The sequence below is a fragment of the Triturus cristatus genome, chromosome 2_1, assembly GCF_964204655.1.
Source record: "Triturus cristatus chromosome 2_1, aTriCri1.1, whole genome shotgun sequence".
Taxonomy (NCBI): Eukaryota; Metazoa; Chordata; class Amphibia; order Caudata; family Salamandridae; genus Triturus; species Triturus cristatus.
This window is the reverse complement of record NC_140581.1, coordinates 1,034,362,923-1,034,435,011: the sequence shown is the minus strand read 5'-3', so window position 1 is coordinate 1,034,435,011 and position 72,089 is coordinate 1,034,362,923. Positions and strand designations below refer to the sequence as shown.

Below are 72,089 nucleotides of genomic sequence, written 5' to 3'. Positions count from 1 at the left end.
CACGCCGATACGGAGAGGGAGGTAGACCCGGGAAGGCATTAGCGCGGGATATCAGACAGCCTCGTTATGCTAACTACATATTAGAGGTGGAGGATGGCGAAGGCACCTGCCAGAGAGATAGCGCTCAGATACTGCAGGCCTTCACTAGCTTCTATGAGGAGCTCTACCGCTCGAAATGGACCAACATGGCGGACTTCCCGCGTTTTTTTGGAGAGATCACACTGGGATATCTGGAGGACACTCAGAGAGAGTTTCTATGTGTCCCCTTTACGAATGAGGAGCTTAGGGAGGCAGTTCTCCAGCTGCGGTCTGGCAAGACGCCCAGACCGGATGGATTACCGAGTGATTTTTACAAACTGTACATAGACCAGCTGTCCCCCATACTCAGGGAAGTATACGCAGAGGCACAAGAGACACAGACGCTCCCCCCTACAATGAGAGTGGCCCTGATCCTGTCCATTCTGAAACCGGGCAAACCGGCTCATAAGTGCGACTCTTATAGGCCACTGTCCCTTATTAACGTGGACAGTAAAATTCTCACTAAAATGATAGCGAACCGACTAAATCTCCTGATGGACAAACTGGTCCTGCCAGATCAGGCGGGGTTTATCCCGGGGCGTTCCACTTCACACAATCTCCGCACTCTCTTCTCGATCATTCAACAAGTTGCCCCGCAATTGCCGTTGGCGGCGGTCTTTTTGGATGCCACCAAGGCCTTCGACTCGGTGGAGTGGGACTACCTGCACGCGGTGCTCCGATGTATGGGGTTCCCGGTTGGATTTTCCGCCTTGATCAAATTGTTGTATACTGACCCTGTGGCCTGGGTTCAGATTAACGATCATACATCTCGGATGATTTCGCTGTCGCGAGGCACACGACAGGGGTGCCCATTATCGCCGCTGCTGTTCGCCCTGGCGATGGAGCCGCTGGCTGCCGGGATTCGACAGCACCATCAGGAGAAGGCCTTGAGATGTCTTTTGCGTCCTATCTTGATTTCTTTGTACGCAGACGATGTTACGCTGTACGTCAAGGACCCGATGAACAACCTTAATCCGCTCCTACGGGAATTTGTACGCTTTGGCGGCCTCTCTGGCATACACATTAACTGGGCGAAGTCTCAGATCCTGCCCCTCACGCCGGCTGCCGTGCCCTTTGCGGCTGACTGTCCACTGGAGTGGTGTGACTCCTCGGTTCGTTATCTGGGGGTGAACGCCACTTTGGACCGGGAAGACCTGATCCGGGATAATTATGGGCGGGCTATTGATTCACTTCATGATTCCATAACCAGGTGGATAGCCATGCCACTGTCCATTGCTGACAGAATCTCCTTGATCAAGATGACTGTATTGCCTAAATTCCTTTACTATTCCCTGAACATCCCCTATCACCCGGGCCGCACCTTTTTCACCACATTGAGAACTGACCTCCTGCGCCTTGTCTGGGGTGGGAAACAGCCTCGGATTAGCTGGGAGACGTTGGCCAGTCCCTGTGCGGCGGGTGGCCTTGAACTCCCTAACTTTGAGCTCTATTACATCTGTGCACAGGCGCATTACGCGCACTACTGGTTTCATGGCCCGAAATATACGGCCCATGTGGCCACGGAGCACTGGTTGGTGGAGCCCGTCCCACTGGAGGGAGCGCTCTTGCTCCCTGCGACGCGGAGTGAACGAGATCCCACAACTGTGGACTGTACGGTACGACCGTGGAATTGGATTGCGCGCAGAGTGCAGGCCCCGATTGTCTATTCCCCCCGCCTGCCGCTAGCGTTTCATCCCCAACTCACCCTCCTGCAGGAAGGTGTTTTTAAACTGTTCCAGCGATTGCGGGGGACACACACGTGGGGAGATATATAGAAGGATGGGAGGTTCGCCACCCTCCAGCAGTTATGTGCTGAGCCCCCCCCCCCGACTGGGATGGAGACATTCATTTATGCCCGCTTGCAAGAGGGGATGCGGGCCTGTACGCCAGACTACCCACATGAGGCGCCGGTGCTCCCTCAGTTACATGCCGTGCTGGGCGCGACAACGGCATCCCACTTGGTGTCCACTCTGTACCGATCTGTGTATGATGAGGTCGGCGCCTCGCACAGCTCTGTTTGAGCTAAGTGGGCTAGCGAACTAGGACATGACATCACGGACCGGGAATGGCACTACTGCTGTACACAAATCGAGAAGGTGTCCTCTAGTGGTAGGTTGCGCATCACACATTTCAAGTTCCTACAGCGATACTATTACACCCCTGCTCCACTGCATAGATTTGGGCTGCGGGAGGACGCTAGTTGCGATAGATGCCGGACAGATTGTGCTGATATGTTGCATTTGGCCTGTAGCTGCCCGGCCCTTCAGTTATATTGGGAACAGGTCTTTGAGGCAGTGGGGAAAATGTTGGGTGCCGAGCTCCCGCCGACTCCACTGCTGGGCATCTTGGGATATACGGAACGCCTCCCCGTGCCGCATCGGAGATTTGCCTCGCTGTGCTTCCTCCTCGCCAAGTGGAGAGTGGCCTGCAGATGGGGAAGGGGGAGGCCGCCGAAATTCAAAGATTGGCTAGAAACTATGATCCTTTGGCAGGATCGGCTTGCTCCGACCTTCTTCCGACTGGTTCCCGACCCCGGGACATCTGGGACCCCTTGAAGACGTACCTATTGGTTTACCCTCTGCTGCCTGATGAGGTGGCCTCCCCTGTCCCTGACTAGACTGTGGACCGGATGGCGTGCGGGGGGGATACAGAAGAGCAATGTAGCTGTCTGGGAATAGCTGCTGGCTGGGGAGTCTGGGGACTTTCTTAGAGACCCTGTACTAGTGTACCTGTCCGCTGCTCCTGAGGCCTCTTGGAGCTGAGTCGCCTATTGTGGCTGGCTGGGCGAGGCGATGGTTGGTGAACTTGTGCGCCCTGCTGTGTATGGTTGGTCTATCAGGAGCACTGCTTAAAGAATTGATAGTAATGTTGTCCAGATGTGCACTGTAAGGATTCCGAATTCAAGCCTGAGATTGATTGACCAGGAGGCCCCCTGGTGCGCTATGAGTTCTTCACTCTCGGACTGTTCTTCTCACCGTGAAGCTAGTTTGGGAAGGGGTATTCAGTTGTTGTTTTTCTATTTTTTGAACAACGGTACCTATGTTCTACTAAAATTCAAAACCCATATATAATGTTGCGCGGCCGGCCCTTTCGGGTTGTTGGCATTTCGCTGTGTACCTCTTTATTACTCTGCTTATCATGATATGCTGCCGGCCCGAAGTGGATGGAGGCAAATGCCATGTGATGACTTTATCTGTTGAATAAAGGTTTTATAAAAAAAAAAAAAAAACAGCCATGGCGGATTTTCATGAAATGTTTCTGCTCTGCCCATGTCCAATACTGAGATTTTAGTTGATCCCTGGAGTATGTGGGCCGGAGACCATCTAGCTCCTTAGGCACACCTATGCCTGCCCGGATGATATCTATGTGTTTAATCCACCCAATTTGATGGTTTCTATCCAGGGCAGAAACTTCAGTAAAAGCAGCGGCATAGGGGGCCAGGTCAGGGGTTGTGACCATTCTATGCCAAAAGAGCAGTGGGCATAGACTCACCTGGTCATTAATAGACTTGACACCCAGGTCAAGTTTAAAGGGGAAAAGGGGAGTGCTTTGGGGGAGTGACACCAAGCTCCTAAGGAGTGTTAACATTTCTGGAACCCCATAGTTCTGCCATGTAAAGCACACTACTCACTACCTTGCAGCTATACAGCTTGAGTGCGGGGGCTACAGGCTTGGTATAAGAAAGGCAATGCTCCAGCCGCAAGGCCCCGGTTAACTGGGAAAATTTCAGGGACCCCTTCTCTAAGTGTTTCTTCCAGGCCATTCCCTAGGACAGCTTGATTACCAGGTAGTCGAAAGAACCAACTCGCTCGAGCAGAACATTATCTAGAACCAAGTTCATTCTGGCAGCAGGGCAGTCCTTCTTCTGAGCCTTCACTAAGTCCAGGAGTGTTCGGGTGAGATGTTCCGAAAGTCCCTTTTCATACCTGATGCCTGCCTTTGTATGGGGGAATTTCCTGACTTATCCCCAAAACTGGTTTCAGCCACCTCTTCCCCTTCTCCTAGTCCTGGCTCCAAACTGTTTAGAGTGAAAAGTCAGGCCAGGCCTGGTGTCCTGTTTCTTTGTATCTGCTATGGACAAAGGGCCTGATGTAGGTAATCCTGAAATACCGAGTGCTTAATAGTGAATTTTACCGATTCGTTATTAGGAACTCGGTATTCCAGATGTACATAATGAAACGGTAAAAATTACCGATTTGGTAAAAATCGTTAATAAATAGCGATTCGGAATGAATCGGTAAAAAATAAATACCGATTCCCCATTGCCGATACGTTATCACCGAATCCTTAATACCGATTCGGTAATTAGCGATTCGGTAATTTAATAAATAGGTCATTGTCGAATCAGCCAATCCTGTGCATCCTCATTACCTCCCAAACAGGAAGTGGCCACACCCATGCATCTGCACTGAACCTGGAGCTGATTGTGAGGCAGGGAACAGAGCAGAGAAGCTTGAGGAACTCAACTGAATTTTGCAAACAAAACTGAGCAAAATGGACAAGCAGGAGAGGAAGAAGGAGGCAGGTAAAAGAAAAGGGAAGCACTAATTCAGTGAGAGGGAGCTGGAGGTCCTTATTGAGGATGTGACCAAGGACCACAAGAAATTATTTGGCAAACAGTCCCTGCACGTGCCTGAGTCACAGAAAAGGCAGATTTGGCTTGCAATTCAAGAAAAAATAAATGCCATCGGAATCACCCAGAGCTCCATTGAGGACCTTAAAAAAAGATGGTTTGATCTGAGGAAGTCTGCTAAGGCGAGGCTGGCAGAGAGGCAGCAGCAGGCCAACCGTACAGGTGGAGGGAGGAACACAGCACCTGCACCAACTGCCCTGGATCTCCTGGTCGAGTCCACCCTTCCAGCCGGAGAGTGTGAGTGGGATTGGGGATGCAGACAGCTCAGCCAGAGCTGCCAACAAACACGGTAAGATGCATTCACAGCATGCTGTGCCCCCCACACCCTACCCCTAATCCCCAAAGAGGCATAGGGACTCCCACTCCAGTACATGGTTTACTTAAAACCTGCAATGCATTATGGGAGATGTAGTCAGAAGTAACACATGTCAGAACAGTCAGTCCACTGAACCCAAAGGCATGTGACACGAATTAGCAATTAGCAAGCAGAGGACAGTCAATGTGATTGGCAGGCATGAAATTTATTGCAATGCAAATGCTGCCAGAGAAGTGAGCAACTGTACATTCTGTCTTCACTGGCGAGCCATCTCGCAGGGCAGCAGAGGGGAGCAAAGGAAAGGCACCCAGGACAGAGAGGAGACAAGAGGAGGAGGTCCAGTCGCCTGCAGGGCACACCACCCCACCATCACCACCGTCACCATCACCACCACCACCATCACCACCACCACCATCACCATCACCACCGCCACCATCAACGTCACCAGCACCGAGAGGCAAGAGGCATTTAGTGGCCACCCTCCAGCAGATGGAGGTGTCCGAGGAGGACAGCACAGGAGGACAACAGTCTACGGTGGCTGAGGATGCCAAGGGGGCAGACTCACAGTCCCCCACAGAGTGCGCCCACACACGTTCCAGACACTGCAGGGCAAGGGCAGCCAGTCCTCCTTCTCAGGGCGAAGATGAGAGTGTGTTCGCTGGCCTTGAAGGGACAATGTTGAAGGTCCAGCGCCTGCAAGGAAAAGCAATTAGGTCAGTGCAGCGGCAGATGGCACAGATGGATGGCCACATGCAGCGTATTGAGAAGGGCATTTGTTCCATGAACACTACTGTGGCTGAGGGCATGAGGGACGTGTCCGAGGCTGTGAGGCTGCTGTGCAGCAAATTAGATGAGGACCGTTTGTCAAGGCTCAGGGAGAGGCAGAAACTTGACAATTACGCCAAGGTGGTGGACCGCCTCTCCACTGCCACCTCTCTGCTGTGCAGGCGCTCGGTGGCCATGCAGGAGGAGATGGCCCACTGCAGCCATGATGTGGCAAGGGGGCTGGTCACAGTGACCAGTGCACTAGAAGTGCTACAAACTGACAAGGTAGCCACTACAGGTGATGGGGGTGAAAGTGAAGAGGCTACTAGCCGCAGTAGCATCACGCCCCCTCCCACAGAGTCCAGGAGGCGCAGCGAATGCCACAGTGCTGCCACAGGACAGACTGGCAGTGAGGACAGTGTGGCCAAGGAACACAGCAGTGCAGCGCGTGGGCGCAGGACGTAGAGGCAGCCTTAACATGGTTTTCCTCAAATGGGTGATGTAACCCATTTTTTGTATGGGCACTGCATTTGATTTAGGCCTAACATGTGATGCACTTCAAGTTGTGGTGGTGTGCTATGATCATTAAACACCATCACTCGCATACAGTAACTGGCTATGGCTCCTTACTTACTCAGAAATAGTTGTGTGTTATCTCAGCCCGTCTGTGTCTCCCATCCGGTGCTGCTGCCACACCTGCTGCGCTGTGCTCTGGCTGTGGACAGTCCTCACCCTCGTCCTCAGAGTCAGTTAGTTCCACTGCTGTTCCTTTCTTTGTGGCAAGGTTATGCAGCATTGCACATGTTGCTATTATTTTGCAGCAGATGATGGGGCAGTACTGACGTGCACCTCCACTTTTGTGGAGGCAACAGAACCTGCTTTTTAGTAGTCCAAAGGTGCGCTCCACAACGTTGCGCGTGCTTTTATGTGCCACATTGTATCTCCTCTCACTTGGGGTGGAAGGGTTGAGGTATGGAGTTAGGATAATTGACCGCACGGCATATGCGCTGTCACCTGAATGGGAAAGGAAGTGCCATTAGTTGGAGTCACCAATACATTCATCCAAGGTATACATCAGGGTGTGTCACATTGATTTACCTAGCAGGTATCCTTCTCCAAATTCACCACCAGCCAGATGTGTGTAGATCCCACTGATCCTGAATATGTAGGAGTCATGGGTACTCCCTGGAAATTTGGCCACGATGTCAGTGATGATGTTGTCTGCATCACATATCACCTGCACGTTGATGGAATGCGTGGAGTTGTAGTCGCGGTATATGTAGTCTGTTGCAGCAGGTGGGCAGATTGGTATGTGTGTCCCATCAATGCACCCTATTAGATGTGAAAACTGTGTCTTTTGCTAGAAATCCAGCTTTGTCATCTGCAGTTCCGCCTGTGTGCTGGGGAAGCATATGTAGTGATGCATTCTCTACATCATGGCATCCAAGAAGGAGTTGAAGAAATGGGAAAGACAACTCTCTGACACACCACCTGCCACAGCCATCACACCCTGGTAACTTCCTGATGCAAGTAGGTGCAGGCTACAGAGCACCTGCACATGTTTTGATATGGCGTGCTCCCCTGGTGTCTGATGCTCCAGGAATGGGTGCAGGTCCCGTATCAGGTCTAGGATGGTTTGTGGGTGTAGCCTGTACCTCTCATGTATTTCTGCCTCAGTCATTTGGAACAGTGTGACACGCAGTCTGTACACACGCTCCTCCTGTCTCCAGACCCTCAGTCCTGCTGCTCGCAAACGTAGCCGCCTTGCTATAACGTAGAGGGCCGCCGTTGTGTGCTGCAGTTTGGGGCTGTTTTTATGCAGTGCACCTGATTACCACCTGCTTGGAGTCAGTGGTAATTACCGATTCTTAAATACCGATTTTTGGCAAATTCGGTATTACCGATTTTTGGTACATCGCATTTGCGATTATTTACCGATTTCTTATTTAACGATTCGGTATTTTAGTGTTTCGGTGTCTGCCAATCGCTAAATAAGGAATCGGTAACTGGTTTCCCTTATTCTTACAGATTCCTTATTAGCGATGGTGTTCGGTAATACCTACATCGCACATGGGTAAATACCGGTCGGTAACGCAGAAATTTAACGAATTTTAGCGTTACCGACCGGTATTTAGCCACCTACATCTGGCCCAAAGTCGTTTAATATATAATCATGGCGGGGTACGGCTCCTCCTCAGCCATCCTGTCTGGAAGACTGTCTCCAAGCTACACCCAGGCCCCATTGTTCAGTCTCTGGACCCAATACACATTCTGGTTGGAGGAACAATTAACAGGCCCAGGCAACTCACAGAAAGGCCTCAGAAACTTTGAGAAGGAAAATGCCAAATTTCTAAAAGTAGCATTTTCAAAATTAGAACCTAAAATTCGATGTTACCATTAAAGAGGATTTTTAAATCACAATTCATTTGAGTGCAAACATAATTTCTATTTGTGCTGCAATTCTGAATTTAGCAGTTATTAATTTAAATAAGGTAACCCAGCTTTAGCCTATGGAAGAGGTAGGCCTTACAGCAGTGTAAAATGACTGTAGGGGTTTTTCTCTGCCAGGACATGTAGATATTGATCATACATGTCCTACTTTTTAACACCATGCTCCCAGCCCTAACGGTGATTAGGACCTACCTTAGAGTGACTGATAAGTATTAAACAAGAGGGTTTAGGCCTGGCAAACGTCTTACTTTGCCCGGTCTGTTTGGGAGTATACAACTGCACTACAGGCTGTATTGGCAGCCTGAGACATGTTTTAATGGCTACTTTAGTGGGTAGCACCATCAGTGCTGCAGCCCACCAGTAGAGTTTAATTTACAGGTCTTTGGTTCAGGTAGTTGCATTTACTAGGGGCAGGCAAGTATGTCAATTGTGCCAATTAGGTGTAGTTCCACTTTGCCATGTTTGAAGGATGGAGAACAAGCACTTTAGAACTGCTTAGTTAAAAGTATTATTGCCAACAAAACAAGTTATCAAAAATCAGAGAGTGAAGGCAAGCTGTTTGAGGAAATACCACACCATCAATGTCAGGTCTAGCACTGAGCTTTTCAATTTGAGGTGAAAGGCATTAATGGACTACACTGTTCACAGTGTCAGTAATAACATTGTTGTCATAAAAAACATCTTATTTACCATTCAGTTATTACTGCTCTTGTGCTTTGATTTATCCAGTACATTAATTGCTGCTTCTATTTCAAATTAGATCATCATGACAATTACCAAAATTAACATATGTATGCATATGTAATACGCTAATACATTCAAAGTGGTATTGGGGTGGGAAATATCCCAGGAATTAATAATTTGTAAGGATGCTTTTAAGCATTTCAATTGAGTTCAAGCATCATTTATATTTTCTAGTGAACACACCGGGGCAAGACATGGACCATAGTCCATCTTCATGAGCGAATTATGTATCTCTAAGGTGCATTTCCTTTTGTGAGTGAATTTCCAGTAGTGGGAATCATAATTTCTGAATGTTTTGGGTTCAATGTCGCAGTTAGTTAACATTTTTGCAATTTTTATCAGTTTGTCCAGTCACTTGTTGTAACATAGAATGTCTTTTATTTAAAATATGCACCATATGCACGCTTTGACAATTTAGAGAGAAGCTGTGGTCAGTTTCTTCAAATGTTTTAGATCCTTATGCTGTCCGAAAAGTCATATATGGAACATAACAACAGTGTTTTAAGGTCTGACTAAAGACAGCTTTACCTGCTTAATATACCTCATGTCTTCAATTCTTCAAAAAAAAGTTCACTGAAAGGAACAGAGAGAGTGAACTTTGAGGGGGGCGTCCTTCAGCCATTACCATTCATCTATTTCCCATCCTTTGAATAGGCTGTCCATCAAGGCCATGCCATTTCATTCATGGTTTCTTGAACTCAATTTTTTGATGATGGTGCGCAAGTGATCTTTTGGCTAGACTGCATATGAAATGTGCCTTTTAGCTTATAACTCATGTGAATTGTGCGTTCTTTGCTGACACAATATGGGTGCCGATTACGATCCGGTAAAAAAATTCCCCGTACGACTCGTATCTGGTCTTTTTACCGTACGAATCGTACAAGTGCCGTACAAACTGCCAATTACGATTCGCATGGGAAAAAGTCCATACGAATCGCATTGAGAATTATTCCCCACACGTCCTCGGGTCGGAAAATGTGTCCGACACGGCCACAGACGATTTACCGTACAAATGTGAAAAGCGAAGTCCGACCGCAGAATTACGATCCATCCCGTGCGTCCGATGTTACAACCGTATGGTAAAAACACCGTCCGCACCGAACTCCCATAGCAACCATGGAGACATGTGCCCGCATACGCGCCGACCCCCCCCCAGCCCCCGTACGTACGTGTCGAACCCCCCCAGCCCCCGTACGTATGTGTCGAACCCCCCCATGTATGTACACCCGTGTACGCGTCGTACCCCCCGTGTATGTACACCCGTGTACGTGTCGTACCCCCCGTGTATGTACACCCGTGTACGTGTCGTACCCCCCGTGTATATACACCCCCGTGTATGTACACCCGTGTACGTGTCGAACCCCCGTGTATGTACACCCATGTACGTGTCGAACCCCCCCCAGCCCCCGTACGTATGTGTCGAACCCCCCCATGTATGTACACCCGTGTACGTGTCGAACCCCCCGTGTATGTACACCCGTGTACGTGTCGTCCCCCCCGTGTATGTACACCCCCGTGCATGTACACCCGTGTACGTGTCGAACCCCCGTGTATGTACACCCGTGTACGTGTCGTACCCCCCGTGTATGTACACCCGTGTACGTTCGAGTCGCACCCCCACCCGTGTATGTACGGTGCGTACCCCCAGCAGGTGTACATACACGGGGGTACGACACATATACGGGTGTACATACACGGGGGGTTCGACACGTACACGGGTGTACATACACCGGGGGGTACGACTCGAACGTACACGGGTGTACATACACGGGAGTTCGACACGTACACGGGTGTACATACATGGGGGTTCGACACGTACACGGGTGTACATACACGGGGGGTACGACACGTACACGGGTGTACATACACGGGGGTTCGACACGTACATACGGGGGCTGGGGGGGGTTCGACACGTACATACGGGGGCTGGGGGGTCGGCGCGTACATACGGGGGCTGGGGGGGGGCGGCGCGTACATACGGGGGCCGGGGGGGGTCGTCGCGTACATACGGGGGCTGGGGGGTGTACGGCGCGTACCGGGCCACCTACTCTGGTCGTTTCGCGCCGTACTTCGCTTTTCCGGCACTTTTTGGGTGCCGTGAAAATATTGCCGTCCGGACTGCTGTCCGTTCGAATCGTACTTCCTGGGTCGTGAAACGCTGCCTGAAAGCATCCCGACGTCACGTCGCAGCATTCCCGGATCACATTCGTATGTATATTTTCGTCGGTCGGTGTTTTTTACGATTCGTACGGAAATGGTGTTTCCGTGCGAATCGTAATTCCATGTTTGTAAGGTTTTACGACCGGGTACGAGTCGGACGGAGAAAACGCTCCGACCGACGGTTCGTACCCGGTTTTTCCAGGATCGTAATCGGCACCGAAATGTTATTGCTGATTCATGGCGTAATTAGTTTAGCGAGTGCTGCTGTTGTTGTGTGCTCTAGCATGCTATAAACGCACACTGCTATTTCCTAGTGACCCTTATGCATTTGTTTGTTTTCCTTAGGAGTCATTAGAATATTTTTTAGATTTACTACTTTTCGTGCTCACAAAGTAAATATGTGTGCTCGCATAGACATTGCTGATGATGCAATTAAAGTCTTGGACCTTTGTCAAACATATCTACTTAGTCAAATAGTTTTTTGTATGCTTTTTAATTTCACCACTTACAACACAAACATCATTTTTATGTCACTCTTTTCTGGAGATACAGTATACGCAGCTGCAGCCTGTGCAGGTAAGAGAGGTGGGGTCGGGTGGGGGGATTTCGACGGACAAAGACATGGGAAAATTAAATAAATAATCAATTTTCCTTCGTCGTTTGTCAAAATTCCACCCCACCACCCAGCCTCACCGCTCTTACCTGCACGGGCTGTGGCTGAGTATACTGCGATCTGTTTAGCAAGGAGGTCCAATCTTATTTTATAGTTTTGTAGCACAAGATTCAAAGACATCTGTGAGCAACACTAAAACACCCAACGCTCTCCTGTTTTTGCCTGGTATTCGTGGTAAACAAATTGTGTGAGTGCCAATTGGTGAACCCCCTGAGTATGGGGCAAAATTGAAAGAATTCTCTCGCAAGAGTAGCGTCCCCAACAGGTACTCCTTGAATAAATTTCAGAAACATTTCAGAAGAATTGTTTTTGTATGTTCTTCATAAAGTTGTAGTTTGTTTTCAATTCAGTTCAGTACTATTTTCTCATAGTATTGTTGACTTGTACAATGGTTCATTCATTTCTAAGTGAAAGGTAAGACATGTGCTTTTACGTTTTGCATGTCCTGCTAGTAAAAAACACCTACATTTGTTTCTCACTACTGTATATCATTGGAATAGTAATGATAACTCCTCTTTACTGGTAAAGTTGAATTTAACCTCACTATTTTAGAAATACCTCTTTTAGAAAGTTGTTATTTCTCTGCTCGTAAAGCTTTGAGTGCTTGCAGCCTGCCTTCAATGCACATCTGGTGTCGGCTACAACTTGACTTTGTGTATCCCCTCTAGACAGACAGACAGACAAAAAGGATGGCTAGGTATATCTGAGTGCCCATCTGCATCCTAATGGCTCATCCTGGGCAGGATGGGGGGAGGAGCTGATACTTACACCTGAATAGGCAGTGTCCTGTCCACATACAAAGAGTCGATTACCCCCCCTGTAGTGAAAGTCAAATATCCTACTTTGAAGTCACCCCCACTTCAAAGGCATAACTGGGTATAAGTACTGGGTCTCTAACCCCAACAAATTTGACACTTCTGGACCTGTAAAGAAACTTTGTCAGGAAGAAGAACAGTTGTGTTGCTACAAGAACTATCACTCTGCTGGACTGCTGCTCTGGAAGAACTGCTTTTCTGCTGTTCTGTTCTGCTGCCCTCTGACCCTGCTGAGGAAGAACTGAACTGTGCTTGAACTTATAGTGGTTTCCAAGGGCTTGTTGTCTTGCCTTCTGTTTTTGAGACTCAGGGATATCAATGTCTCACCATTTGCTCCTGTGCCTGGTCCATTGGAGGTGGACTCAGGTGCTTGCTCCAGTAGAACCAATGCATCTCATGTCTGCAGGAAGCAGAACTGATGTATTGTTGCTGTTGCTGGAGCAGGATCGGCTCATTGCACTTGGAACGATTGCATCACATTAAAGAACCAACGCATCAGAACTGCTGCATCGCCTTCACTGCAGCGTGGGAAGATCAATACATCATGGTCTACAGGGTATGCAGGTCCAAATGAGTGAAGTCTTTCTGCTCAGGTCAGTGAAGTTCCACAGAGTCTACAGGGAGAGTTACTCTGTAGGAACAAATGCCCTTGCACAGATAGATAGGTGTCATGTTTCATGATTAGGCTTTTGCTCCACATCGGGTCTGCGATGCAATGCCTGATGGGCAGCCTCAACGGGGTCTCTTTACCGGAGATCTTTTTATAAGCTATATAGTGAAGTGTGGGTGTGTGGGTATAATTGTAGAATGCTGTCTTAAGTGAATATGTGAAAGTGCGAGGTAAAAACAGGACAGGGAGTACTCTTCAGAATTATTTTAATGATGGAGTTGTTCTGCCTATGTTAAAATCCGTGGTGCTACCTACTAGAAATGGGTATTCAGTCAAAATATCGAGTCGGAAATGTCGACTTCCACAAATATCGAGTTTTAAATGTTGTGACACAGAAATATCGACAGCAAGAATATCATGGTCAAGAATATCGAATTTAAGGGAAGAAAAATCGATTAAAAAAAATAGAAGTCATTATTATCCTTTGCGAAAATACAGTTGTTTAAAATATCAACTTTTTAATTTGTGTTATGTATTGAAGTATATGTTTTAAATGTATGTGAGGTATTTTTTTGTATAAGTATTGTTTGTTTTTTAATATGTGTTACATTTTTTGTAGTTATTATTCTATTTTAATTAACTTTTGCATTTTTTAGTTCCGTAGCGGGTTGTGGGTTTATAGAGGAATATGGGGGCATATGCATCAACCAAACTAATACCGATTCCTTAATAGCGAAAAATAAGGAATCGCCATTAAGGAATCGGTAATTGGCATGCATCAACAGATTCGGTGAAATTTAGCGATTCCTTAAAAATCGCTAAATTTACAGATTCCTTAATAGCGGGGCACGCAAACGGCCCCACTAGCAAATAGCGAGTTCGGTAATACCGATTTGGCTAATAGCGAGTTCGGTAATACCGAATTAGCAATTACCGAATCGGTAATAGCGAAATCGCAAATTGCCGCGTCGCTCCGGGAACAGGCTGATGACATCACCAACCAGGAAATACTGCTGCCCCACCCACATAGCCTCGACAGAGGAGCAGACAGGAGCTGGAAAGAAGGACAGGCTGTGCAGAGTGAGGCCACACAGATTCTGCCATTCACATCACACATCCATCATGTCGCAGGAAGTGCCATCCAGCGCAGAATCTGCACGCAAGCGCAAGAAGAAGTTTTCGGACAGGGAGCTGGAGTACCTCATCGAGGGAGTGTCCAGCAAACACGACCGCCTCTTTGGCAAGCTGTCCCTCAAGGTGCCTGAGACCGAGAAGCGGCGCATCTGGCAGCGCATCCGTGAGAGGGTCAATGCGGTTGGCGTCACTAGCCGCAGCATCGACGACCTTAAAAAACGGTGGTATGATCTGCGGAAGCGCGCAAAAGAGAGGATTGCTGAGAGGCTCCGGGAGGCAAGAAGGACTGGAGGCGGAACAAGCACTGCACCATCCAACACAGCCCTGGAGGACCTTGTGGAAGGGACGATAGAGCGGGAAGCCGTCGTGGGGGTGATCCAGATGGACACGTCCGGCGCAGCCACAAGTGCCCAAGGTAAGATGCATGCCTGTGCCACACCCAGCATAGCGTAAATCCATACCCATGCCCCCAGCCCAATCTCACTGTGTCTGCAGCTCTGGCACAGACAGTTCCACACATGACACTACTGCATCTTGGGAGTTGTAGTCTAGTCAGCCCAGAGTGCAGGTACAGGCGTAAATCCTCTGAGCACACAACACATATTTTGTACATGGCTGTAGACTGTTCATTTGTTGGACCACAGAGGGACATTGATGGGTACAACACTATGTAGGTGTAATCATCCCACTAATCATGCACTGTTTCACACACAGATGCATCACCTGGGGACTCTGACGACAGCGACCAGCTGATCATATCTGAGACACCCGTGGAGTCAGACCAGGAGACTGCGCAGGATGCGCACGCACCGCCAACACCTGCCACCCCACCAGCACCACCTCCACCAGCGCCACAATCAACGGCACCAGCACCAGTGCCACAAGCCAAGGCACCTGCGCCACAAGCCAAGGCACCACCACCTGCGCCACAAGCAACGGCACCAGCAAGCCAGCCTGCAGCTAGTACAGCCACAATACCGCAGAGGCACAGGCACCAAGTTGCGCCCTTGCAGGAGATGGCAACCCCCCCCCCGCAATTGGCACCCACGCAGCGCACATCCACACCACCTGCTGCACCACATGGAGGCTCAAGACACGCACGGCGTCACAGGGCCCGTCGCAGTTCCGTCTCCTCAGCTGACCAGGATGTCCCAACAACCTCTGCAATTGAGGAGAGGATGCTGCGTACACAGAACCTGCAGGGAAGACATGTGGCTAGCATCAGCTGCAACATCGTGCGCCTAGCGAGGGAGATGCGCGCCATGACTGCAGCAGTCACCGACATGGGCTCCGCGGTCAGGGACATGGGCACGGCGGTCAGGGACCAGACCACTGCGGTTGCTGATGGCAATGCTCAGCTCAGGGAGGAGGTACGTGAGCTCACCCGTGCCATCAGGGAGGGCCATGAGTCCCAGAGGAGGAGTAACCGGCAGCTAATGTTGCGTTCTGCCGCCGCTACCAAGGCCATACAACGGCACAGCAACTGCACCGCTGTGTTGGCACGCCGCACAGTCTCCCTGCAGGTGGACCTTGGGCACTTCTGCGGTGATGTGGCCAAGTCACTGGGACACATCACCACTGCTGTGGAACAACTTCAGAGCAGCACATGCAGTGCTGCAGCATTGGGAGGGGATGACACCAGTGAGGCTGCCTCCAGTGTCAGCAGCGTGTCACTGGCAGAGGCCAGCACCAGGCGCCGAAGTTCGCGTGCCTCCACGGGGACAGGCCGTGGTGAGGGTTTGGATGCACCTGAGCGGAGGCTTGGTGTACGTGGCAAGCGCCACTAGAAATTTGGATATGCTGCAGGTCCATGGTGGAGCAACCATGGCCATCCAATTATTGTGTTTGCACAGGCCTGACTTTAAGGAACCTTTTATTTACATTTATGCAATCGGAGCATGATTCACAATGCTAGTTCTGTTGCACAATCCTCAGTGCTACTGTGCATTAAACAGTTGCACCCAACACCAACTTGTAATGTCTCATTTTACCCAGGGTCAAAAATGATTTTGCATTATGTCTGTCCGCCTCCTATGGCCCTCTGCTGTGTTTGGGATGTGTGCCGGTCGTCGTTGGGCGGGTGGTTGGTCAGCCTGGGGGTCGTCATCCCTGTCCACCTCCATGGGTATCCCCCTTCTGGTGGCAATGTTGTGCAGCATTGCACATACAGCAATTATTCGACAGCATGTGTCTGGTTGGTATAGCATGGCGCCGCCAGTCTTGTGGAGGATACGGAAGCGGCTCTTGAGAATCCCAAAAGTCCGCTCTATCACATTCCTCGTGCTGATGTGTGCAGCGTTGTAGCGATGTTCCTGCGGGGTTGCTGGATTTAGGTATGGGGTTAGTATGTATTCCCGCAGGGCGTAAGCACTGTCACCTAGAAGATAGAAGCATAGACTTAGCATTGGTGATGTACATACATGTGTGGTGTTGGTGTGGGGAAGCGTAGTTCTACTTACCTAACAGGAGTCCCTCTCCAAATTCTCCATTGAGTAGTCGCCTGTGCATTCCACTGTTGCGGAAGATGTATGAGTCGTGTGTGCTCCCTGGGAATTGTGCCACTAGGTCCGTTATGATGTTGTTGGCATCGCACACAACCTGCACGTTGATCGAGTGGTATGACTTGCGGTTCCTGAAAAGGTACTCATTTGCTGACGGAGGGCATATGGCGATATGCGTGCAGTCGATGCATCCAATCACATGTGGGAATTGTGCCACCTGGTAGAAAGCCTGTTTGGTGCGGTCCAACTGCTGTGGGGTTGTGGGGAAGCTGATGTGTGTGTGTAGCATTGTCAGCATGGCATCTAGGAATTTTTTGAAGAAGCGTGACAGTGCGCTTTGCGACACACCTCCGGCAACCGCAATTACCCCCTGGAAACTCCCTGAGGCCAGTAGGTGCAGGCTGCATAGGACCTGAACGTGCGCAGGGATTGCATTGGTCCGGTGTGTCTGGTGCTGCAGTAATGGTTCCAGGTCTGCAATCAGGCGCATGATCATAGCGCGATTGAGGCGATATTTCTGGTACACCTCGTCCTCATTCTGGCCGAGCAGGGTTATGCGCAGTCTGAACACTCGCTCCTGGACCCTTCTCCTGCGCTGTCCTGCTGCATTGATCCGCATCCTCCTTGCAAGCACGTAGAGGGCAGCCATTTTGTGGGAGCCAACAGGGTCTCCTGGGCCAAATTTAAGGGTTTAGTGATTGCCTCAATCATTTGCACATGTAGGAATTTTTTTTTATTTTTTTTTATTTATTTTTTTGTGACTTTACCTCCAGGTTTTGATTCCCCTTATTTAGCTCTGGCAAAATAGCGATTTTTGGAATTTTCGTTATTAGCGAGTTTTGTTGCATTGGGGTGCGATTCGTTATTTGCTATTGGCAATTTCCGGGAGCTAATAGTGATTTCGGTAATTGCAAATTCGGTATTTAGCGAATCGGTAAATTAGCATTTTGGGTATTAGCGATTCGGTATGTTCGAGGTTATTTATTTAGCGATTCGTTATTTGCTCGGGTTTTGGGTTGATGCATTGGGATTGGGTATTTTTCACCCAATACCGGGAGCTATTACCGAATCGGTATTTTACCGACTGGATTTTGGCTTGATGCATAAGGGTGATGGTGCGAAGTACTTAAATTATAATAAATGAATGAATATTTTTTATTTATTAATATTTATTTAATTGAGTTTTTTTGGGTACATTTTATGTGTGGGTTGTGGGGTTTATAGGTGTATAAGGTGGGAAGTAATTTATTTTGAATTACTTATTAATTAGTTGTTAATTAGAATTAATTAATTAGGGTAATTGTGTAATTAATTGTAGGTGTGGGTTGTGGGGGTTATAGGGGTAAAGGGTGGGAAGAATTAATTAATAATAAATAACAGATAATTATTTTTAATTGTTAAATGATATTTTGGGGCTGTGGGTTTTGGGTTTATAGGGGTAAAAGGTGGAAACGTATTTATTTTTAATTAATTAATAATTAGTTGTTAATTAATATTAATTAATTAATTGACAATTAAATATGGAACTTGTGCAATTGATCTTAGTTGTGGTTTGTGTGGTTTTTAGGGGTAAAGGGTGGAAGGTAATTTATTTTTAATTAATTAATAATTGGTTGATAATTAATATTATTTCATGAATTGATGAATAATTAGGGTAATTGTTAAATAAAAATTGTGTGTGGGTCGTGGGGATTATATAGGTAAAGGGTGGGAAGTTAATTCACTTTTAAGTACTTTAATTTGTTATATTAATTGTATTTGTTTGCTTGATAATTAATTCTGTTAATTATGCAAATACATTTTCTATTTTAGATTTGGGTTGTGAGTTGTGTGGTGTTATAGAGTAGGAAGAAAATTAACTAAATATTTGTAATAGTTAATATTTTTGGTAATTAATAATTTCTGAATAAAAATATTTGTTTCAAAATTATTTTTTTATTTTAGTTAATCTATTATTTGTAGGTATTGGTGAGATGTATTTAACATTATAATATCTTTTATTTTGTATGTGTAATGTTAAATATATTTTCATTTTTATTTTTAACATATTTATGTATTTTTTTACTTTAAAAAAACACATTTTTATTTTGTTGATATTTTGTTTATTTTTAATTTAACTGACAGGAATGGGAATACTAAATGTTATCCCACCCCAAACCAACACTTTCCCAACTGTTGCACCGACGCAAGTGGAAATAGTCAATTGTATCCCTTCGCTATTCCCTACTGTCGCACTCACTGGAGTGGGAATCGTAATATTTACCTCTCTGCTATCCAACACTTCTCCTACTGTAGCGCTCACTGAAGTAGGAATAGTAAATTTTATATTTTACTCCTCCGCTATCCAACACTTTCCCTACTGTTGCTCTCCCTGGAGTGGGAATAGTAATTTTTACCCCTCCGCTATCCAACACTTTTCTTACTGTTGCACTGACTGAAGTGGAAATTGTAAATTGTATCCCTCCACTATCCAACACTTTCCCTACTGTTGTGCTCTATGGAGTGGGAATAGTACATTTTATATTTCCCCCCTCCGCTATCCAACACTTTCCCTACTGTGGCATTCACTGGAGTGGGAATAGTAATTTTTACCCCTTCGCTATCCAACACTTTCACTACTGTTGTGTTCATTGGAGTGGGAATATACATTTTTACCCCTCCGCTATCGAACACTTTCCCTACTGTTGTGCTCACTGGAGTGGGAATAGTAATTTTTACCTCTCTGCTATCCAACACTTTCCCCACTGTTGCACTCACTGAAGGGGAAATAGTAAATTTGACCCCTCCAATATCCAACACTTTCCCTACTGTTGCGCTCACTGGAGTGGGAATAATAATTTTTACCCCTTCACAATCCAACACTTTCCCTACTGTTGCGCTCATGGTAGTGGGATATTTTTACCCCTCCACAATCTAACACCTTCCCTACTGTTACGCTGACTGGAGTAGGAATATTACATTTTACCCCTCTGCTCTTTAACAGTTTCCTCTGTGTTATATTGGCTGTAATGGGTGCAGTAAATATTTTCTATGTGTAATTTATCTCTTTTACTGCTGTTGCATTTATTGGAGGGAGATTTGTAATTCTTTTTTTTTTATCCAGTAATAATATTTGTGTGCTGTGCTAAATGGCAGTGGTAAATTGATTATGTGTTTATTTTAATAGTTTGCGTAGTTTTGTTTAAATTGTAGTGGGAATAGTATGGTTATTAAATGTTATTTATAATTTATAATATTATGTTTTGTTTATTTTAAATTATAATATTTTTATTCATTAATGATTGTTAATTGGGAAATTATTTTTACTAAGTTTAAATATATGTTTTTTTATAGATTTTATCTTCTTGGTATATTTATATAGGAGCGACCTTGGTGGAGAGAGAAAGTTTATATATATATATGTATATTTATTTGTTATATTTGTATATAATTATAAAACACATTAAAATTATTCGTTTGATAATTGTTTTAAAGTACATATAAATATGTATATTAATTAATATATATGTATTTAACTTTTTAAAATTAAGTGTATTTGTTATATTTGTTAAAATGTATATTAAATCTAATTTATTTTTCAATACATTTTATTATTTAATAGATTTCATATTATTACTTTATTTTTAATATATATATATATAAAATGATATTTTGTACAACTATATTTATGACATCTATTTTTTTTATATTTTTGTACTTACCATTATAAATATAGGATGTCAATATTTTTGACATCGATATTTATGACTCGATATTGTGGTATGGAGATATTCTAGGTGTCTATATTCTGTCAGTGAACCCTAGAAATGATTATCTAAGATAGCTGTAGGTTGACATGTTTCAAACCTAGTTAAGTCATGTGAATGATCTAGCAGCTTTTCTTCAGGGCTAATATAACCTAGTCTACACAGTGACTGTAGTTTCGATATATAAATTATTTTGTGTTACTTCCAATCACCTATACTTCTCTGTGTTTCGGTATAAGAAATACATTCGGTAGAAGAAATACATTTTGGCAATGACCTGTAGTGCAAAAAACTATTTAACATCATCAATTTCATTGTTTATCAAGCTTGAGAAATGGGACACCAATGCACTCTTAATTCGTTCATGCTCAATCTCTAATGTGTCATATATATGAAGAAGTGAACGTTACACACACCACATGGAAAACAAAACATATGGTCCAGGACTTCTCGAGTCGTGAATGGTGACTCGCCAATTAGCGTTCTGGAAAATATCAAAATAACCTGTCAGTGTACCCGTGTTTCTTAGCCTGCTAGCGAGCGGTTAAATTGCACCAACTCCTTTTAATGTGAATGTAAACAGCTATGGCGTACTTACAGCCTCCTGTGGGTCAGTACACTGGAAGATCCACTCACGCCGGCAGACTTGGAAGTGCTGAGCATTTGGCGGATTGGAGGCAGTTGTGCCTCGTTTAGGAGAAGCCCTGTTTTTGCTAGTGGAGTGGTGAAACTAAACACAGGCGTCCATTTTCTTTTGTTAATGGGAGAGGACTCTTTGCTCCAGTGGTTGGAAAAACGTAGTGGCCATCTTGTCACTAGGGCAGGGATGTATATAATCAATGCAGGCCGGAGATGGCGGTCTAGCTAATCATAGTTTAAGCGGTCAAATGGACCTATAAACATTCTGTTCAATAAAATGAAAGAACTCTTTCAGTTGGGCATTCCAGAAAAATGTTCTTTAAAAAACAAAATGTGTTCTTTAAAAATAGGACAATGCTGTTGACTGAAGTATGTGCGCGTTGTGCATTACTTATGATCTAATTCATACCTCATGCCAAGGAATTTCATCATTGAGATCAGTGATGTTAGAGGAAAGGCGAAATATTAATTATTGTTCCCTTCCAAAAGGAGCATTTTGGTTTATGTTTGTATGTGCTTCCAGCACAGTCCAACGTATATCTTCTGCAGTGTGACCCTCAGTGAGGAAATCTGTGCTCATTTTCATGTTGGATTTTTGCATCGTATAGTGCTGTAATGTTCATTTATTCTCAATTTTACAGGGCGCGTAGTCATCCCTATGCATTGTTTACCACAAGAGCAAGTGATTAAGTAGATACAATTCTTTGTATGGTAGTTTTTGTGTGATTTTTGTGTCCACATGCAATTGGTCTTTAAAGGTATCTCTCTGGAGCTTTCTGTGTAAGTACAAGCGACACACGATCCACAGGGGAAGTGTCCTTTTACTGGGGGGAGATCGCATAGTTATTGCTGATCTGTCTCCTTTGAGTCTCGTGGGCGTGTGTGTATTAACATGTCCTTCAAATTGGCAGTCCGCGTAAATGCAAACCTAGTTGGTAAAAAGGATATTTGCCCAGCGTGTAAGATTTACCAGTATTTCTTAATTATTTTGTGTATCTTATTTGAATGGGGTGTAAAAGTAGTCACAAATGTAAAAGTGTCATCTTGTTGTCTAGTGCATGGTTCTAGCAGTGTCTCTCTATTGCCAAACCGCAGAACGATGCATCCTGGACACAGGGCCTCGTATTGCAACCACAACTCACCAATGCATGCCACATCCTGGACACAGGGCCTGGCAACGTTCCGCATCCAGGATTTAAGATACTTTATTCAGCAGGCCTAACATGGTCCCTGTATCCAGCCCGTGCTACATTGCGGTCAGCCTGAACTTGTGACCTTGTCCTGATCCGGTACGACCAGATAACCACAGTGGGAGCTTTGGCTGTTAAGCGTTATGTTTACCTAAATATTTAAAATTTCACATCTCTCTCTGGTTCCACTGATTGGAATTTTGTTGTTTTGGTGTTAAGTAATGTATTAATTTGTACACTCCTATTTTAAATTGGTGTAGGAATTTTCATGTGTTGTGTTTTACTTTAGTACTGTTTGAAGTGCTACTCTAAATCTTGCCTCTAAGTTAAGCCTGGCTGCTTTATGCCACATTACCAGATGGTTAAGCACAGGGGTTTGCTTGTGGTTCACCCTGAAAAGAGTTGTGGTTGCTGTTTAGTAGAATTTCACCTTCCACAACCAGTAACCTAATTTCACACAAAGGGGATGTTACATAGATTGGCCACACCTTTAAGAGGGTGGGCCTACACTTGATAGCCTGTAAATAAAACTAATATCCCTCTGAGAGATAAAACAATTACCTTTTATCAAGGCAATAATGGTAAGGACACACAGGTTCAGGCTGGCTGGTTAGCTTCTCCATAACCAGTTCCTACGATTAAGCTTCTTGCTTGAGAATAGAGTTATTTTTTAAATAGTAAGTTCTATTAAGCTGCTCTTGAATACAAAAAAATAGGCCGTTTTGTGTCCCTCTCTTGAAGGCAAGCTCGGCGGAGTAACAGCTGAGATCAAGACTTACTCTATGATATAGAACTAAGGAATACTCAAAATGTATGGACAAATGAAAAAGTGTATGTAAAATTATACTTTCGCATTCAGAGAGTGCCTACCATCAGCTCAAAGGGTGGCAGTGTGACCCTGTCATCCCTATTAGCAAGAAATGTGGGGATACTGGAGTCTCACTTAAAGAAAGGCCAACTTATTTCTACACTATCAGAGACTGATTTTGGTGGGCATTCTGGTTGATCACCAACCATGCCCCTATCCATGCCTCTTCTCACTTAAGGTGAAGAACAATCATCTCACTGAACCTCCGCTGAAGACTCATCGTCTTTAAAAAAAAACTTCTGGCATGCTGTGTTTGGAATGTACATGGGATATACCTCTCTTTTCTCTTGACTTCTGTGTTCTACATGATACGTGGGAGAACCCCCATAAATACCCTTTAATTATTGTTTCTTCCCACCCACCAACACCTGACCCAGCCAACCTTTTTCACAATGTCCAGTAGTAGAATCACTGTTTTATGATTGTGCTGCTGAACTGTATTATTCATGCCTGTGGGGCCTTCCAATTCCCTTCTTGTGATTGGCTACTCTTGACATGGTTCCATTTACCCACTCCAATTCCCCTAGGAAAGGGGCTTCTTGAGGTCCTCTCTCTTTAGACACGCATCTCACAGTTTATGGACTTACAACAAATAAGTGGAAAAAATGGAAATTAAAGTTTGCATCAGCAAAACTTGAGACATAGAGAAATGGCTGCTCCCTCTCTTGGCATTCTTCTGACATGGATGTTGATCAGTGACTGTCGTTGAGCAGGGAAAGACTACATCTTTTGATCTAGACCTCAGCGGTTTGATTCACAATGAGAACTATGCAGAGACTCTTTTGTGCTAAATGTATTGTAATGCCCCCCCATCTTCTTCAGGGGTTCATCCTAAAGAAATTAGTGCAATACATTATTTTCCTTGATGACTGTAAGGTTTGATTGTTTGCACTGTCCCTTGGAATACTGCAACAGTCAACGCAACACTTTGGATAGAACAAATCACATAAATCTAACATAGAACAGAAACTCATTTCAAATGGCTATCCTTGTGTCACACTAGCACAAAACTCCAACACAGGAGTTATAGCATATGATTGGGGAGCAAGCACGTTTAAAAAATCACTTTCCACTAACAAACAACACACATGAAAGCATCCAACAGAGCATACCTGGCAGACCACCTTACATTCATCCAATGCAGGATGGATGTCCTACATGGACCCTACCTACAACTTGGGCAGTACTGTGGCAATAGTACAATTGTAGGCAGTAACTCAGCACCCATACTGTCCAACACAGCAAAGTCCCATGGAATGCAGAACTACAATGTCGAACTACTTTTTACGGTTGCAAAACTGAATGAAATTCCCAATTTCATGTGGTTACCACATACATTTATAACCTGCTCTTCGCAGGTGGTAAATGTATGTGGGTCCTCTGGGTAAGGAAGGGGTGGGGGAAGCAGAGAAAAAAGGGGAAAGTTGTCTTCTGGTCGGGGGAAATATTGAATGCTCCCTCTATCAAAAGTTAACAGAGAAAGATGTTTGGACCCAGCCATATGCAAATCAGTCTTGACCCTGTGCCCTATGGGAACAGTCTAGTCCGAACTGCCAGACAAGGTCCTCCCTGGACTGGAAACAAGCATTCTAGGACCAGTTTCAGGGTTTCACCTCTCTTCAGCCAGGATAGCTTAATTCCAGTGGCATGGAGAGCACGGGACTCATGTCTGAGCATACCCGTCCCACTCGGGGTGACAAATGCAAAAAGAACTGTTGATGGACAGAATGCAGAACAATGTCATACATTCACCCCAGTACAGAGATCTGGGCCTAAATCCATCGTTTTTTTGCTCAACATGCCATTCCAGTTTGGACCCAGCCATATGCAAATCAGTCTTGAGGACCTGGCTTGGCAGTTCGGGCTGGACTGTTCCCATGAGGCACAGGGTCAAGACTGATTTGCATATGGCCAGGTCTAAACTGGGGTGGCATGGTGAGCAAAAGAATGATGGATTTAACCCAGATCTCTTGACTGGGGGTGAATGTTTTGATTTGTTCTGCATTCCGTCCATCAATTGTGTGTCTTTTGCTTTCTCGCCCTAAGTGCGCCAGGTATGCTCAGACGTGAGTCCTGGGCTCACTGTGCCACTGGAATCAAGCTATCCCGGCTGAAGAGGGGTGAAAACCCGAAACCGGTCTTAGTATGCTTGTTTCCAGTCCAGGGAGGAACTGGCTTGGCAGTTCGGGCTGGACTGTTCCCATGAGGCACTGGGTCAAGACTGATTTGCATATGGCCAGGTCTCAACTGGGGTGGCATGGTGAGCAAAAGAATGATGGATTTAACCCAGATCTCTTGACTGGGGGTGAATGTTTTGATTTGTTCTGCATTCCGTCCATCAATTGTGTGTCTTTTGCTTTCTCACTCTAAGTGCGCCAGGTATGCTCAGACGTGAGTCCTGGGCTCACTGTGCCACTGGAATCAAGCTATCCTGGCTAAAGAGGGGTGAAACCCCGAAACTGGTCCTAGGATGCTTGTTTCCGGTCCAGGGAGGGCCTGGCTTGGCAGTTCGGGTTGGACTGTCCCCATGAGGCACAGGGTCAAGACTGATTTGCATATGGCCAGGTCTAAACAAGGGTGGCATGGTGAGCAAAAGAATGATCGATTTAACCCAGATCTCTTGACTGGGGTGAATATTTTGATTTGTTCTGTATTCTGTCCATCAATTGTGTGTCTTTTGCTTTCTCGCCCTAAGTGCGCCAGGTATGCTCAGACGTGAGTCCTGGGCACACTGTGCCACTGGAATCAAGCTATCCTGGCTGAAGAGGGGGTAAACCCCAAAACCGGTCCTAGGATGCTTGTTTCCGGTCCAGGGAGGACCTGGCTTGGCAGTTCGGGCTGGACTGTTCCCATGAGGCACAGGGTCAATACTGATTTGCATATGGCCAGGTCTAAACTGGGTTGGCATGGTGAGAAAAAGAATGATGGATTTAACCCAGATCTCTTGACTGGGGGTGAATGTTTTGATTTGTTCTGCATTCCGTCCATCAATTGTGTGTCTTTTGCTTTCTCGCCCTAAGTGCACCAGGTATGCTCAGACGTGAGTCCTGGGCTTACTGTGCCACTGGAATCAATCTATCCTGGCTGAAGAGGGGATAAACCCCAAAACCGGTCCTGGGATGCTTGTTTCCGGTCCAGGGAAGACCTGGCTTGGCAGTTCGGGCTGGACTGTTCCCATGAGGCACAGGGTCAAGACTGATTTGCATATGGCCAGGTCTAAACTGGGGTGGCATGGTGAGCAAAAGAATGATGGATTTAACCCATATCTCTTGACTGGGGGTGAATGTTTTGATTTGTTCTGCATTCCGTCCATCAATTGTGTCTTTTGCTTTCTCGCACTAAGTGCGCCAGGTATGCTCAGACGTGAGTCCTGGGCTCACTGTGCCACTGGAATCAAGCTATTCTGGCTGAAGAGAGGTGAAACCCCCAAACCGGTTCTAGGATGTTTGTTTCTGGTCCACGGAGGACCTGGCTTGGCAGTTTGTGCTGGACTGTTCCCATGAGGCACAGGGTCAAGTCTGATTTGCACATGGCCAGGTCTAAACTGGGGTGGCATGGTGAACAAAAGAATGATGGATTTAACCCAGATCTCTTGACCTGGGGTGAATGTTTTGATTTGTTCTGCATTCCGTCCATAAATTGTGTGTCTTTTGCTTTCTCGCCCTAAGTGCGCCAGGTATGCTCAGACGTGAGTCCTGGTCTCACTGTGCCACTGGAATCAAGCTATTCTGGCTGAAGAGGGGTCAAACCCAGAAACCGGTCCTAGGATGCTTGGTTCCGGTCCAGGCAGGACCTGGCTTGGCAGTTCGGGCTGGACTGTTCCCATGAGGCACAGGGTCAAGACTGATTTGCATATGGCCAGGTCTAAACTGGGGTGGCATGGTGAGCAAAAGAATGATGGATTTAACCCAGATCTCTTGACTGGGGGTGAATGTTTTGATTTGTTCTGCAGTCCGTCCATCAATTGTGTGTCTTTTGCATTCTCTCAGACAGCCACCAGGGGGAAGGGGGTTGATGTGTGTCCTGCTTTTCCTGAATGAGTCAGGGAGGGGGAGGAGTTCTCACTAGCACCTAAATAGGCCCGATCTGTATTTACAGTGGTGGGAGGAGATTTCCCTTGCACCTGAATAGGGCCTGTCTGCCTTACACAATGCTGTCTCTACCTCCTGCCAGGAAGCTGCACAAGAGAGGACAGAACTGGTTTGGACTGGGCTCAGAGACCCTTGCACAAAGAGAACAAAGACATTTTAGGGTATAAGTATTAGACCCAAATCCTCTGAACTTTAGACTACTTCTGAAATCAAGGGGAACCTTTGCCAAAGAGAAGAGCTGGCAAAACTGAGGAGAAGTACTACCCTTGCTGTGCGTCTGGGGTTGGCCTGCAGTTGCTGTTTCTGCAAAGGAAAGGAGAAGGACTTTGCTGTGTGCTGTGTCCCCTGCTTGAGGAAAGTCTCTAAGGGCTTGAGTAGAGCTTGCCTCCTGTTTTGAAGTCTCAGGAACACAAATACTTCACCCCCCCCGCTCCCCCGAACTTCCTTGCCGGGAGTTCTGACCTGCCAGGGGTGCCTGTGACTTTGTGGGGCCTCTGGAGGTTGGTTCTGCTGCTGGGAGCTGGAAAGCAATGCAATACCAAGGAAATTGACGCATTGCTCTTCTTGCGACAATTTTTTCTGAAGCAATGCTCTGGTGTGAGAAGAATCTCCCCGCACCGCCACGCCGCTGCTGAAACTGACGCAGGCTCTGTTGCCGCTGCAAGAATCGACGCAGCGAGGGATCGCGGCTGAAAAGGTCGACACAGCACTGCTTGCCGCATCTTTCGCCAATGCATCCCGGATTTCCATGCATCGTCCCTGTGCGGCAAGTTTTCCCCGATGCATCACTCGCGGATCGGAGTCGTCTCAGAATCAATGCATCGCTTCCCTCTACAGACCGAACCCGAAGCATCGCTCCTCTGTGTACAGCGGAACAGTTGCATCGCATCCACGAGGGTCTCAGGAACCGATGCATCTCTTTGTTCTTCGATGCTTCCCATCGCTGCGGCTGTTTGGCTTGGTGAATTTTGTCGCAACAACAGGTACTTTGCAAGAAATTACATATCCATAGTTTTCTTTGGACTCAGTTGCTAAAATCTTTTTAAAGTAATTTTTCTTAATACTTGTATGTTGGATTTTTGCCGTTTTGGTCTTGTTAAGTTTAGATAAAGATACTTTCTTTTTCTAAAACGGTGTGGTGTCCATTCGTGGTGTTATCACTGTGTTACTGTGTGTGTTGGTACAAATACTTTACACATTGCCTTTGGGATAAGCCTGTCTGCTGGTGCCTAGCTACCAAGGGGGTAAGCAGGGGTTATCTAAAGTGTGTATCCGCCTTACCCTGACTAGAAGCAAGGGTCCCTATTTGGACACGGGTACCTACCTCTGCCAACTAGAGATCCCCATTTCTAACTATTCCATCATCTGTCGACTTCACCCTCTCGCCCGCCACATTCCCCCACCGCCCTTACCTCAAGGACCGCCGCTGGCTGCAGCCAAGCCTTGTGTGATTTTATGCAGCAGAATTACCACCAATAAATTGGGTAACCCAGGGTGGAACAAGTGTAGCAGAATTCCATACAGTATTTCTGCTTCACCTGACTTATAATGAGGCCATACTCAGACATTACCATGATCACAAAAACTTACACTTGACTTAACACTTCACACGTCAAATTATGACAGAACACTTTATCCAAAAGACTTCACATACACCCAGCACAATACAGATAGGCCACTAATTGGATATCAAGGCTCCTCAAAACCACTAACTCCATTTAAATCACTCCTATGCCAATAGTCTCAGTAATGAATGGGTTACATAATCAAGACAGTGTGTAAGCACTTTAATTGCTGTTCCCGCCATAGCCATTAAACTACATAACCCATTGATCTATGAATGTTTACAACTCATCTACTATAAACAACAATATAAACAAAAATAAATACACCAATGGCATTACAGCTCATAAACCTAACAAAACTCCCATCTATGTTGGGATCCTCAAATTCAGAAGGAACTGAATCAGCCACCAAAGCATAGTGAAGCTACACTAATGCAGAATATAAATTATATTCATTTGTCTGTCATAATATGACAATGTAGACATTTTAATTGAGCTTACAATGGATATAGTTAAGGTCTGATTAATTAAATATTGAGCATTGACGTTTGCGGGACCAAATAGATTTCCACCTTATGACCAAAGAGTGAATTATTGATTTACAAAGTAAAAAAACATAGGGGCTTATTTATGAGAGCTCTGCGTCACTTTTACACCATGTAAAATAGTACTTGCATGATGAAGGACTCTCAATTCGATATATGAATCCATGCAAAGCCACCCTGTGGGGCTTTGAGTGGCCTCATAAATCAAGAGTAAGACGATGTAACACAAATCTGCTTCGCCTTACTCTGCACCCGGAAGGCGGTCCATGGGCGTTGCAGTGGTTTTTCCCTCACAACACCCATGGAATTGGAAGCTTTCCCAGATTTACAGTCATGTAAACGTGGCAAAGTGCCAAATCCGTACCCCACATGAGGTGTGACGAGGTGAAATATGTTTATTTCTCCTCATTTATTCCTCTTTCTGGAAAGAGGAAAATGCATCTTCCTGCACAAAAACAATACTACTCCTTTCTGCACAGAAAAATCCTGCATGAAACAAGCAACCTTGTACCATAGTGCAAGGGTGCCTACGTTAACGCTAGGCTGTCAAAATTGCGCCAGAGCAGGGGAAAAGGACAGGAATGCACCCTATTGCTTGAATAAGGTGCATTCCTGCCCTTTCACTTAGGCATATGGCATGATGCACTACTCTACTCCAAAATACTGACAGGACCGGATTCTTGTCTACCTGATTATCTCCAAGAATCCTCTCTGGTCGCCAGGATCTTTTTATCTGCTAAATAGTGTAGAGGGGAGAAAATTCAAATCTCAATACATAACCAACAACCTCAACTTTCCCATCTCTAAGGACCACTGACTCCGAATCTAAATTTTAAGATTTTATTACAACCAGGAATAAATGCACATACAAACACCTCAATACAAGGTGAAGAAAATAAATGGGTACTAATACAAAGGAAATCCTACGCAAGAGTCTCATACATATAAAAAGGATAATCAATTCTAAGAGCATTAATAAAACAATGGTTAGTCCAATCTCTATATCTGAAACCATTAGCCTAAAAGAAAATAGTTAGCCTTTCCCTACTCTATCTCTAAGGTGACATCCCTACTTAACATTTCCCTTCCCAGGCAAGAGAATAAAAATGTGTCAGAAGTGAAGACTTCCTGAGAAGTACACTCACTTAGTCAGAGCTCGGTCTAAGATGCTGCTTCTAGCTCCCCATCTAAACCTCAACTGCTCAACCCACGGGGCACTGTCCCTATTACAAAATCCCAAAAACGTAGAACACGCCCTTCGGCACACCTCTTCAGCCAGGTCTTCTTCCAGTACTTTTCCAGTGAAACTTGTACTCCATCCAACGACGGTTAGCTTGACCTTGGGTCCCAGGCACCTTCTCCGCTGAAAGTATCATCCGCACATTCCAATGTACTCCCCTGTTGGCTTCTCGTACCATCCTAACTCCTAAAACATAGACCTAGTCTCACTAACGAGCTAAATGTCCTTGCACCTGCAACAGAAACATGGGAACGAAAATCTTTTCTCTTCCCTAAGATTTTCCATCATCCTGCGACCCAAAGCCTTTACCGAGAGAAATCATTTTCGGCCTACAACGTTTAGCTAACATAAGAAAATGAACAGGCCTTCTCCTTAAACGGATATGCGATCAGGCCTTTACACTGTTAAACACATTACTAAATCACACATTAAGCATTATTTTCATTATTCTTTACACGTGAATAAGCAAAATTGCACGTGCAACTTTAACATGGCGCACGTTTAAACTAACACATTGCATTACGTGAAAATCAAACATTATGCGTTTACTAAAATACATTTGCAATGATCTGCAGCATTACTCTTTACGGAAAGCATTATTACATTTCTAATCACCTCTATGTTAAACGGTTCTAGTAATACATTTCTATGGCACACTTAACCTACATCGATTAATATGTGGGTGCTGACTAACGGTGAATATGATGCACGCCTATAAATTTCAGAATAACATGACGCTCTATCACCTCCATGCTGCGCATGGCAAGCCTGAGTTGGGAAAACAATTGGTGGATATCTCGCCTAACTTAGACTGGCTTATTATGAGTCCGGTGGTCCACGGACCATCTGACTCAAGGTGGCGGTCGCCCAACTACCCTATAATGACTAGGGCGGTCGGGCCGCGCTGGGACCACTGCATCCGCTGCAACTGCCAGGAAACTGCCATTCCCTGGCAATTGCGCAGCAGTCCTGAGGCCACAATATGCTTGGCGGGGCTGCAACTTATTACGAGTTTCCTCACTGCCACACTTTTCATGACAGTGCAACCGCCTCACACAATTTGGATGCACACATGGGGGCACCACATGTGCCCCCCACTGTGTGTATGTACACCCTGGCATGGACTGCAGCAGGCCATGCCTTGCATGTACTGCCTTTAACGTTCCCATTGCTGTGCCTATTTTATAGGCAGCGCCCCTGGGTCCGCCAACGAACCGCCCGGCAGACAGGAGAAAACTCCTGATCAGGAGGGCAGTTCGAACATGGGTTTGGCGGTGCGGGCGGTCATCAGGCGAAAACCCAGCACTAAACCCCACCTCTAAATAAATGAGGCAGCCTTGAGTTTGATGGAACAGTGCAGCTGCTGGTTTACGGTGGGTCCACTTCTCTGCCAAACTCTGAAGGTCCAGAAGTGTTATCTAGATTATTCTTCGATCATCGAGATTGTTTAACATTTTGAAGTGCGTCATAAGAACTGGATGTTTTGAAGGTTTTTTTTAAATGTAATAAACTATTTTGGACTGGCTGATTTTACATCTTCTAACGAAAACGTGATAAGGCAACATTAGACTCACTTCTTTTTGCAATTCTTCTCTTTGTAGTAGGCTTTATTTACTCGCTTGTTCTACTTAGACAAGATCACAGACGTTTGGTGACTACTTGCAACTACTCACATAATTTTCGGTGTGAAATAGTTTATCGAGTGTCAGGTGTTTTGTGTGATAACATGGTTTCTGCCATGCCCGCGCGAGTGTGTGTGTGCTGGAGCTGCGGTTTAGTGTAGGTCGTGGCTTGTGTTTTCAGATTACGAAAGGTTTCTATAACTACCTCCTATTAAAGGAGACGGGCGCCCTGTGGTATAACCGTGTCTGCACCTATTAGTAGGCTAATTGGACGGTGGGCACTGCAGAAGCCCAATGACTTCAGAGTAAATCTGTGCTCTGATTGGTCACTTGCTGGAAGAAGCCGCGTTTAAAATGTGGGACTGGGTGAGGGACATCGCAAATCGCCGAGGGTTCCATGAGAGAAAGTACGGGAGTGGTGGCACGCGCTTGACGTTTCTATTTATATCACCCTCTGAAGGTAATTAACCCATGCAGTGACTGAAGTAACCTTTTAAGTGCTATGTTTCCGTGGATGAAAATCAGACACCCAAAGATAACACCTGGTTGTAATTCGATGCAGGTAGCAATTTCAAACATGAGGCACGCAGTTCTGCTCCTCTGTCTCCTGGGAACGAGTATTGCTTTTCCAGTAAGTATGCATTAATTATTATATTCTCGCTGCTTACTAGCCTCTGTTGGTTCTGTAAGAGCCAAAGTAGTGTCGAGTTGCAAAGTGTGACAAAAACTACAGTTGTGTTTAGCTATAACATCGCTTACGAGGTCTTTCTGGACTGATTGAAGTTTGCAAACTTGTGCACCTGTGCTGTGTCGCACACTTTTAAGTCTCCGTGTAAATCGTGCACGTCTGAAAAGTCGAAATGAAACAATCTGCAATCAGTGTAAAAAAAAATATGATTTGTCGTGTCCACGACTCCATTGGAACGGTATGAGGATTATTGGCAGAATAGGAAATAAAAAGATGTACTTTTGTCTGTGGCAGTCTTCCCACCACAGCATGGTGCCCTTTGCTGCCCCCTGCAGGTAGTGCAGGTAGCGCTGTAAGATCTTACCTAATCATGTGGACGCACCTTTCCTGGTTCTGTACTTTAACATAAAAATGCATATTCAAGTACACATAAGCAACATTAAAAAACTGCAAAATAAGGATTTACACCAAGGCAAAACATGAAGGAAACTGGTGTCATTATAATTGTGTTGTATATACATAGAAGAAATAGAGAAAAAACATGTTCTTGACTTTTATCATGTGGAAGCCCAGACTAACTTGAGGAAAGTTCGGTAGAGTCTGTGTTTGTAATAGATCCCTAACAAAAATGGTGCAAAATCAGCTGTCTTAATTTATGTGTGGCCCAACATATCTTCGCTAGAATTAGTTTATCAGTTTTCGATACATATTTTAAATGAATAATAACTGTGCTGTGAATATATATACAAATATTCCTGTAAAATTGACTGGAACAAACATTTTTCTCGTATTCTATACTTTAAAATCAACAACACGATATTGGTATGTTTTTTTTGCATCAGTGCAACCTATGCCGTATGCCCCCTGCTTTAGAGTTATGTACCTGAGGTGGAGATTTCCCTCCCTGTTTCTTTGCTACAGTGCAAACATCCTGTTATGTTCCTTCTAATTTTGAGTTACGTACATAAGCTTAAATTCTGTCATATTCCAAATGTCTGTCTCATGTATGTGGGGGAGAGCAACATACAGTTCTAACAGACTAGTTTTTAATACATTTTTTAAGCTCTGTTCCACTGTGCTCTCTCTGTATAGCTTCCTTGTCTCACCTGTAAATTCCAGTAGGGTCCCTCGTCTTTTCATCCTTCAAAGGCTTGCACAATCGTAAAACATGGTATAGTGTTTCCAGTTTGGAAGTCTTTGGTAGTAAGCACTTCATAATTGCGACACTGTTTATAAGTTGATTCGTTTTGTTTGAATACTGGCATTGTTCTCCTAGAAAACGGCCCACACTCCAGAAAATAGATATGTCGTGGTTAAAGTAGTTGTCTCGAATGTGGGAAATTAATGCTACTTGTCTTAGCCTCCTACGCAAGATTCTACAAAAATTACTTGACATTGCACGAAAAGATGCGAAATAAAAAATTGGCACATCGCTATCTTTCAGCACGAAATGTGTCCTTGTGTCCATTTTGGCTTGAGGATGCATTGTACTCCAATAATTGCACAAAAAACTCAACTGCACCTGTTGGAAATTTGTCCTTTCAGGAAAGCCATCCCAGATTTTTGCCTTCTGTTGCTGAACTGGTTTCTGTTGGCTGTAGCTAACCAGGGGTAAAATGCTTGTGCCATCCCTTACAAACATGTTAAAATTGGCATACACCTAATTGGCCCATTTCATTTACTTATAAATAAGAACCTTGTATATATTATTACCTGTGTCTAGGGTGGGTAAATTAAATACCACTAGTGGGCTGCAGCACTCATTGTGCCACCCACAAAAGTAGCTCTGTAAAAACCTGCATCAGGCCAGCCACTGCAGCCTTGGTGTGCAGATTTAATCTGTCATTTCAACCTGACAAAATAACTGTTTTGCCAGGTAAACCTTTTTTTTGTAATGCTTATAAATAACACCTAAGGTGGGCCCTAAATACCCATACGGCAGCGTGCATATCATTTAAAAAAGTAGGACATCTAGATGTAATATTTTACATGTTCTTGCAGTAAAAAACCTTAAAAGTCAGTTTTATTGTGGCAAGGCTGGCTCTCCCTTAGGCTAACACTGGTTTACACTATTACAATTAATAAGTGCTAAAGTCAGTTTGGGAGTAGCTAGAAAAATGGTTCAGGGACTCCTTTTGAAAGTAATTTAAAATCCAACTTAATGGTCAGGTCATGTTTTGTATTACTATTTTTAGAAATGACACTTTGAAAAGTTGTCATTTTCCTGCTCAAAACAAAAAAGCTTTCATGCCAGTGTCCAGCTGTAAACTTATGCCTGATGCCTCCCCAGTGGTGAGATATGTATTGCTCCTAGCCAACAAAGTGCTGTAGAAGTGAGGAGGGTGACTTCTCCCTTGACAGGATGGCCTGGGGGCTGACCCACCCCCTTCTTGGGCTTCAAAGGTTGCCTACCTTGTCACTGGCAGATGTGAATCACACCTAGGCCTGCCTCACCTTTGACACTCTAGTCAGACTGGCACAAAACGTATTGGTGGTGGAGGAACTGGTTAGGAGGTTTACAAAGGCTTTCCCACAACCTACCTGCTAGCAATGGGACCCCACCGACCTCTCCTGAGAACACTCCTGGACCTGTGAGGAAGAAGGACTGCCCTGCTCTCTTAAGAATCTGAAGCAAGACTGTACCTGCTTGACTAGAACCCAGGAACCTAAAAGTGGCTCCAAGGGTCAGTTGGCTGACCTCCTTTTGAGCTACAGGGACACAACACATTTGCAGAGTCCTCTCTGCCTACAACTGCCCAGCTGACTAGTTCCAACTGGACCTGGCCTGGACCCTCCTGATGGCCTCTGTTGGGGTAAGTCCTGGAACATTGGCTGGTGGTAAAGTGTACTCCTCCTGGACACATCGTAAAGAACATTTTGCCAACTTTTGGCCTGGGAGAACCGATGTAGACTGGGATTACTGTCAAAGCCACAGCAGTTGATGTCAAACTGCTGGTCAGCCTCAGCTTGCTGGTGTGCCCCGCAGAAGGAGATCTAACTTCCAGAAAGGTCTGTAAGTTGGAATGTAGAGGGCTTCCTCGGGTATGATGCAGAGCAGCAACCTGCTAACATCGAGGCATTCCTTGGCGTGGACTTCACACTTCACCCACTCAGAGCTTTCCCGCCATTGTCTACAACCATACGGAATCCCACTCTTCGGCAGCCTGCTGTGGTTGAGCCTGGCTTCAGCTCCAGCATGAAGCTTACCCCCCCGCCACCAACTCATCAATGGCTCCCTTTTCTCCATAAAAGTTTTGAATTGAGAATATAAACTTTCCCCCGAGATGAACCTGGTCCACGTATATAAACTGCGCTCCATTGCAGTCAGCCTTAACTTTTTACTTTGACCCAGTCTAGAGTGACAGAAGTTGGCGCTTTGTGGTTTTTAGCACTATGTTTAATTCAAACTTTACAAATGTACATGTCCGTGTTAGATTTGTCAGCCTTATGGTGGTCTTCCTCCAATCCTTTTGCCTATTTACTTCAATTTTTTGGCTGAAATTATTTTTGTTGGCCTTAGGACTCTGTGCACTTTACCACTGCTGACCAGTGCTAAAGGGCTTGAGCTCACTCACCTAAACACGGTTGAATTGGTTTACACCTGATTGGCATCTTTAATTTACTTATAAGTCCCTTGTAGAGTGTTCTTCCATATAGGGCCTCTAAATGAAATGCTATGAGTGGGTCTGCGGCACTTATTGTGCCAACAACTTAAGTAGCCCCTTAAAGCATGTCTCAGGGCTGCCATTGCAGCTTTAATGCAGTTTTAAACTGCCAGTTTTATTTGGCAATATAACCCCCTTGCCAAGTCTTAAACTCCCCTTCTATTGCACATGCCACCTCATTGTAGACCATAGTTAGTCAATAGGGCAGGATGCATTGTAATTAAAAGGCTGGACATGTACTTTCAAGTTTGACATATTCTGGTAGTGAAAAACGTCTAAATTTGTTTGCCACTTCTGTGATGCATACCTGTCCCAAAAGATAACATTAGGTTGCCTTATTACATTTAGTAAGTGTTAAACTTTGATTGGAACCAGGTAAGTATTTCCTGTTTGGTATCTATGTAATTGTAATGAACAATCTTATTAAATGGTAAAGTTGGATTTTAAATTGCAATTTTGAAATTGCCACTTTAAAAAAGTTGGCATTTTCCTCCCCATAGCCATTTGGTGCCTCCACCATCACCTGGGTCACATGACTGGGTGAAACTGACAGTTAGGCTTTGTCACATTGTAGAAGGCTTAGGTGTGCCTGAATGGACCATCTGCTGGCAGAATGGGGGGCGGGGCAGAGCTGGCACAGACCCACTTGCAACTGAATAGACTGCTCTGCCTTCACACAAAGCGCCTCCACATTGGCTCTGCAGCTACCTTGGAGCCAGGGCAGGGGAGTCAATAAATTCCAAGATTTCAAAGAGAAAGATCTAGAAACTTCTCCCAACTTCAAAGGAGGCACCAGGTGTAAAAATGGGATACCCAGACCCACACTTCAGTTTACTTTCTGGATATATAAAAGGACTCGCAGAGGACTGCCTGATGCTATGACCTGCTGTGCACTCTGCAAGCCTGCTTTGCCTTACCTGGAAAGCCTGCCTTTATCCCTCAGATGCCAGCCCTGCTGTTTGAACCCTGCAACTTCACCTGAACCACAGACTACCAAAGTGACTCAAAAGGCTAATTTGCTGGCTTCCTGTTCAGAGCCACAGGGACATTGAAGGCTCCCACCATCCTGAACCCACACCTGGACACAGCTTGGCTGAGCCCTGAACCCCCAAGTGGTGGTCCAGCTGTCCTGGACCCTTGTGGTGTTAAAGGTGCCCAGATAAATAAAATACAAATCTAGACTTAAAATTATTTTTGGCTAAAAACTGCTCTGAGAATAAAGGTAAGACTGGGACCATCGTGCTTGTTGATCCGCCCAACGTGCATCGCCTTTCAGCCTGACTTAACAACTGCTCCCATTACATTCTTCTCCATAGTAGCAAATCATTTTCAGCAGTCGTCCTCCAAAGGAATATTTGCCCTCCTTGAACCAAGTCAATGATGGCATACATCTGTGTAAAAAAAACAAAAGCACTACAATGGGTAGAGGGTCTCAGGGAAAAAGTTTAAAGACCTGCGCGGATAAATTCCCCAGTACAATTACATAAAAAACAGAAGATCCGCGGGTCTGTAGAGCTCAATACAGGGCTCTAAAGCACCAACAGTACAAGCTTACAACTACCACTTGAACATAAGCGGAGTCCTATTAAAGGACGGAATCCCATCACCCACCGAGGTGGCATGCTTCATCATCTGGGATCACCTCTTGGTCACAAAACCTGGTGCAACCTAGGGCTACAACCCCCTCACTGTGAGGGAGGAGCACAGGGATGTTTTATTGATCAATTGATCGAATCTCCTAAAATCCGTTGGACGTGAAGCATAAAAATGTAAAGGGAGATGGTTGCAGTGCAAATAGTAGTGTTGTGATAAGTGATATAAAATTGGCTACCAAGAGAAAAAAGGAACATTTATTGGTTAACTCTTGGTGTCAAGGTTAAAAAACAGTGCAAACGCAGTCTGAATTTTTTTTTCTTCGCTGATCTTGAACAACAGTGTTTAGATCTGCGCAGTCAAAAACAATTTCAGACTTCAGGGCTTGTCACTTACTTTTCCTCCATTTCTATTGGTTGTAGCCTAGTATTTCTTTTTGTTCCTCCCTTGTTTCTCTTATCAGTGTTCCATAACCAAGTACTCATGTTCATCCACTTTGGTGGAACTTCTTTCTTATGGGCACGTGTGTTAGCACCCCTGCTTGTCCCCTACTCCCCTCCTGCTCAGAATCACATGAAGTTGAGCTCACAGCGGACTTAGATCTACTTTCCCAGCTCCCAGCCTACAGCTCTGGCTGTAATTCCACATTTGCTCTCAGATAAACAGACTTCGAACATAGAAATGTAGCATAAAAAGCAAACTGAAAACTTGCCACATTAAATAATTTGAACAAAAGCTGTACGGAAAATGTAGAAAATACTCTAAGTGAGAGGCAGATTTTCAATAAGACTTACAGTTGCCACCTATGGTGACGTAGCGCTCTTTGTTTTGACATGCCATCTTCAACATCTCCAATGGTCCGTACAGCATGGCTGTTCCCTACGCTGGATGTACTTCTTACGCTATATGGCCACTTGTTACGTTAAAGGAAATTATTTATTTATGAATTTAATAAAGCACAGTGTGTAACCTTTCAATTATTTCATCATGGTAGGGGATTAAATTTCACTTGAAGGAAAAGTATTGTAAAATAGGACTACTGTAGCCAACATATTGGCAACGACAATATCATAAGGAGAATTATGCATAGGAAAGTATTGGTTCAATGTTAATTCCTTATCTAGGTATTGATGGAGCCGGATTTTTATCTACCTTCCATCACCAAGAATCCTCTCTGGTCACCAGGATCTTTTTATCTGCTAAATAGTCTAGAGGGGAGGAAATTCAATTTTTAGTACATAATCAACAAAATCAAATCTTAACTCCAAAGGACCACTGACTCTGAATCTCAAATTTTAGGGATTTATTACTAAGCCGAGAATAAATGCACGTACAAACACCTCAGCACGAGGTTAAGGAAATAAATGGGCACTAATACAAAGAATATTCTACGTAGGAGTCTCATCCGACTCAGAAAAAGAAGAATTGTCAGTTCCAATAGCATAAGGCAAGCGATGTTCACTCCAATCTCGACATTAGAAATCATTTACCTAAAAAGGACTTCAGTTAGTCTATCCCTACTCTATCTCTAAGGTGAAATCCCTACTTAGCATTATCCCAGGCAAGAGTAAAAAGGTGTCAGAAGTGAAGACTTCCTTAGAAGTGCACTCACTTAGTCAGAGCTCGCTCTAAGATGCTCCTTCTAGCTCCCCATCTAAACCTCAACTGCTCAACCCACAGGGCACTGTCCCTAATTCAAAATCCCCAAACATAGAACACGCCCTCTGGCACACCTCTTCAGCCAGGTCTTCTTCCAGTACTTTTCCAGTGAAACTTGTCTCCCTTACAACGACTGTTCACTCGTCCTTGGGTCCCAGGCACCTTCTCTGCCGAAAGTATCATCCCTACATTCCAGTATACTCCCATATTGGCTTCTCGTACCATCCTAACTCCTAGAACAAAGGGTTAGTCTCTCTAACAAGCTAAGTGTCCTTGCACCTGCAACAGAAACATGGGAACGAGAAACTTTCCACTTCCCTGAGAATTTCTAACGTCCTGAAACCCCAAAGCCTTACCAAGGGAAATCATTTTCGGCCTACAATATTTAGCTAACATAAGAAATGAACAGGCCTTTCTCTTTAAACGTGTATGCGATCAGGCCTTTACACAGTTTAAACCCACACTTCTAAAATCACGCTATAAGCATTAACTTCATTTCTCTATGTATGAATAAGCAAACTACATGTGCAGACTTTAATATGGTGCTCGTTTAAATCTAATGCATCGCGTTACATGAAAACCAACCATTATGCGTTGACTAAAATACATTGCAAGTGAACTACGACATTGCTCTTCATGAAAGGCATGGTTACATTTCTAATCACACTATTATAAACAGATTTGAGTAATACATTTCTAAGTCACACATTAATAACTCCATTAACATAAGTGGGTGCTGACTAACAGTGATTATGATGCACCCCTACAATTTTCAGAGTAACGTGGCGCTCTATCAGTATCTTAAAAAAAATATATATATACACATTATATGTTTGTGTGTGTGTGTGTATATATATATAATATTCACTTAAAAAACCATAGGTTTCACACATGTTATAGTTAGCTGGACATTTCCCTCGTAAAAAACCAATGAAATTCCCCCGTTATAGTTAGTGCAGGCAACTATAACTCACGCGACCGCAATCCTCTGCTGATGACGTCAGATATTACATCACTGTATTTAGACACCTATTTACCCATGTCTTCTTCCATTAATCTTTAGCTATACATATATTACAAATATTTATTTTTCAGAAAGACACATATGCAATCAGTGATGTAATATCTGACGTCATCAGCAGAGGATTGCGGTCGCGTGAGTTATAGTTGCCTGCACTAACTATAACGGGGGAATTTCATTGGTTTTTTACGAGGGAAATGTCCAGCTAACTATAACATGTGTGAAACCTATGGTTTTTTAAGTGAATTTGCAAGGTTTTTTAAATGCTAATTCCTAACTATAACGTGTGTGAAACCTATGGTTTTTTAAGTGAATTTGCAAGGTTTTTTAAATGCTAATTCCTAACTATAACATGTGTGAAACCTATGGTTTTTTAAGTGAATTTGCAAGGTTTTTTAAATGCTAATTCCTAACTATAACGTGTGTGAAACCTATGGTTTTTAAGTGAATTTGTACGTTTTTTTAAATGCTAAGTTATGTATTTATTAATATATATTTTTTTCAGGTTTTTCAACGTGCGCGCACCGTGCGCGCGCTGCGGGCGCTCGGTGCGCTTCGCGCACCGAGCACCCACGATGCGTTGTGCGTGCCGTGCGCGCACCGTGCGCGCACCCCGCGCTTTTTCGTCAAAAAAATAAATGTTTTTTCACCCTTGGGGGTCCTTCTGTGACTCCCTGACAAAGGCTAGGGGGTCAGGAACTGTCCACCCTGCCCCCTTTTCACGTTCTCCACCTTTGTTTTTCACTGCCTCAGACTGCGAGAGACAAAATGGCGGCCGACACTTCCTGATTTCAACCGATTCGAATGTTTACTGACATCTAACAACCAATCAGAATTGCGATCGCGCACATCACCGTGCTCGCACCGTGCGCGCACGGTGCACGCTTATAGATATATATGTACTTTTAACTGAAATTTTCTCAGGAACTACTGAACAGATTGACTCCAGATATTCAAAAGGCACATCCCTGACCTGAGGACTACCTCTCTGCCAAATTTCAAGTAATTCTGTTCAGCCGTTCGGGCTGTACCTTGGACTAAAGGTCCCTATGAAAAAATGCATGGGGAAAACGCGTTTTGGGACCCCCCTTTTTTCTCGGCCCCCGCTTGACTAATCACCCCGAGACTTTCAGGGTAGGAGCGGAGCGGAGCGCCCCACCTATAAAATTTGCGAGGATTCGTCAACCGGCGCCAAAGTTATTCAAAATAGAATTTTCAGATTTCCTATGGAAACACGGTCCTAACTATAACTATCTACTGGCGACCGCCAGTAGATAATATATAATATTATATATATATATATATATATATATATATATATATATATATATATATATATATATATATATATATATATATATATATATATATATATATATACATATATCACGCTCCAAGATTGCCCCCAGCAATGAGCCACACTCAAATACAAGTAAGTAGCTGCAAGCTTTTAATGGGTGTGAATGTGCCCCGTGTGCCGATGCATTCAGACAGCCTTTTCACCACCTCGCCTGACGCGTTTCGAATAACTCTTCTGCAGAGGCTTAGTCGGTTGCAAAAAGGTCCGTGCCTCCAGTCCTTTAGTATCCCAGTTTGAAATCCCGCTCCCAAATGGGACAGTGACTACAGTTCCCAGCATGCCCCACTGAGTCATTTGGCCAGCCCATTTGGGGGCTAATCATATATTCAGTGCTGCATTTATGTATCTGAACATCCATTGTCCGTGATAGACAGATGACCTTTGCATTTATCCGTTAAACATGCGTAGAATTCACTGTTGAGCACCAATTGTAGAATTATCTCCCCAAATCATAAGTCATCAATTTTCCTTTGCCTTGCAGGTAAGAGAAGCAGAAAGAATCCTCTCCGCAAGCAACAGTGGCGAGGTAACTAATCAATTCAACAGAACTGTCCAGACTATGTCATAAATATAAGTAGTTTACACCAAGCACATGTTAATCAGCTCAGTTTCAGTTAAGAATCCATTTCTAAATTAGGCCTTTTTCTCCTCTAAGGTCCTTGTGACATGCGCAGTGAATAATCCATGATATTTGCAGGAAGTGTTTTCAGAGTTAAATTGAAAGAACGCACTACAGGCAGGGCCTCTAGAATTATGCTGCGGGGAAGAATCAAATCATGCAACAGGGTTGATTAAATTATGCGGCAAGAAAAAGCAAATTACGTGGCTTAATGCAGCATAGTTTGAAGAAGTGTTACACATTTTACACTGTTGGAGCAAAGAATGTACCCCCTAGTTCTGCAGAAAATGGTGGATTATGTGGCAACTACTGCTAATCCCTAATTATGCGAAAACGCTGCCGCTGCCGCTACAGTATAGAATAGTTTCAGTGGCCCTAGCTACAGGTGAATCACTGCAAATACTGTTAGTGGGATATTTCCATCTGCATTTACTCTTCTGTGTAAAGGAATAGAAAGGAATTAGAATGGAGGGTCACTGGAGTTCCCTTAACAGAGGATAGATGTGGATTACTAATGTGTAGAATTAGGGCCTGATTACGATTTCCTCATAATATTCTTACGAATTATGAGTTTGAAGGTATTTAATGCATTCGATAATGATCAGATGGATTAATAACTAAACTTTCATTTCATTTCGGAAGGTAAAACCTGCAAATATTGAACAGGGAAAACATACAGTATTTACCATATCATATGGAGTATGGTGCATTAAACACCGAAATCTGCATGTTATTCCCCATGAACTTGTAATAGGTGGTATTTATCACACCGGATAAATAACGTACCCTATGGTATCATTATTTATGAGGAGTGATAAATACTTTATGTGAGATTTGGAGAAGCTCTCTTTCGCAAATATTTTCTTCAGAGCACAGTTTGGAGATGTTAAAAACCATTTGGGGTTTATTTGTGCATTCTGAAGAGGCACAAGGACAAGAAAAAATAGCATATGGTGCATTCTAAAACAAGAGAATCTACAAGTCTCTTTATATGGATGCCATGGTGGATCTGGAACCTAACTTTTTGATGACTCTTGCAAATTTGTCCCAGAGCTTTTTAAATTTGACCTTCAGTCTAATGTTTCGAAAATTACACCAATAATCATCTGTAATGTTGATTTCCCTGTCCCTCTTTCCTTTTAAAGTTAATTTAAAAAAAAAAAACACATTTATGAACTTTGCTTTACATAATCAATAATTGCGTTTAACTACATGCAAAAGTCTGAGATTATGTTGAACTTGGATGTATGAATTGTTTTGAAAATTGTCCAAGTTTAAATTATCCTCCCATATTTGTCATTTCACAGATGTTGCAACTGATGCAAATGTATAATATGCTAGGAAATACTCCAGAGCAAACCCAGGTATGTGTGAGACTATGAACTGCTTTGACGCACCCATTCTCTGTGTATAGGTGCTAGACACTACATTCATAACATTGAAGTTGTAGAATATCTGGGGATAATGTGTAAATTAAAGTCATAATATTGGAATAATAAGAACTCAATTGAAGGCAATGTTGTGGCTGTAAGTCAATAATAGTTGGTGTAGCTCACAGTGGCTTAGCTTGGGGGACGGCGGCACTTCATGAGAGACAAGCAATTTCTGCAAGCACAAGGTAAGTGTTTTTCTTTTTTTTTTTATTGTATTTTCCCTCATCGCGGTCTGTCGACTCCTCCCCCTGTCTCTTAGCTGCAACAGCCGTCACTGGGCGGCAAGCTCAGGGACCGACCCGGGGAGCAAAAGCTCCAGCCACGCCCTGGTAGGCCATCAGTTTCAACATTCCAATGTTTGCCTTTGTTTCACCCTGTTTAATTTAGAACAACCTACCCTCAATAGGTGAGATGTTCCAATGGAATTATGGCCCTCCTTCATCAGCTTGTACCATTTGTTATCAGGCCTCTCCTCGTTATAGATGGCCTTTAACAACTGGGAAAGTTCTTTACAGAGTCCTCTAATGCCATATTAACACCCTACATTTAATATCAATGTATTCTCAGCTATTTTGAATTCTAGTAATAACCCCTGTTATTTACCTTCACTACTTGGTCCTTGACAATGTGAAACAGGGGCACGAAGCAGACACAGATGGCAAGCCTATATCTAGACATCTGTTGGGTGAGCATGGGGTGGGCGCAAAAAAGCCATATTGCCCGTACACTGCTAGTAACAGCTTTTAAAAAGACACTCTCTTGATTAAAGTTAAATGTTAAGTTATAGAAATGTCCACTTATGGTGGGAAGATTGATGTATGTCTGACATTGTTTTAGAAGTAAAACATGCATGTAAAAGATCTGAAGTTTCAGCAGAGTCCAAGCAGGTTTTGAGACACATTCTCATTGGGAATCCAAGGGTGTTTTTGAGACCTCGACAGATTAAGTTTGCTGATTGCAACATTGTTTATGCTGAATACCCACATCCATGTCAGTTGTAAATGATAGAGAAGAGTAAAGGGCACACTCAAGGAGAAAGTGTCACAGGACGGACTTGTAATACATCTATTAAAACAAATGAATAATTATATGATCTGATAGAAGATGTATTTGCAGAGGTTAAGCAGTTAGCAAAGTAGGGAAAATAAGAAAAAACTGTCACACACCTTTTCTTTAGCTGGGAGATTCACTCGGAATAGTATTGTTAGTGGAATGCTCTTGGACAGGAGGACTGGGCAGTGTACAAAGCTTTGGTGCACTCTAGTAATACATTTCCACAAAATGTGGTAAATATAGCCTTAAATATCTGAAATGCTGGACTTTATCACTTTGCGAGCCTTCTAGACCCTGATAGTATTTTATCAAAACAATCTTGCAGATGTTTGTCACCATTGAACAAGCAGAGTTTGTCTCAGCTTCAGGAATACCAGTGGGGTTGATGCTACCCATCACCTAGGTTACATGCTTTACCAATAACTACTTTTGGTTTACACCTGCAATATCACTGACATGGTGCCAAGAAACTAAGGGGAATATTTACAAGCCCCCATAAGTCACTGGGCTTCGCCTTATTTACAAGGCAGCGTTAAGCCACTTAACGTGTCTTAGCATTGCTTTGTAAATGAGACACCCTTTCACTATATACTTATCGTGAAAGGGGGGCGATGGGTGTTGTGGTGGGCGTTCCACCGCAACGCCCATTGATTTTGATGCTGCCCCATATTTATAAGGGTGGCATAAATATGGGCCAGCTTACCATGGCAAAAAGAGCAGAAATGCTTTATTTCTCCTCGTTTTTGCTGCTTCAATGTCTGCTGCCTAGTGAAACAGCAAGACAACATTGATTGTTTATGTTGAGGAAGGTGTCCCTTCTTGCAGATAAACAATCATTAAAAAAAATGACGAGTTGCAACTTCTGTGTGTGCTGCACAAAGCAGCACATGCAGAAGTTGCAAATCGACATTTATGATTGTTTATGTGCAGGAAGGGACACCTTCCTGCACATAATCATTTCCACTATGGTGCAAGGGTGCCTGCGTTGGCGCTAGGAAGCTTAATTTAATACCAGTGCAGGGGGAAATGTAGGGCTGCACTGTATTGTAAATACAGTGCAGCCCTGCGTTTCTGAAGCGGTAGAGCGCGTCGTTAAGCCAAGAAGGCTAACGCCACGCTCCGTCACTTCTTTTGTATATATGCCCCTAACTAAGGTGGGCCTTCTCAAGGTCAGAATAATATTTAATCCCAATTAGCCCTTCCCCAGCCAGGGCATCCACAGGGCCCATAGTCTGATGTACCGTTTAATCTATCCTTGTATTTTCACCATTTTTCTTCTAACTACGTGTGCATCTTTCAGCAGGTTCTCAGATACAATTATTGAAATATCACAATTGCCTAAAGATGTGATAACAGCATTAAGTCCAACCCTCTTACAAATTCAGAAAGATATTTGTGATCCTCGAATATCAAAAGCATTTTGCACATTCACTTTGTTTTTCACAAAATGAGAATTTGCTTTCATAAATAGCTTTATTCACATATAAAATGACTCAATAATGGTGCCACATTGCATTTCAGTCATTTTTACAGGTCTTTTCCCACCTAAGGGCAGGAGCAAAACCACTTTCCAGGTGGGAATGAAACTCTCCCAAAATTGCGAAGAGTTTAGAAAAGGCTTTCCCGCAAGGAAAAGTGATTCTCACGAGGTGATTTTTTTTTTTATAAAATGAAAATGCATTTATGCACAACATTAAGCAATTCAGAAATATGCACTTGCCACACTTCCGTTTGCCTAAATGATCATTCCAGTTATTTCCTCAGGAATGCGCTGACAGTCACAGCCTCCCAAAAGTGCTCTTTGAATTCTTAATTAATTCCGATGAAGTTCACAATTTTCTCCTAAGTGTGCTGTGGCACTAATGGAGTACATTTCTGAGGTTCTTTGTGAATGGGACATGTGAAACTGTTCATATATAAGAAATGCACCAGTCAACGTTCTATGTTAAACTTCACCGTCTTGCACATTATGCTAATATGCCCACTTAATATAGCAGCAGGTCAACCCTGGCCATGGACTTCCGCCAGCACAACTCGTACCGGATATGACAGCACAACAAACACAGCAGCTCAACCAAGTAAGCAACCATGATAGCATGCATAGTTTTTCTTGTTGTATACTGACCCCCTTATGTTCATCGTTTTAAAAATTGGGCTGCATGTGTGAAATAGTACTAAGGCATTTTTAAAAATAATTAAGAGTTGTAGAAATTGAGAAAGTTGACAATTAAAAAAAAAGACCTAATTTGAACACCTGAATAAGATTATCTACATGTAAAATGTACATGTAAAACACTGCAACCAGTTACAGGTCTGTTTTCACAGTTTACAAATGCTTATACAGTGCCTCATAATGTTTGTATGAAATATCTACTCCTCTAGGTTTTGGAGTACATTTTCTATTTTTGGGGAGAGGTAAAAAAAAATAACAGTAGTATTCTCCCAAATTTACAACAATTTTTGGGTCCTTTCCTCGCTTAGGTAAGAAACCGGAGTGTTCTGGGTCAGCAATAGAAGAAGGTATAGACCGGGGATCCTATCTTTATTAGAAGGCATGGGTGGGACTATATGGCTTATAGACGATATGTTTATATGAACCCCCAAGCCTGTGGATGAGTTTCCATTTACCTGGAGAGTGGGTGTCTCTGATTTATCAGATAGATGAAATGAACCTATCTGTAATCCCAAAGTCTACATTTCTTAATACTGCATTTTAACTTGTTGTATGTCCATGCTCTGTCCCACCCAGACTTTCATGCTACTTTTATAGCTAGCCCACAGGGAGTTCTATGAAGGACTAGTGATGAGGCAGAAGTAGAGGCGGCAAACCTGTATGGTCGGAATCTAGGTCATCAGAGCCCTCTTGAGAGAAATTCAGTAGAAAGCCAAGAAGATGGATTTCCCCTAGTGGATGGATGGAAGTCCTATTTCTGGATGCCTTCAAATAAGCAGGGTCTATGTAGGCCGAGAAGGATGTGAGGCTATGCCCTAGCCAAGGGGAGTGAGATTGGGTGGTGACAGCCACACAAGAATAAGACAAAATTTACTAATTTGGCAACGTTGAAGCTGTCCTTCCAAAGCAGTGGCCTTTGTCATAAACTATCCTTTAGGGCTGAAGCAGCTTTTACAGGTTTTCAAGAGAAGCTGGCCTAGATTTACTAAGGCTTTGCTCTGGTGCAAAGCAATGCAAATTGGTGCAAAGCAATGCAAAGTCTTGCAAGGGTATTTACTATCCAGGACAAAAAGTGTTTTTCACTCCAAAGGTGTCCATTTCTGAACTCAAAAACCGGTTTGAGGTGCCTCCCATTGCTTCGTTTCAATAGGTTTTGGGAACATGACTGGGGCAGTTAAGTGCAAATACCCATAGGTTTTGACAGAAAGTTCAAACCTACTAACAGAGCTAGAACCAGGCTTTGAATAAAAATGAATAAAGGCCTTACCAAGGGGAATTGTATTTACTCCTCCAAAAGACCCACCCATTACAAGTACGCTTCAGTGCATAGCACCCTATTGATTTGTGGAATCCTTTTGATTTTGTGCTAGACATAGGAATTTGTGCAGGAAAAACATGCTTCCAGTACAAATCCTATGCTAGGCAGGACACTCTCACCCACTTACCATAGTATAAGGTGGAGTGTCTTGCAAGACTGTTTGTGTCCCATGCAAGGGGGGTAACATCAGCAACAGGCCAAACATAATAGATTTGGCTCTGGTCTGTGCTTTTCCCCTTGCACAAAGCAGAGCATCAAATGTGCTTAATGAGCAGTGTTGTGTGAAAAATTAGTAAATCTGTCTCATACTGTTTAAAGAGACACAACAAGGCTACTTATAGACTAGGCCCAACATCCAATGGTTGGCCCACTGACACACAACCATTGGTACTTTGTAATTAGGCTGCTATAGAACAGAACTTACTATGACTTACTTGGCAGCATTACCCTAAATCAAAAACCAATGTGGGGACATACATTTGGAAATCCTGTCTCTTCTACTCCTGTACTGATGGACGAACATGCTTGCACAGATAATCACGTCCTAATACTATGTATAACTGGTGTGTGTGGGTGTTTGTGCGTCATTTGAGTATTGCATTTGATAAGGTGCTCAAACCATAAGCGTTCACAAAAGAGAAGCTTTGTCCATTATTAGGAACATTTTCTCACTTCTGTTTAACTATACCCACCTTCTTTATCAGTTTCAACCACTTGAATATGTGTTTGGGAATCTGCCAATGTTACCACCGCTTTCAATGCCGCCAGGTTTTCCACAGTCACCAGTAAGTACATTTTTATTCCGGTACTGGGCATACTCTGTGCTATTTTCATATCTGACAGCACGCATGCGTCCAGTGTCATTTCTATGAATTCATGAAACATGTCTACTCCTTTGTTTCCAAATTCCTGAGGTTTGGAATTTAATGTGTGTGATAAATAGCGGCAATTCCAAGTTGAGCCCTCAAACGTGAGGCATAGAGTAGATTTTTTTCATTCTTTCCCCACCAAAATGCACGTCTCGCTGTTCATTACGACTTTTCATCTTGTAAAGTTTGGCAGGTTTGATCTGCCATCATTTTAGGTACAGAGCTCAATTCGTATCTATATGCAAACAGGAGTTTGCTGCTACCACAGGAATAATAAGTTATTTGATAATCAGGGCTTTACGTGAGGAAAACTACGAGGGTCCTACTCCGCTAGTAATTCCAAGTAAGGACTGTATGGGGAACAGGAACACACATTGCAGGTTGTCTTCCTCCAGCACGTGTCAGGGCATGAGCACAGTTTAAAAAAAAAAAACAACAACAAAAAATGTTGTGCACAACAAGTGAACATGTTTAAAAATGTACTAGCAATAGAGAAGCAAAGGGGTCTGCTTGATATGCCTAATGGTATAAGGGTAAAGTACCCCCTGCCGTACATTGATGGATATTGCAAGCCACACGGAGTTCCATTACCATATAGAGGAACAAGGCCAAAGGCCGAGTGACTTTATAAGTTTATGGAACTTTGAGGTGACTTGCAATATCCTTATCGTGTATTGCAGGGGGTACTTTATCCCATACAATACCTGGTCACACCATCAACTTTCCCACAAATCACTTACAACCATGGTGTATAGCTCTTTCATATGAAAAAGAGAGTGTGTTTGCAAACATGGACTAAAAATAGAACCTCTAGTGCTAAATTAAGCACTTCCAATACCTGTTAAATATTTGTTGCAAAAATATATTAGAAGCCGTTTAATTCAGGTCACTTAGAAAAAATGCAGTAGTTCACAATGTGTAGAAACATGCAGAAAATTTTATTTTTTCTATAATTATTTAAGGAATGCAAAACATTATCATGTTCTTTCTGCTGGTCACTTTAAGCTAGAAAAATAAAGTAGAATAAAGAAAAGTAAAATGTCAGTTTTGTTGCTTTAAACAGCTGCTCCATGACCTGACCTGCCTTTCACCTGAGTTCTGGCTTTGGCAGTAGGCATTGTGACATCAGAACTTGCCTACAATAACTTATTACAGTTGAGTTCTGATGTCTACTTTATAAGCCGTGACTGGGTGCATCACAAGTCACCGATTATAAAGGAATCAGAGACAACTGATTGCAGAATTCCATGTATTATATAATGATTTACTGGACTCCCATTTGACCTCTTATACTAATCACATTTTTGTGCTTCTGCTCGACAAAAGCAAATACTCTAGCTCATCACACAGTCCATGTCTAGTGAAGGTGTTCAAAGGGCTAGGACTACTTTTAATTTCCCGCTCTGAACCAGTTTATCGATTGCTACCTATAAATGTGGTTTGTTCTCTTGCCTTCTATACATTGATGATGGTTAAGGGTGTTCTACAGTCGATATTCTTATAGGTTGATCATTTTGACTGCTCTCTTCACAAACCCTTCCTAAGAAGATACACTATGGAGAAAAACATGTGAAAGTAAGACGCACAAACACATACACACACACACACACCCAGTCGCTTACCTTTAGCTTTAGCTGACCATTGTGCTAAAATGGAAATGGGTCATACCACTCAAAAAAGCGGGTTTCACAACTCTCTGTGATGAACAATCTTTAACTATTTTCTTATTATTATTCCTTCACTACCGTTACGCATAACAACGCAACACTGAAGGCCATAAATGAAATATCTCAATTTAATCCAGAATATGACACTGAAGTATCACATTTTGCAACTCAGGTTTCTTGAATACATCACGGAACCCCTTATGAATCTCATCCAGATGTATCTCAAAATCAACATACAAGTTAAGCGGCCGCATAATAACATGCTTAATGCTATGTAAAAGATTGGAAACCAAAAAACAAAATTGACAAGCAAAACAAAATAACTGTGAATAAATGACAACATACATTTCCTGTAAGGTTAAGTTATGTTGACAAATATGTCTCTAAGATTGTTTCTTCTTTCACAGGGTAACCAACAACCAGGAGTCATGTCTTACCCACAAGCCCTTCCGATGAATGTAGGAGAAATGACAGTCCACCATCCAATGTTTCCCCACCCCCATCATGTAAGCATGTCCCTCTTTTGTTTTTGTAATGTATGTCAGTCATAAACCGACCACTTATTTGCCACTTTGTGCAAGATTCGCATTGATGCACTAATACCAATGGGTCCAATCTCGACATTACAGCCTGAGCAAAAGTTGCATACCTTAAAACTAGGCACAGACAAAGTGCTGCTTCCACATCAAGGAATGGAATGTAACATTTACTATTAGTATGTTATTCCCCATTCCAAGGTGCGCAATGAAGAATGAGAGTGCATATCGAGTACCTGGTAATCCTGCACAATTTTAATTTACATAGTGCACAATCTACACCAGGAAACTGCATAATTTGCTAATTAAACTTCAACAAAGCACTTCTAAACCACAATGTGTTTTCTCCTTTTCTATGTAGTCAGTCAAGAGAAATGCTGATGATTCTGGGTGAATGGGAAGAGTAGTTAGCACCAGTTGCACCTCCCAGATCCAAGGACAGCTCGTCCTAGATCTTGGAAGGGAAAACATATTTTAGACCAGATGTATTTCCATCTGCCAGTTATGTGGACTGTGGCATACCTATGTATATTGAGCGCTATGCAACTATTCTTCAGGGAAATGGGCGCGACTGTCGAGTCTCTCATGTCCCCCAGCTCCTTGTAGCTTATTCAGGGAAGGTTTTTTGCACTTTGGGAAAAATGGCAATTTGTACTCAGCACAGACAAGCGCAACTTCATCCTCTATGAGTTCACTCCTGGTGCAACATGGCATGGCATGTGTGACTACAACACATAATTGGAGATGTCTATTTCTATTAGTTACTACTGTAACAACTTTGGTGAATCGCCACACATAATACTGTGTTCAGTGCTGGTAGCCACTCTGCAGAATAATAAGAAAGATGTAACAGTCCAGTAAGGATGCTAAGATTTCAAAAGAGATACATTAGTAGGAAAGTGGAGGACTAAAATATACATAGAAGTGAGAAGCAAAGGACAAGATGACATACCAACAAAATAAAGTAAGCAAGAAAATCCATGTGGAGTAATAATTTTAGAATAGAATCTTTTGGGAAAAAATGTTAAGGAGAAAAATACTGGGATTGGAATTTATTGTTGGAGCAAAAATGCAGTGAAAAATTGAACAGAAAAAATTGTAGCCTACGATAGTGCAAACTCGATCAGCTTAGTGCACCTTACCAACCTTAGAAATTTACATATCTGATTATGTAGCATAGCTTCCCAGGTCAACATCATCTGGATTGTTGTATACACTGAGTCTCTATTTTCCCATATGCTTTTGTTGTGTTCAGAAGTGTTTAAAATGTTCCTTTTTTCCAAAAACAATTGTGTGAGAAACTGGATTTTTAGATGGAGTTTATGCTTGTCCACCACAAGTAATAATATCACTATTAATGTTCAGTCCAGTGAAGTTTTCAGTAATTTACACCTGGGCTTAACCCTTTGTAGGTATGGCACACATCAGACAGGCTTAACTTAAAAACATATGCAAAGCATTTAGAAGTAGCAAAACAGTAATAAAGTTGATAGCGCAACACAATAAAAACCCACTCAAATTTATAAAAGTAGAGAATAATTTGATGAACAAAATGACACAAAAATGATAATCCAATAAAGGGTATTGGAGAGATGAATATTCAGAAGTTTTAAATAAAAAAATAGCACCTAAAAGCACAAAGCCCTGGCTGGGGGTATCTCATTATGCCAGACCAGGTCAGATCAAAAGTTAAGGCTGACCACGATGGATCACTGGTCAGATACAGGGATGAGGTTCATCTCAGTAGGAAATTTACACTCTGACTTCGAAACTTTCATGAAGAAATATTTGTTGTCTGAGTCTCGACGGGGCAAGCTAAATCTGAGACAGACTTCAACAATGGCAGGTTGCTGAAGCACAAGGTCCCAGTCATTGACAAAGGGGGGAAAGCTTCAATCTGGCAAAGTCCGAAGTCCATTCCCAGGAAGGCTTCAACGTCAGTGGCTCCTCGACATTGGTCCTTCAAGGTCCTCTACATTCATTCATACTTAAAAACTTTTATCGAAGTCAAATTTCCTTCAGTGGAACAAACCAGCAAGCTGAGGCCGGCTGGTGATTCAACTTTGGGGGCATTGGCTTCAGAGGTGAACCCGATCTCTGTCGTTTCTTCAGGGTAAAGTTTGCAAAACATTTCTGAGTCCCAGATTTTGCAGTTAGGGCAGGAGGTGTATACTCTAACACCAGCCAAGCGATCAAGGACCTCAGGAGCAGAACCTGGCAGTCAGGACTCACTCCATCAGAGGCCACCACCAGGGTACGGGGCAGGTCCAGTTGAAACTGGTTAGCTGGCTCATTCTGGAAAGTGGGCTTCTTGCGGTTTTTGAGTTCCTGTAGTTTAACAGGAGGTCAGCCAACTGATACTTGGAGTCTACTTCTTAGTCTGGGGTATAGGTTGGAGCAGGTCCAACCCTTGGGGTTCTCCTCACTGGTCACAAGAGCAAATGAAAGCCTTCTTCTGTCTTTCACAGGTCCTGTATTTTCTGTGGAGGGTGTCCAGGGCTACCACATTTATTCCTGGCACTTGCCTGTTGGTGGGGGTGACTACTGGCCCCTTCTGCCCACTTTTGCAGCAGTTCCCATGTGCCCTACTGCAAACAATACCACATTGCCCATCTCTACCTGAATCTAACATGGTAGAACCTTTATTCCCTTGTTCAGAACTCCTGTGCTAATCCTAGAGGTGTGGCCAAGAATATGAGCAACCAGTCCCCTACCTATGATCTCTCAAAACTGTTTCTGGGGGTAGCTCCACTCCCATTGGTTTCAGTGCCTGGCTGGCTAGTTATATGAAAGGGAGACAGACTCTAGTGTGAGCTTTATTTGCCCATATTTAAAGCATGGGACTGGGCCCAGCCCCCAGGCCATCCTGTCAGGGAAAGGTCAACTTCTCCCCAACTCAAGGCCTTTGCCTCACCTCTGGGAGCAATTTCACACATAACTTATGAGCTAATTAGCTCCTGGGTGACAGTTAGAAACACAGGCAAAAAGACTTCTAGAGGGTTAAGGCATGCTAATGGTGATTTATCAAAAGTATCTTTTGTAGAATTTGTGTTACAAATTCAACTTTACCAATGAATTGCATTTGCAAAAAATATTTTAAAAAGTCCAATAATTGACTCTTTACCTGGTTCTGAGGCAGAATTAACTCTATTCGGTTTAATAAAGTATCCCAATGCTTTCCTATGGAGCAGCTAACCAAGATACAGTGAAATTAACTTTTATGGAATTGTCACTGTAAGGAAATGTTTAACATTAAACTATTACGTGCCTTATTTTTTACATATTATGCATTCTGCATTATGGACATTTAAGGCCGCATTAGAGTGATTTCTGAATATTTAAAAGGAGATTAAGCCTGTCAAAAGAAGTTATTTTATCTGGTCGAATTTGCAGTTTAAACCTGCACAACCAAGTTACTGGTAGCAGGTTTGCAGTCAAGTATTTGCATTGTCACTTTAGTGGTGGCACAATGAGTGCTGCAGTCCACTAGTGACATTTAACTCACCAGCTCTGGGTACACTTGGTGCCATATACTAAAGACCTTGTAAGTAAGTTAATTCAGAGGATAGCAAATTCATCATGATCTTCTTTCTAGTCAGGTCCCATGCATTGGGCACTGGACAGCAGTGCCCCTATGAATAGAGTCAAAAAAGGAACAAAATCTAGCAAAACAATGGAGGTGACTATGCAAACAGGCTTTTTCCTACAGATTGCAATAACACAATGGGTCCCTGAAAATGATCAAAATGGTTTCAGGATTTAAATATGTCATTGGCATATGAAAAGTATGATTGTATTTCATGTATAACCGAAAACTACATTTTTCATATGTTCCAAATGTGCAACCCCAATGATGCATTAATATATAATTTATTTTACAGCTTTTCCCACTAATAATAACACAAATGGGACAACAGGTAAGATATTTGATATAAAATTTAAAATTGTATACTTATTTATGTGGGGCGTCAAAGCCTGTGGTGGGTCAGCCTATTGACATTTTTCATCTTCAAAACTGTGATAGGAGATGTAAAGAGTATTGGTTCCTTAAATAATGCTGAAAGTGATTTTACAGGAAGCATTCCTAAAGTTAAAATATAGGGGCAGATTTACAAGAAAGTGACGCATCTGTACAGATGCGTCACTTTCCCTGCGCCACCCAAAGCCCTTGCGCCTCCATAGATGCATCGTATTTACAATACGGCGCACTATGGCGCAAGGATTGACAGATGCGTCAGAAATTCTGACGCATCTGTTGGCGGAAAAGTCACGCATTGCTGGAGTCGTGTCGCAAGCACAACACAACTCCAGCAATGCGTGTTGAGGCCTATTCCCACTACACTGCATCACTACTTACGCCTGCTTGAAGCAGGCTTAAGGTTTGGCATCCTAAAAGTGGCGCAGTGAAATCTTGTAGATTTCACTGAGTCACTTTTACGAGGCCTTCCTGCATGGGTACGCCCACCCTGCATACATTATACCTGACGCAGGTATAATGTGACGCAGGACTTTACAACGTGACGCATCTCGCGAGATGCATCACGTTGTAAATAGGCCACATTGTTTGCGCCGCTGCTGCGTCAAAAAAAAGACTCAACTGCAGCGCAAAAGTCATGCAAGGGGCTTGTAAATCTGCCCCATAGTGTTGCTTTCATACCGATGTCATTGTGAAATTAAGATATTGGTCCTTATGGGTGCAGGCGTTAAGGAACTTCAAAGGTGATGTGGGGGTTTCTGTTGAATGAACGTGATTTGAGCTGTTTGGACATTTCAAATATGACACCAGACAAAAGGAATCCGTTGTTATGATGGCAACCATCTTGAAATAGTCCTTATTCCCCTTTGACATAATAGGAGCAGTTATATAGACTAAACATATTATTTTTTCCAAAAATCCTCAAAAAAATAAAAACATTTGAACCTGAAATGAGTAGGCAAAATGTTAAAGTTTTTGTAAATGGCATTACATTTGCCAATATTCTTAGCAATGACCAAAAAAAATCTTAGAGCCTGATTACGGCACCACTGCACCAAAGATGCGCAATGACCGCCTGCCTTATTAGGAGTTGAAATCATGTAAATTGGACGATCCTTTGCCTCCCACGGCGGTGCCAGAAAAACAGGCACAGCAGTGGGAACAGCAAAAATGTTCCAGTACGGCATGGACGGTGACATGAACTGGGAGTGCAAGCATACAGGGAGCACATGTTGCGCCCCTCCTGAATGCATCCCCATGCCAGAGGGTATGGGGGTCCTTTAGAACCCTCTTTGTTCCTGCACCACCAGCCTTTTCATGGTTGGGCTACTGCCATATAATGGCTGTCATTGCAGGAACTCGTAATATTCTAGGCGGGACTGCGCCAGTCCCGCTGAGCATGTTACATCGTGGCACAGCTCCGCCACCGACAGGGAATGACTGTGCAGACAGCTGTCCACCACGGTACAACTTTGAAAGTCGGAATCCGGCAGATGGTGGACCTCCACCGCTGCACCACAGTGACTGCGGCGGCCGGAATACCGCCACACTCGTAATCAGGTTCTTTGATTTTCTTGGCAATGTTTTTTAAAACAAATGGTGCTCCAAAACGCCAACTAAAGTTCTCATATAGCTACTGCTTTAACACTGGAGAGATTTTGAAGTGATGTTATTCTACTGCTTACTCGAGCAAAGTAACCCAAGGCAATAAATCAGGTTGGGCTTCCTGAAACCACTTCCTGCATCTTCTTAATAGTGAAGCATGTGGACAGGACATGTCATCTCCCATCAGTATGCATATATTGAAATATATGGTCTTGCACGGGATAATGATTTTACTATTTGAGGTCGGACTGAGCTTTATCTCTTTCTGGCAGCATCATATATGTATATCAAAAGGGGCTCTCATCAAATGCATTTGCACACTTGTGTAATATTGTTCTATGTTTAACAGCATGTTTAGCACACTGCATTGCATCTTGGGGCACTTTACCAGTACCCTGAATACTAGGAACTCTTAAGAAATGCTCTACATTCTAAAGACACACATTTTGTGCCTTTTGGTATCGATTTGTGTCATTCTAGATCTGGCACAAAGCCTTAGTAAGTCTGGGCCTTAATGTTCCAAGACTTTTTCTGGATTCTGTTCCTTGAAGGCACAGCATACCTCTGTTAATGCAGTTTGTTCAGAGGGCCCTACTACTAGCTTCCATACCCCATGATGTGGATTTATTATGGGATTTTTAAGACAGTTTGGTGCAACACACACTAAGTCTCCCATCCATTACAATACCTTTTAGTTGACAAAAAAGTAACAAAAAGTCAGACCTATTGACTTTGCTAAAACGTGTTTCTATTAGCAGATTCCTCTGTAGATTTCTAATAACAAGAATCTCAGCTGATTAAATCGTTAAATTCCGAACATGTTCTGCTTTCTCACCAGTTTCTGACTCCCGCTCCTCAGATAATTGATATGTCACCTAAACTGTTAATTGTCTCATCAGACAATGAAACACAGCCAGTGCAGCTCTTGCCTACATCTGTAATGTGTTCACATTTGGTGCCTTACCACCTGCTTGTGTATGATAGTCACGCTGCATTTTATACATGTACAATACCTGCTTCAGTAGTCGTAGTTAAAAAATGAATCACACGTGCACTAAATATCAAATTTGGTGAGTATGCCATGGGCCCTGGTGCAAGCAAGGAAAATATCAATTTGCCTTCTGTTGAAATAGTAAAATATGACAATCAGGTGTCGGTGGGCTCTGGGCGCTAGACACACCCAACAATATTTTTGTGTCTGCCTCATACATGACATGATTACCCATTCTTTTCACTGCGAATAGATACAGGGTTGGTTAAAACAAATCCAGGGATCGATAGCACAGTTCCCCTAAATATGCTCCCATGGCCAATTTCATGACATTCATTGTCTATGAACATCACCTTTAAACATGTTGTGACAAGTAAATAAATAAATACATAAATGTGATTCATGTGTAGGTTTGCTGTATGCCAAGAGTGCACATTATAAAAGGATATGTTGTTTAAAGGGAATCAGAAGTCTGCTTTAGCCACCAGCACTTTACACGCGATTATCACCAACTAATGTATTTTCTTGTTTCTCTTTTAGGGGTTGCTAATGAGCTCGGAGGAAATGGTAACTATATTTGATAAACTGTAACTTTCCCATAAAACCATATTTACGCACATGAGGGATGTGTGTGTGTATATATATATATCAATCAAACAGCCTCCATGACCTTTAAACAATACTGGTGGAGCAATGTAGGCACAAACTACTTGATGGCTAGATTGAAAGCTTCGTTCCTCCTGTTTATAATGCATGATTGAAATGCTAATTCTACTTACATAACCTACACTAATTAGAGCTGGAAAGAGACCCTACTTAGATCCAATATAATAAAAGAAGAAGTTCTCCAAGGAACGAATATGTAATAGCATAAAGTACACAACAAAAGTAGTGCATAGTGGACTACACCTCTCCTAGTCTGAAAGGAATCTGGACAAAGCTAAAGATGATTGCCTAGATATACCCACAGAAAGAAGATTCTAGAATCCCCTATCAAAAGGTCTCATTAGTGTCCACCTTCAAATGATACTCTTTGGCATTTACACCCGTAACTCTTTTCTTTGATCCACATATTTGAAACATCCTTGGATTCCATCTCCTCATTCTGCACAGACAGTAGTCCAGTGGCGGCTGCAACAAACAAAAAGTGTTGAGGCGGGTGGACGGGGCATTGACGGGGAGCGAGGAAAGGGGATCACTGGGGATGAATAATAGTTTTTATAAAAGGAACTTACCTGAAGTTGCATGCCACCTCCCAAGTCACGTCGCGTCGTGCCTAGGTATTCTTCTTGGCCCCAGCAGACACTGGGACAGCATCACAGGCTCCCTGTGCAATCCCCGTGCTGCTCTCATGCTATAAGAGTAGCGCAGGGATTGGCCTGAGCAGACTGGTTTGACACTCCACTCAGGACAGGGAGTCTGTGCTGTTTCTCCAACACGGCTGTGCAATGCAGCCCATTTGGAAAAACCTAAGTGTGCATGTGTGTTCGGCCGGCCTAAGACAGCTGGCCAAACAAACATGTGCCCTCGGAAATGCACAAACCAGTCCTCCTCATTTCCATGGCCCCGGCTCACCCCTCCTTACACACTCTGGCTCAGCCAGTAGGTGGAAAATAAAATGATGATGGAATATCTTTTTATTTTTCACCTGCAGGCTCTGAGCCAGTGGGGCGATGTTGCTGCGCTATTTCAGAGGAGCCACCCCTGCAATAGTCCTCCCTGTGCTCGTTTGTCATATCATCCTCACCAAGAATTCCTGTTATATGATAAATGCAAGACATTATTTAAATGAGTACATGGATACAAGAAGATCAATATTGTTATTTATACCACACATGTGTAGATATATATGAGAACTGCAATTCATTGTTACAAGGCATTGTGAAAACACACTCACATAACATTTCGAGGTTACGTGGTAAATGCACTTTCTATATAGGTTCAAGTGCACTACACTCCATTAATCATTTAGATCACTCGGATACATAAGGCCATAAGTGAACCTATATGAGGCCTAAACAATCTCTAAAGGGTGGAGAGATAAGCTGCTCCAGGCCCAAGCTTATACTGAAAGGGGAGAGGAGTTGGCCTAATGGCTAGGGCGGTCAACCTCGGAGCTGGGGCACCAGGTTCGAGTCTCGGCAAGGACACGCAACATCCTGTGATTCTGGGAAAATCACTTAATCTCCCTGTGCCTGACAAAAAAAACAAAAAATGAATGTGTTCTCATGTAACGCAACTGGTGCTCCTGTAAAGCGTTGTGAGACCCAATACCTTCAGGTCAAGTTCGCGCTATATAAAACTCTTTAAAAAAAAGGGACAACACCTTACAAAGGCGATAGGGAGTATCAACATATAGCACATAAAAAATATTTATCATCATTTAACGTTTTAAGTTCAAAACTATTCAGAAATCTAAAATTAGGGGACATGGTTCATAAAAGACTTTCTATGAGTGACTATAACTTAGTGATAATGCTGGAGAAATGCTAAGTGAATTAGCCATAGAGATTTGGAATCAGATACAAAACGATAAACACAATGCATGTCCTTACCAATATAATGCATGGACACAGCACAATCCCATCTGTGTTAATGCTGTTCATCATTAATAGTATTATAATACCACAGGAAAAGCTACAGGAATCATGCGAGTAGGTAGCCCTGGCTCTCACCCTGTAATTATGCATTTGCAATATATTCCACCATCTTCTGCAAAAGGTTCAGATTTTACCCAAAAGTGTATTTATAGCTTAAATACCTCAAAATGTACTACAGAAAACATCACACTTATGGTGCAACGCAGCGGCAGACTCCTCACAAAAGTCAACTGGTCATTTTGAGTTAAACTGGTCCTATGGAAGTGAAACTGTTGCTCATGCAGTATTAACATTCCCAGAGACAGACTAGGTGTTAAGTACACTCCTTGAATGTAAAGCGGTTGGGAGCTTTTTAAAGTCTGCAATAAGTTACCTCAAGTCCTTTCTTTTTTAGTGAAAAGTGGTTGATCATTGGCGAAGCTTCCTTCATCGTTATGTAGGTGGCGGCACCTCTTTTATAGCTGCTTCTTTTCATTATTTTTAATAATCAAATAATATGTTATCTTTGTCTGTCACATCCCTAGTTGATGGGCAAGGGAAGGGCGTTTGTCTGCAGCATGAAAAAATCCTCATTCATTTTAATGTAATTTATAGAGGAAAGAAATATTATGTTCTTTATCATGAACATTTTTTGTTTAATTATTCAGGCAAGTTCCTTTTGCACCAGACACTGTTCGTAAAGCAGCAGTTATTTCACTGGGGAGCTCAAAGTACAGAAAAATCTCAAGCATTTTACCCCTCTTTTTAAGGTCTACGTGTCACTTTGCCCCATTGCCAGGTACTTACATTTTACTTATGCAACATACAATAGTATTCTGCAGGGCTCCTCCTTAATGAAAACAGGTGCTTCTTATGGCGCAAGGGTGCACACAGAATTCATACACGGCGCACTTTCCCAGTTTGCGCCATGGAGCATCTGCAAACAGGTGCGCCGTGCGCAAAAAGGGAAATTGCGCCATATTAGGTTGAATGTGCTGCCCTCAGGGAAGCCGCAAACTCTTACTGCCCTGGAGGCATGGAATTCAAGTGAAATAAAGAACGGTTGCTTCAAAGTCACTCCATGTTTCACTGTGCAGGCAGCACCCGCCTGCACTTTAAAGAGGGTAGAGAGATCCCCTTGCTGGCGGATGCAGTGAATAACTGAACCCGCCTGCAAGGGGATGTCTGGGGGGATCCATTTGACCCCCTTGTTGACCATCTCCAGAGGGCTGCTATCGGGGGGCGCACTGAGAGTTCGAAAATTTTTTGTGGCGCACTGAGAGTGCGCTTCCTTAAAGCTTCTTCCCCTCTGCACCCACGTCCATAATGCGGCACGGGTGCAGAAGTAAAAAGATTCCCTCATTTGCATTGGGACATGCCCCCATATAAATGAGGGGATGCCCTCCTGAGATAGCACTGGTACAAAATGTGCGCCAGTCTATCTGTACTATAGAAGGTTCCGCACAAGCGTCTGTGGCCCCTTCTGTAATAAAAAAGTGCCCCGGGGGGTGCACAAAGTGGGTGCAAATGGCCGCTGCACCCCTGGGGCACTCTGTAATACTGGCCCAGGTCAGCAATGTCAGTGTAATTGGTGGAATAAATGAGTCATGTCTTTTATTACAAGAACTTTATGTAACTTTATGTAGGCTAGTTTTCTGCTGAGTACAACTGCATGTACACATATATTTTGCTGAATGCAGCATGCTACGCTCAGCAGAAAGCAAGACTTCACTTGCTCACTTCCTGTAACTCACTATATTTGACTCTTGGAATTACAAGGGGCAGTGTTAATATATAAGTGATAATATATTAGTTTTCCATACACAATTAACTCATTAGTAGGTGAAAAACAATATAGATAGAAAGACCTAATGAATGAGTTTCGTTTTCGCTTTTAAGACACTTATGTCGTTTTGCATTGCATTTGGTATTAGAATGAAAAAACATCAAGATAATTTAGCCACAAAATGTGCCCCATAATGCCACACAATTAGCTATTTTGTGCCACATAATTTAGTCACCTGCTGCTCAATTTAGTCCTACACTGCTGCATAATTCTAGCGGTCCTCTATATAAGCTACTGTATTGCTTACAATTTATGACTGTGTTCGCACATTACTAATACTTTTCTCATTTCCATGCAGCCCCTTGTGCCACAGGTCTTTGGGGGAGTGATCATGCCACACTTTGGATCTGTTTTACCAGCATTCCCAGTATTACCAGGAATGTCTGCATTTCCAGGATTACCAGTATTACCACCAATGTTGCAAGGAGCAGCGCGTCCTGCGGCTGAGGCTGGAATCAGCTTAGATGAACAAGAAGCTGTTCCAATGGGCCAAGCAGGGTCCAACCCTAACAAACGGGGAGAGACGGCAAGCGCTGCGCCTGACGTCACACCAGCTCAAGACACCAGAGAAGTTCTTGCAGTTACAGTACCTGCAGGAATCAGGAAGGGAGTGACTGAAGGAAGCCTGACAGGAGCAGGCACTGCCGGGTTCACACCACCCGCTGGCTTGAGGCAATTTCCTACTGAGAGCACAACCGAGGTCATGTTCGTGGAACCCACTGGTGTAGTAACCGAAACGTCACCAGATGCAGTAGTAGATGAGAGACATCCACATTCATACAGGCCACAGAACCAAGGTTTCAACAGCTTGGGGAGAGGTGACCAAAATCTGGCAATGGCCGGGCCTGACGTCAAGCCTGTGAGGAAGCAGAAGAAGAGGCGGGCTTAAAATACGCCTGTTCTTGACAAGGAGGAAGTTAAATTGAACAGTGGTACCTTAATGTTCATCAAAAGTGAACCAAATTCTAATGCCATGATCAAAATCTGGGCAAAAATCCCATTTCGGGCACAAACATAAATTTGCCTCCTTAACAGGAATACAATTCTGGTGCAGCTTTTGCACTCCAGAGACCTGCACAATTTTCGTAGGTAAAATGTAACTTAATTATGCGGAAATATAACAGAAAAAGTTACACATGTGTTAAATAAGCCCCATTCGGAGGTCTGATGCTTGGAATCGAGTGCAAATAGCTTTACCAGCAAATACCAAAACCTCAAAAATTAATATTTACCAGTCACATAATTTAAAGCCGAAATGTGCCCAGATCATGATTAGACCCTTGCCCATCTTCAAAGGCGTACTACTCATTTGAAAGAAAAAAAAGAGAACATTTGAAATATAAATCGCTTGTCTAGCATTCTGCGAACCCAAAAACCTCAGATTGTAATACCATTCATTTGATAAGCTGAAAATTAAATGCATCAGGGGTGCATTGCATGAAATTGGGGGGTCCCACAGACTCTTTTTGCAAATGTTAGCCGCACTGTCCATTGCATGGAAGGCATATATAGAAGGATTTTGGGGGACTTTGAAAACTAATGCCCACAACAATGGTGGCAATAGATTTTCCATTTAAATAATAAAAAGCATCAAACCGTGCAGTATGCATTTGGTACCAGATTTACAACCTTTTGTGAACGAGTCACAAAGATTGTGCTATGAGTAGATATGACTCCTGTAGTACGCCTGGTTTCTGGTTGAATTCCAAAGATTCGCATGGCTTACTCCAGGTTTACTCCTGGAATTCAGGAGTAAGTCAACAGCACTGCAAGAGTAAGTTACAGCAACATCTTTTTGAATCTGGACATTTTTAATGTAACTTACTTTTGCGATACTCCTGGCTTACTCCTGAATTCTAGAAGCAAACACTGTTACGAAAGTAAGTTGCACGTGCTCATAGCAACGTTTTTATGCACCAAGCTCTCTGATCTCAATTCACACAAAAAATGTTTATTAGTAGTCATGCTCATTTTTGGAACAACCTTTGTTTGTCAGTTCTTATGTTTAACTACGAATAGCACTGCTTGAAATGGCATGTAACAAAATGTGTCAATATGTAATTGTCATTGATTGTTATTTAGCAGTTACATTACAGACTTGTATAGCGCACAATCAGACATTGGTACCGAGGGGTACTCTGCAGCGATCAAAAAGTACTTTTTCGACGGCATCCATTTGATCTCCTCTCACAAGCATCCTATTATTGCTAATATTAGTGCTGGACCATTGCTCTGGGAAGAATTATGTGAATATGTAAAATGGACGGCAGCTAAATTCATATGTCCATTACAGTCTGGTTGATGCTGGAATAAAGGGTGTTTGATTATTTACAGCGCTGCGAGTTCCTAGTTGAACTTTTACAAGATTCTAATTAAGAAAATGTTAATGTTGCTTAATGTACACTTTTGACAAAGAATCATCAATAGTGGAAAAAAATACATTGTGTGTCAATAAAATGCCTGTACAAATGCTTTTGTCTTCTTTTTTAATACGAGTCTGGGAGCTCCTTCAGCAGTATGATTACTTTGATTTCTCCTCTCAAAATTGTCAAAATTGGATCTGGCTTTATCTACATTCGCTCGTCTCACTTTCTTCTTACAGTTTGTAATGAAGCTGTACAAAAGAAACACTTGTTATTATACCGACACAGCAGGTTTAATAAATAAACCTCTAGTGATCCCTGAATTCTAAGAATACATCATAATATACCATGTGCATTTGTAAAGCGCATGTTCACTCGTAGGTATCATGTGCTGAATAATAGATCTTACCCAACTAAATGGTGCTCATTTTATCAGCCTCAGAAGGATGAAAGGCTGAATGTACCAGCGGGGATTTGAACCTGTGATCATGAGGTTAAACACAGGCCCCTATAGTGGACACATTAATCAACTAACCCACCAGACCCATACATCAGTTTCCACGCATGGTTCAAGTTCCCCTAAGTCGGGTTACAAATAGACAGGATAACACTTTGACATCTTTGACAGTAGAATACTGTACTACAACACTAAGAATACTAAGTGAACTGCAGTTTCTCTCTTCGAAGGGCCACTGGCGGGTAGACTTACTAACAGCTCCTTTGCTTCTGGGTCCATGTCTATAATATGGCATGGTGCACTTTCAGATGAAACATGCCCCTTCCTTTGCATGGGGCCACAACCCCATGCAATTTAAAGAAATGCCCCTTTATGATCAAGCCGTGCTATACATGCACCAGTACGATCTGTATTACAGAAGGCCTTGCACAAGCATTTACAGCCCCTTCTCTATTACTTAAGTACCCCAGGGCGCAGAAAGCAGACACACACCCTTTGCGCTGCAAGGCAGCTTTTTTGCTATGCCCCCCCCCATCCTGATCTCTTTTAGTAAATTAATATGCACTAGGTTGGATATACTACCATAAGAACATCTAGCAGTGATACCTAATCTACGGCTGAGTTAGTATTAGACATACCAGAGAGTGGGTGAGAGCCACGAAGCCCATGGACACCGCTCGTAAAGAAGCAGACCATCTTCCTCCACTCTAACCCACTCTCTCCCCAACTAATGAAGGGGTCATCCCAAGGGACACCCACTATGACAATTAGCTGTTTAGACCTGCTGTCTCCACGGGGCTCTCCTTGTAACAGAAATCTCAGGTTTCATCAGATGAATGTCCTAGAGACAGCAACGTCTGTGCACTTTTAGTAGGAATATCATTTTTTTTGGCAGGGAAGTGCAGTAAATCTAACTGCAGTGTTTGAGCCAAATGGCTGGAACCCTACACTGCTACCAAGCCTATGAGTTTTCTATTAAAATAGTTCAGAAAGCTCTTTGTGTGACAATAGAGGAGCCAGCCAGTCAGCAATGAACACCATGTTTCAAAGCTAAGATCCAAGTGTTGAGAATAATGTTGCCAAAGTTCTTTTAGACTACATAATGAACTGTCCAAACCTTGTGCACTCCTCTCTTCAGCCATCACAAGTACTGCTTAATGGCCTTTTGCAATTCTTATGGAAGAAAGGGGCCAATATTAGAATCACATTTGAGTCAAAATTACCATTTGCAACCTGGCTTTCTTGGCTCTTTCAGTCGTGATTGCTCCAAAATCATTACCAGAGGGGTTTATACCTACATCCGCACCAGAGTTCTCCATTGTCAAGAATACTATTGCTATGGTTCACTTACAATCCTAAGAGATACAGGTCACTACCTTGTCGTCTAAGGGATCTCCCACACAAGTGGAATGATTTACAATAAGAAGGTTTTTTCCTTTCCCTAGTTCCCCCTGCCCAGGAATTGGGTCCCATTAGGCAGTACTCTAGTTGTTTTACCTTCCTGCTCTGTGTTCCTGTAGTTACCATCAGTGGCTTCAGATACTTTGTTCAAACACTCCTTCCAGCAGCAAGCCGTTATCCCTGGCAAGGCTTGAAGATGAACCTAGCTCAATGCTTTTCAGTTCTCGAGCTGGATCCTGGTAGTTGGGGCCTAGTCACAGCCCAGCCTATTACCTACCCCAGAAACCAGAGGTTTTACTGGGTGCCGATGAAATCCTTAAGATTACTGAGCGTCATCTCCTAGCTGGTCTGCCTCTCCCCTTAGTCTTTCACAGTATCTTGCCTGGGAGCTCAATGTCATCGGGAGGGAGTGTGGGCCATATCCAGTATGGAGAAACATGACAACTCTAGAGTTCTGAATATTCCCTTCAATCAAAAATATTGATATAGAAAATAATACATCTTTCACTAGGCAAGCTGCCATGCAACACTTGAGTGAGAAACATATCTATAGGTGACTGAGCTTAAATCACACTGAGCTCTGACTGAGCCTTGAGATCAAACCATTGACAGGGGATCAAGAGTGCTGGATATTCAGGCAATGACCACGGTCCAAAAAGGCACTGCCTGTTGAACAGTACTGAACATTCTCATAAAAGACACAATACAGTAGCCTAACTAGGAATATGACAAAAATGAAACTTTCTAAATGCACAATGCTAATTGAAAGGCACAAAGAAATTTAAAGAAACACATTTAATTCTAGTCATCGCTTAGGATCTCCTATTAATCTCTACACAGATTTAGAGAGAACATGGTATGAGCTGTTGCACTCATACCATGTCAACCCCTTTTGGCCCCATGCATTGTCCTCTCACCCTGTAAAACAACCACTGTATCTAAACAATTGGAACCCTAAAGATCTTACTAATATTCTACAATGTACTGCCTTTTATCAAGATCTTGATCCAAGAAACAGGATTTTGCAGAGAAATTCTTTTTTTTAAATCCCTTGGAGAAAAGATTCAGATCAGAAGGGGCTCTGTATTAGGGGTCTTCTCAGCCTTGAAAGATCAGTGGCAAGAGGTGGATGGAGATAGCAATTGCCTTGTTTCTTCTGAATTTATCAGCATCTTTCAGCACAACTGACCAGTCTGTCCTGGCCGAAGGGCTCCTTGACAGTGATGATCTGGTGTACGTTATTGACTAAAATCTTTTCTTGCAGCTCAGACTCAAAGAATTGCCTTACTCCTTTGCTACTTCGTCACATAAATTCATAGTAGGGTGATCTTCAAGAGGTGATTTTATTCCCTTATTGTTCAATGGCCTCTAATATGTCTTCATTGCTCTTTGTGAGTTTGCTAGATGTACACATGTGACAATCAGCTGATGTTACATTTATTAACCAAGGGGAAGCTTCCTCTGACTAGGAGCAAGACCATCCACTTCACAACTGGCCTGGAGGTAGTCAGATGGTGGGTGTGGAATGGTTTATTAAAGCTTAAATAATCAAAAACTGTTGGGCCATCCCTCTTTTAGCCTGCCTCTTCTGACCTAAACCTGTGAAAAGTGTGTGAAAAGGGGTACCTACTGCACCCAACATGTCTCTCTCTTGCCCTTCAGGTGGTGATTTTATTCCATTATTGTTCAGTTGTTTCTAATATGTCTTCGGTACTCTTTTCAGGTGTGTTATGACACTCAGCTAATGTTCAATTTAGTAAGCAAGAGGAAGCAATCTTTGGCTATGAGATAGACCACTCACTTCACAACTGGCCTGGAGGTAGTCAGATGGTGGGTGTGGGTCAATTTATTTACGCTTAATTAATCAAAAATGATGTTCTACTCCATTTCGCCCCCATCTTTTGACCCAAATTTCTAAAAACTGTGTGAACTTTGTGCACCTACTGCACACAACAGATCTCTCTCTTGCCTTTCAGGTGGCGGTGATGGCAAATTTCTGTATTGCGCAATTTTATTTTTGAAAAATATTTTTTATTTGGAGATAGTTCCTAAATCGTAAATACACAAGTCATTAAAAGGAAGGATTACATTTATACCACAAGCAACACACCCACATGGTAAAAATCAATGTTTAAAACCTTACACAGTAAAAACCACAATGATAACAAAGTGCAATCATTTACATTCTTAATTATACAGTCTGATTTAACATTGTTTTTAACATATACCCGTTTCTAGCATCGCAGCATACCCAGGCTGCTTTTACCCCAAATTCTCCCACAGCGCCTTAAACTTTTTATCCGAGCCTGCTCTTAGAGTGTATTTTCATTTGTGCTCTTTAATTCTGCACAATTTACTTAATAACTGTGTAAAGGTTGGAATATCCACCTATCTCCACCTCTGCAGAATCAGCGACCGAGCGGCCAGGAACATGATGAATATCTGGTTTTTTTGTAGGATAGTTGCTGTTCAATTCAATTCTCTATTTCGGTTTTGATTTAAACCATAAAAGATACACAGTAATTAATAATATTCAATATTAATAAAATACATGTAGATGCATTTGAACCAAAAGGTTCCTCATTAGACCATTTTCGAAAAAATAGAAAATGTTCATTATAAAGAAAACCAATCATCTGTATACCAATTTAAAATGTATAAGTATAGTAAATACATTAACAAGCTAGCCTTAATTAAATTTATAAAATCATTTGAGGAGTAAACAAATCGATTAACCTTGTAGTAGACAAACACTATGGGTGACTATCTATACATCCTATAAGTGCAACTTCCCGGAGAGGAACTGTTCTAAAAATGTGCTAGTGCTTTTACAGTGCCATAGGCTGTAAGTTGCTGTATATACCTTCCTTAAGTACAACCTCCAGGTTGATGTATGATAAAAAAAAGTGCAAATGCTTAAAGTGCAATACAACGACTAACAGGATATTCCTTGTAGTCTACCATTAATTTGTAAAGTGCAAGTGCGTAACTATTCAAAAACGTAAATCCCATGTACATGAATAATTTAAAGCTTCAAGCCTACATTTACTCTTATTATACCAACATTAAACAGATACCTACTAACACTAAAAACAATTTTTTGGGAAGTGTCAGTTTTCAATATTCTTTCAGCCTCAGTGCAGGACCTAATACCCAAATTTCGACAAATGGGTTTGATCCATTTCTTCCTAGGGTTAGCACAAGCAGGGCAAAAGAATAATATATGTAGGTCATTTTCTAGAGGGTTGGGTTGGCATAACACACAGCACTCACTATTGTTCTCCCCTTGTTTACTAACCCATTTCGATGTGTTCGAGTTGGTTTGGATAGTTGCTGTTAAATCCACTGAGTATCCTAAAACCATTGTCTGAGTGTCCAAAATCTGTGGGACCTTAAGTAAGTCCTGGCAATATTTGTTAATATCCTCCCAGAATCCATCTAATTTCGGGCACCCACAAATAATATGGGTCCAGTTCCCCCCTCCCTCTAAGTTACATCTAAAGCAATTTGAAGAAATCTGGGGATTAATTTTCTGCAAATAAACGGTGTATGGTACAGCAGCCATTTAGTATAAAATTGCATCCACTTAAAATTAGCTGCTTTCAACAAGGAGCTATTAAGCTTATTGATCTAATGCCAATCTGTACTAGAGATGTGTAACCCTTCCTGTTTTTCCCACTTCCTCTGTACCTTCTGGCAAAGTTTATCTTCTCCTTGTGTCCGGAATAGGGGGACCCAGCCACTTATTGAAAGGCGGTGTGTATGGTTTACTAAACACCCTGCGACATCGCTAACATCGCTGATAAGTGTGGGGTTAAGTTCCGACAAAAAGCCTTTAATCCTAGCGAATGACCATTGCTAAATAATTGTACTATGCTTAAGCTTAAGCATCGGTTCTATTTCTGGCCAGGTTTTCCACTCTCCCTGCAAGAGCAAGAAGTCTCCTATTTTACTAAAGCCCTGACTTCTCCAGTTTGCCATAATTGCTGGGGCTAGTAATAAATCTTGATCTTCATAAATATCCAAGAGGTAGGTTTCTGCATTTAGCGTGGGGATCGAGAAATGCCTAAACAGCTGTTTCTTCCGTTTAATGCTGCATTGGAGGGTTTTATATCTTACTTTTTTGAGATTTTTATTAAGCCCATTACGTATATCCCTAATTACCTCTTGGGTCATGTGTTAACTGATAAAACCAGATCTGTTAGTAGTGATTCGGTTGTGCAATTACATAGCATGATCTCTGTCTTGGGTGTATTATTTTTATACCCTCCAATAGATTGAAATTCATGAAACAAGTTACAAATTTGCACTTGCACTTCCCTTTCAGGTTTAAAAAAAGGGCAATATCATCCTTGTATAATTTAATATTAGTCATACCGGGTATTGGAGATGTTGTGTAAAGAGCAGGGGAGAGAGCGAGCAGCCTTGTCTTGTCCCCCTAACTATTCTACAAGCACCTACCATCTTGGCATTCACTATTTTTTGAGCCGTGGCCCCCTCATAGAATTTTGAAATAACTGCAAGCAGTTCGGGGGGGGGGGAAACCAAATTTAGCAAGTGAGTAGAAAAGGCTTTCCCAACAAACAAGGTTGAAGGCCTTTTCTGCATCTAAAAGCATAATCTGGGAGGAAATTTAATTTAGTTTTAAAATATTCCAGAGCTTCAATTAGAAAAGTGGTGTTAAAAGATAGTTGTCGCCCTGCAACAAAGCCACATTGATCCTTGTGGATTAAAGACCCTGTACAGTTGCTAATTCTATTAACTAGTAGTTTGGCTATAATCTTGTAATCAGAATTCGGCAAACTAATGGGTCTATAAGAGTTTATATCTT

The 72,089-nt window shown here is 43.1% G+C and overlaps 1 protein-coding gene across 6 annotated transcripts; it reads left to right on the top strand.

The window, feature by feature from the left end:
* Nucleotides 1–32,750: 32,750 nt before the first annotated feature.
* Nucleotides 32,751–65,476, top strand: AMTN (amelotin). Of its 6 annotated transcripts, none has more exons than XM_085640819.1 (10): nt 32,751–32,846; nt 32,949–33,017; nt 42,854–42,898; nt 44,299–44,355; nt 47,475–47,555; nt 49,673–49,753; nt 51,912–52,010; nt 55,922–55,957; nt 59,153–59,179; nt 63,336–65,476. In XM_085640819.1, exons 2-10 carry the CDS (start codon nt 32,964–32,966, stop codon nt 63,924–63,926), a joined length of 1,071 nt encoding a protein of 356 aa, XP_085496945.1. In that variant the 5' UTR covers nt 32,751–32,846; nt 32,949–32,963; the 3' UTR covers nt 63,927–65,476. The 6 variants fall into 6 exon arrangements, with proteins under 6 accessions (XP_085496945.1, XP_085496944.1, XP_085496947.1 ...); XM_085640818.1 differs by having other exon boundaries at nt 47,472–47,555; XM_085640821.1 differs by lacking the exon at nt 49,673–49,753.
* Nucleotides 65,477–72,089: the final 6,613 nt, after the last annotated feature.

Coding starts and splice junctions, on each gene's coding strand:
- AMTN (XM_085640818.1), top strand. CDS start 32,964: ATGAGGCACGCAGTTCTGCTCCTCTGTCTCCTGGGAACGAGTATTGCT. Junction 33,018..42,853: donor GAACGAGTATTGCTTTTCCA/GTAAGTATGCAT, acceptor TTTGCCTTGCAG/GTAAGAGAAGCAGAAAGAAT. Junction 55,958..59,152: donor TAACACAAATGGGACAACAG/GTAAGATATTTG, acceptor TTTCTCTTTTAG/GGGTTGCTAATGAGCTCGGA.